The following is a 72089-nucleotide window of genomic DNA, read 5'->3' as shown; positions in this document are numbered from 1 at the left end:
GCGTGAACTGTACACACGTCGAACGCTCGCGCTTACGCTACACAATTTCATTCATTTCCCTTCTTCACCAGCTTGTGGTCGGTGGGTGGTTGTGCATTTTCCAGCAGACTTATTGCGATAAAATGAACGCTTGTTTTTCGTGCTCAATTCCATTATTTCAACGTCACTATATGCTGTGCAGGTGAGCTTTTTCATGCTCACACCATTGTGTGCACGGCGGGCTCAAATATCGTTGGAATCCTTTACGTTGGTGATGTGGGCACACATAACACACTAGAGAGGCAGAAGGTTCATTCTTTAGAATCCAAACAGTCTTATGTATGCATTTTCAAAACCTCATAAAACAATAAGGTTTGATTTGAATATCCCTTCTTGCATGGTGTGTGAGTACAGCGGTTTGATCCTTTGTAGTGTGTTTGATTTGCATTTCATTTACTTTCGGCATTAGGATCGATGTTAAGATGTAGATGCTCTGTACTTGGTTGAAGCTTCAGAATGCAAATCCGTTCCCTAAGGCGTGAAAGGGTTGTAAGATGGAAATTAATTACAAACATATTTGCATGCATATTTGGTGATGATTTTATGCGCTCACTGTGGGTTGCGGGTTTGCTTTCAGTTATTGATTAATAAACAGTAATTTAACCACATTTCTTTTCCTTCGTTTACATGAGTACCACATTCAAGGTTGATATTCATTTTAAAATAAAATATTCCATCGAAAATAACCGTCAATCTGTTAGAAAATCATAATCTACAAAAGAAAAAATTAAAAGGAGTTTTTCTGAGTATCAATTGTAGCCTACCTACTAGTGTAGAGGAGTTAAAGAGCCTTAAAGTATGCAACTAAAAAGAAAAATATGATAAATAATTTTATTATTTTGGAAGTGACCATGTCCTTGATGGAACTTGATTTCAAATAAAAGTGTATTTTTATTGCGTAGCGTCAGGTGCTTTAAAGTGCAGCTGACAGAAAAATAACAAAATTTTATCGTATTTTAATTCCTGTGACGGAATCATCATAAAACGGAAACCGTCTGGATGTTTTGCCTTAGTTGCTACTATTAAAACTTGAAGAATACTTATGTTGAGAGCTTTTTTTGACGAGATTGTAAAACCAAATCAATCAACACTCGACGAGATGAAGTTGCTTTTTTCATTTTCAGTTTGCTACATTCAATTCTCGTCCGTCGGTTACAGTCAAACTCACTTAACGAATCTAGTTTTAATTATGCTTGAAACTCACTCAAACGAGTAAACGAGCATGTAGCATACTTCACAGGATGTTTAATCATTCAACCGTACTGCATTATCGCAAAACTTCTTGTCAAACAAACGACACCACGACAGTGATTTTATCACACTGCGTCGGTTATGATCAACAGCCGAGCATTTCCCCGTTGCATGTTTCACGATGTGGGCCAACGCAAAAATATGTGCAACTGTCACGAGCAATCTCGATTAACATTTAACCTTCCCGCCGGTGAACCCGAGATAGTGGGCTGGTGTGCGATAAGCGATGCTTAAGTGATTGCATGTGGCATCGAGCTGAAATAATTTGTTGCCATTTTGCACACCACAGTTAAACTGCATGTTTTTTTTTCTTGTGACAGAAATTTAGCATTTTTAAATAGAGACGAGAAAAAGTGTAATTAAAATGCAGGAAAACCCGCGGCTGGATTGCTAATTTGTAGCGCGGTAGAATGCAATAACTATTTGCGCGGTGATTTGTGAGGTTAAGTGAATAAATTCCACTCCGTCTTTGGAATTACAATTTCACTGACGCATTAGTGTTGGGTAATGGGGGGAAAAAAGAAAAATATTGTTACGCTCGCTCACCCACTCACCGGTGGCCAGGTAATTAAACTATCGTTATCGTTATCATCCATTCGCCCGCTAGGTGTCCCATCTGTCCAAGCGACGGTTCGTCCACAGTTCATGATGGCGATGAGGCAAATGAGCGTAAAGCGTCCAGGTCTACCATCACGAATGAGTAGTTCCAATGACAGCGGCAATGCGCCAATCCGTAGCTCACAATGCATTAGCACAACGCGAGACCGAAGTAAATGGATAATCAATAATTTTCATAAACCAACAATCAAACCAGCTGGAGTGGAAGAAAAGTGCAGCCAAACAGGGCGCCACGAACGGTCGCACAGAGTCAACAAATTAAGAAACTTTCAAAACGAGATTGCTATTAAAAAGTTGCTCCAAACTTTTCATCTACCTCGTTTACCTGTCTCGTTGTCGTAGTCGTTGTCCTGATTCGTTGAATGATTTGTCAAAAGATGTCATCCGGACTATGCCGGTGAGGTTAATTTATCAAAAGATAATCGGTTCGAGAGTGGAGAAAGGAACAGAGATGGAAGAATTGTAGAGGGGTGAAGTCTTTGGGAACGATTCCACCATCACCAGTAATATCCCCGGGACAGGAATTGATTTGAGGTTTTACGATAAGCCTCGACGCTGGCACAAGCACAGGAGCTAAAGCGAGAAGGTGACGAAACACGAAAATCACATTTACCCCGTCAATATGACAAGGGGATGGCTTTATGATGGGACAGAGATGTTTTTTTTTCTCTCTTTCCCTCTTCTTCTTTTATCCACTGTTATCCTATCCTTTTAAGTATCGCTAAAGGGTTACACCGAGCCAGACGCGTTCAAGGACGCAAACAGTCATGAAGATAGGTGAAACGCCAACGGGTGCGAAAGCATTTTTTGAAAGCGATAACGAAGCGAAGGCTAATGGCGACAAAATGCTGATACCCGATGAAACACCCGATTTTCCTCCCGGTTTTCCCAAGGCTGCCGTGTTGTTCGGAGGCGAAGTTTCAGGAGGTCCCATATAATATTTATTTGTCATCATAATCCGCAGCACTTTTCCAGCTCAGTGGGCGGCAAATGAACCACCTGTTCGCGTTCCAGAGCTAAGCGTACCTTTAGCTACCTTCGTTGGGGCAAGGCGTAGATGCTTTCTCACTCTCACTCTATCGCTCTTTCGTTTTCTGTGGACTTCTGTGGACGAGAAAATGTGGTGTCCCAAATTTTATTCCTCCATTCTTCGCCCATTGCTTCGATCGGCGCCGAACTGGTGGTGCTCGACAAAAATTGTACATAAAGACGGTGGTCTTTATGGTCCACGTGGCAGCTGGGTGTTGAAAATTAAGAAGCTTTGATTTATTCGTTCACTTATGTGCCGTTCACGATTTCTGCCTCTGCTAGCGGGACGCCAAACCTCCCGCTCCAGGGACAGTTTTAGATAAATGATAGATAACAATTCACTTGGAAAGCGGGCTTCCACGTGCAAAAGGCGCTGTGGAGTTTCGGGAATGCTGCTCGCTGTGTTCAGAAGCGTTTCAGCAGCTATGATCTATTATTTAAATGAAGCTTTGACAGAGTGTTTCGAAAGTGATGAAACCATACGGTCAGCCAGCGTTGGAAGAATAATTTAGTTCAATATTTATTAAAAATGGTTTTTGTATTATTAATGATTCAATAGTCTGTGATTATGTAAATTCGAAGGTTTTCGATATTATAAGGGAAATTTTAAATTATTGTTTAACAGCTGCTTCAACATAAGGGCGCAAGATGGGTATCCTTGTTTTTCTTATCAACTACGCCTGAAAGCATGCAATGACTTTGAATGAATTTTGCAATAATCTTATAGTTTGAAAACTTCCAAACGTTTTAAAAATTGCTTTGATGAATGCACATGTTGAGAATAAGTATCAACCATGATAAAACGTCCCTAGCTTGGTCAAACACACTTGCATGTCCAATTTTTCTCTTCATATAGATGTGTGAAATCGCGAGTAAAAAGCTTCTTGGCATAACAACTCTTTCAAGGTCTTCACAGCCATATAATTGCTTACTAGAGTTATTTATAGCACGTAGCTTCTGGATCGCAAGTATGTGTGGAGCCCGAAGTTACGATCACCAAATTAGTAAAAATCTTTTACCACCTCGAGATCGTCTACTGTTACTTACCTTCTGAGGCAGGGCTTCCTATAACGATCAGAGTCTCCTGCAAGCTGATACTTTGTCTGCATCGCATATATCCTCAACATCAGCCTATCGTCCTCGTGCTTCAGTCGAAAGTAGGCCTCAAACACCGTTGCAGATTTCTGTCCAAAGGTATTGGCTAGGGAATTAGTGACATCGGGAGGATTGGGAGATCAATGTTGAACGATTAATAGGAGCGTTCATCTCTTTGCTTCAGACTCTGATGAGATACGAACGATTACAACAGCATGTTCGACGCTTTTGCCTTGCACTGTATCCGACTCATAGTGGCGCTCAACAGCCATAACAGATTCCCAGGGAATCTGAACTGTTCTGTATGTTGGTTCATAGTTTGATCCGGGTTATGACATCGTAGTCGGCTTGTAATTTATGATAGAGACGATTTTAGGGCTCAATAAATCATGTCGCCAATATTTTAAAAACTGCCTTTGTTAACCACATCTGTTACAAAATAGCAGCAGTTATATATTAATTTTTAAATTCTTCGAATAAAATTCAAACATTCCTCGAAATAATTTTCCCTGTCATTCCATGATAAAAAATCAGCACACTGTCGTTCGACATGTTAAAGCTGTGTTTACCGTTGTTGCTGCCGTGTGCAAACTGTGTGGGTGTATTTTTAGTTGGGTGAGTATGTTGTTTAGTCTTTTACAGAAAAATTGTGTGCTCTCCTCCACCCACCTCCCCTACTGCCCCCTTTCGTGGCACAAAACCGACGACAAGAAACATGCTGAGCTCATCAAGCTATCACGCAGCGGGCGTCTACTTTGCGAAACAAATTGCACGCACATTCACGCCACGTCCACTTCCGCCATGTTTGTTTTCTTATTATCTTCCTTTCCTTTTCTTGTCACTTTGCATACAGGGAAACAGGGAGGAAAAAAAAGGTGGAACTCACTGCCAAAGCACACATTTTCAGGAATTGATTCGTGCAAGCCAGCTTTTACATCGTTTTGTCGCATGCGGCTGGTTGGGGGAGGTGCGAAAATGTAATCGCTTTAGTATCGTGCAGCGCACCCAGGACATAGCGAGCGAGCAAAAATGGTCAACAGCCGGGAAAATCATTTGATCTATGCCTGTTGGTTTTGTGTTTCTCATTTTACTCGCCTTCCGACGAATGCTTCAATACGGAATCGTCAAACATTTGGCAGCAGAATGAGCGCTTTAATTAAACGTGTCTTGCTGCAGTGTTTGAATTTTTATTTTTGGAGCAGAAAAGCGTGCATTACTCTTGTTACACAGTACAGTACGCTTCACCGTGCAATTAAGGGATGTCGTTTCATGATGACACATTTTTGTTTGGCAATCGAAAAATGAAATGAAATTTGAATAAAGCAAACAGGAAGTAGGGTGTGTTGTTTCCTAGCAAAAAGCGAATCACTTACTGACGATCTCCATTGTTTGTGGGAAACTTTTTCCGAAAGCTTAGGAAAACATCACACCAAAGTGACGGAAGCGAATTCAATTGCGACGTCAAAGTATCCCAATGCAGCGGTGGCTTTTCTTCAGGCTCGTAGCGTACTCATCGATTTGGCCCAATTCAAACCCCTTTTTATCCTCGAGTGCTTAGTGTTTTGGGCGAGAGCGGTTGGAGCACTGAAGCAAATGGCGTGCCCGTTGAGGTTTGTGATTCACAATCACAGATCGGTTTTGTCAGATTTTGATAGCCGAAATTGAATAAGTTTAATATGAAAAGTTTCCACCCGTGTTCGTTCAACCTGAAAGCCTTCCCAGTTATCTTCTTCCCAGACTGGTTCGAAAATCGCATATTGACTGTGGCGCTCAGCTACGCTGTACGGTAAAGGTATTGAAGCTTCAAGCATTAAATTGTTTTGTTTGTAAAGTTGAAAATCAAATATGTCGTAAAAAAAAGGGAACCAAAATCATGTTTAGTTGATTTCATCCTCACGTTTAATCGTATGTTGGTTCGCAACTTCAACCTCAAGCACAAAAGTGCCGGGCTGCTGTGCAAAGCTAATTGAAAACTTGCGGAATGCAATTGGCATGATCTGTTAGCTGACTTTTTGCTCTTGCTGCCGCTTTCTGCTAGCTGTTTCTTCCACTTAGACGATAGCATGCTAATGCAAAAGTTACACTAATTAAACCCATTTCGATGCGGCCAAGTAAACAAATCCGATTCGTTCGTACGGGACCGGCGCATGGATGGACCCATTTCAGTGTGGCTTCATCGGTTGTGGAAGCAATGGCGATGGTTTGTGTAAAGGATTTAGAACTTTATCAGCACCGGTTGGTATGCAACTGACGGAGGTGGAGCTGGAAACTGCAAAAGAAGGAAATGGCAGAAATGGTTCCCTGTTTCGATTGGAGTTTCGGTTCAAACGTTTAATCCTTGTGGAGTAATGCAAGCTTATGCTATCAGTGTTTCACACCTGCTAGTGATGTCACAGTAAAAATCGTAGACGAAATGTTGGAATAAAATTTTTTTTCTTCAAGTTTTCAAGTTTTGTTATTATTTGTACAATACTCCACTAAATCTTAAATCGGTTTTATTTATATTTCGAACAAAAATATTGTTTTCTTAAAAAAATACAAACATATATTTTGTAGACATTTGAACTAGAACTAGATTTTACAGTTTTTTACTTATATTTTACAAAACTTACTCTTTCACTTAGTAGATGTAAGTTAAGTAAGTAAATTTGCAATCTCAATGGAGACGCCTGGTGTTTATATAGATCATATGTTAAGCTTTTACTGCTTGTTAAGTCTAATCGTATTAGCAATTTGTTTTTGAATAAACATAGATTTGAAATTTAAATGATTTTTTCTCTACATACGACCTCAATTTTATCTCATCAGTGAAGCAATATTTGATGTTTTTATTTTGACCTGATTTACAGCAATACTCCCATCAAAATCCATTGTGTAACTAGAATTGAAAAATCTCGTTAGAATTCTTTTGTACTAGCGGAAAAGAAGAGCACATGCAGCCGAAACAGTGCAATATCGAAACAAATCGTAAAAAGCTTTTCCATCCATTCAATGAATGACAGTTACAGCAATGAAAACTAATGCCTGGCTCCTGAAGAAAGAAGGGTCCACTATACCGGGAGGCGTGTGTGTCTGTACACGCATGTTGAATCTAATACACATCCATCTCTTCATGCGGACTCGATACAAGGGTATCGGACGTGACGTGACTGCATTTCAATTTTACGTTGGACACCTGGAATCGGCAAAACCGTCACTCACCAAAGCCATCCATTTTATCCAGTCCTGTCAAAGAAAGCTGGTCACAATACGTGTATGTGTGTGTGCAGCTGAGTGGCATTTCACTCACGAACGTGCCACGAAAGCACCCAGTCTTACCGTCGGGACGGAGAGCATTTGATTATTTCTTTGGAAAAGCATTCGGAGGAAACGGTTCGTCCAGTGAACAGATCATCGGATTATGGTAATATAAATGCATTTACCTTTCCAGTAAGGCATACCGTTTTTTGGATGCTGCAGTGAACGGGTTTCCCTTACCGAATGGGGGCAGAGCTATAGAGAAAATGATGAAGTTAGCATAATTACCTCGAACTCTTTAGTGTTGTACAATCCATTAGAGTGTCTTCTTAGTGCATAGAATTTCCATTTTTCAATCGTGTAAGTAGAGAGTTCCCACGGAAAGAACCTTCCGTGAGCAGCTTGGTCTGCCGAAAAGCTAAATTAAATTCCAACTCTTTCTAGCCACAGCTTTATAGTTTTATTCGACCTGTCAGGCTTGTAATTAGTTCCAATGCTTGATACCGCAACGCTGAGCTCGTAACGAGGATGACATTAGGTCGGAACTTTTGGTAAATGCTATTAACACTTGATTCATGCTCTCCTTCCCTCGCCTTCAAGTACCGCCAAACTGGTCGTTTTCTAGTTTGCTCAACCGGAATGACTTATCACTTCCGGTAACATTGCCCGCCCGTTTTGTATCCTGGATGAGATGAAAAGAAAATTGAAGCTCCATGAGAGTAGACCCGTTTCTACCGAGATGGAACGGATCCTAATTGAGTGCAGAAATAAATCGGAAACCATCTTAAGATCCTCAACGTCGTACACTATCGTCGTACACTAATTAAAACCCATCACGCCGTCCAGATTCCTGATAGCGTGTGTGTGTGTGTCGCTTGCTCCAGTTTGTGTCTCCTGTCCCGGCGGGATAGAAGACGATGTGAAGTGAAGTGGAAAACTATTTCACCATAGTTGTGCAGCCTATCGGAAGTTTGAAGCGTGTCCGTGTGGCGACGCATCTCAGAATGGAAATGCGGGATGCTGACGCTCTTAGATTGGCATAATTTATGTTTCCTTGGGGAGTCCGTTTGTAGCTTTATTGTGAAATTAATTCTTGTGCTTCTGAAGGACGTTACTGGCGATACTTTAAGGCATCGGGGAAAAAGTGTTTATATTTACATCAATGAAATTTGACTCTTTACTAGAATCAAGCAGACCTAAATTTTATAAGCCTTTTAAATGCAGAAAATTGAACGATTCCCATAACCAAACCATCCCCTAACAATAACAAATGGTGTAAAGTGACTCCACTCTGTCTTTCCCCTCTAGCACATCTCACTAACGAACAGCTGCGATCGATGCTTGATGCCATTGGACTATCAATGGGTTGAATACATTATACCGTTTCGTCCAATGATATCGTTTGACATACGATAGAGAGACATACCCGAGCAACGCTGTTTACGGTGGATGTGTGGCTGGAACGCCTCCGGGCGGCCCATTCCACACACCATGAAACGTCATCAATCGTTCCTGATGACATGTTTAAATCAATCCGTAGCGGAAAATAATAATAATGTTGTTTGCATGCGGTAAACAGTAATTTATATCATTACTCACCATTACTGGCATGGACCATTTCTGAGCCCGCTTTTTTTGGTAACGATTCCCTAAACCACACGCATGTCGCATTGCCAGTTGGCGCATCTGTTGAATAATGGAGATGCAGGGCGTACAGAAGCCGAAGAAGGTGAAGAAGCTTTTTTTCTTTGTTGGGTGGCAGCTCGATCGGTGCTGAGTAATTCAATTCCGTGTATGAAGAGCTTTATGGTTTGGAAACCACAGCTGATTCATGTTCAATTTGACGGTCGAATGTACTTTTAGTTCGAAGTAAATTGGTAGATCAAACATTCGTTAAAATCCTTTTTTTCTGATGACGCTTGAAGATATGCAATCAGAATTTCGATATGACTTTCCAACACTAAAGGCTTTTTATTTTGATTGCGTTTGTGCATTGCGTATTGCATACTGGCAGGCGTGAAATAATTATGTTCCGATTGGTTTAATAAAATTTGCACAAACGATTTGTAAATCATGAATAAACATTCTATCTTACTGAAAAAGACTATTTTACCCCGACCCACACGTCCGTGACGTACATCGCCGCTTATGCACTGACCCAGCACGGAAATTAATCGCCAAGCTTAGAAACCTAGCACGAAACCCGATCTGATGGGTAAACGTGCCCGGAAGACACAACGATTCCCATCTTCGTCCCGATGCGCCGCCCTGATGAACTTAGTATAATCTTAAGCGCAGCATCATTTTTCGCAGGACAACACGCCCGGTTGGGCGTCCTTTGCTGTTCGACTGGTTCGGTTCGGTTGATCGTGGTATATTGCTGCCACGTTTTATTGTGTATCACTTTGTTCGCTTCCTTTCCGTCGGTTGGATGAGGTGTTAGGTAAAGAAAGACCGTAAATTGAACCCTTTTTTTACTTTTGCTTTTGGTTTGGCAAGGGTGCCATACGTAGAAGCGAAGGCTGTGCTTGCTAAAACGGAAATGGTCAATCGAAGGTTGTGTTGGGCAAGATAAAATGCGCGACCAGTCGGTGCTTTTAATTCTTTCCTAATTGAATTTGCAAATGGAAGGGTTACAGGTAGCAAGTGGGCGTAGAAGGAAGCTTTTCCTTTCACTTTCACACTTTTATCAAGGATAGAATTCATGTAACTTTGCTCTTAATATTGAACAGAAAAATAAGTGTCCAATGGAAAAATATATTCATAAAGCATTCAAATCGTTGACCATCCTTATCATCAGCAGTGCACCCAGTTAGACACTGGTTGTGGTTTAACACAAATCCACTTCCACATCGACGATTGTGGTCGCACAGTCAGCATCGACAAATTGGCCGGATTTTCTGTGCGGTTGTTGCAATGTTTGAACTGCTCTTAAACAACCAACAAACACATACGAATGTTACGATCCCACCATCTACCCTGTGCAAGGACATTGCACTTTTGCTGCTCACCTTGCAGCAAAACCCTGTAACCCGGCACACGGCACACAGTGTATACACTTCAGTGCACTTTTTGCAAATCCCGCCAACAAAGCTTTGCCCGGGCTGCCGGTTACAGGTGATGCGTTCAGTCCGGTGCGTTGGCTGTAATTTGCCCGCTCGGGTTTGGTGTTTCGTCTATAACATTTCAATTACACCGTAATAAAGTTCGCCACCGTCACCACCATTCCTATTTCGGCCTCGTCTACTCTGTTTAATTTCTCTCCCAGAAGGGACTAGGTATGTGTGTGTATGTGTGTCTCTGGTACAAAAACTTCCAACCAATCCGGAAGCGAGGATTCCTCCCAGACTCGGTTCGTGTGCATCCGAGAACTATAATTGCAGCTGCAACACGTAGTTGAAGCTGCCATTGCCTGGCAACCGGTTGCTGGTTAGCTTCGTAAAGCCACCCCCTGGGGGAAGGCTCAGGCACCAACCACTCGATACATGACACCGACGTGTTTGGTTACGTTGTGTTTCCTGCTAGCGTTCTCAACCTGTGATATATTTGTACTTCGTTGTAATTCAGTTTCAAAACACAATGCTAGAATTTTGCATGATAGCAATCGCTTTCACATTGGTCGGGAAATGGTACCATATTTGTTTACTTCATCAGTGGAATTTTATAGAATTATTAAAACCCGTTTTTAATTCGAAAGCTATGACACTCAAAAAGCGATCGAAAGCTTTTAATTATATCTAGTGATTTCGATTGATAAATTAAACAATTACCAATGTTACATTGTTATTCAATATCTCAATTTTCACTTACTAAAACTTAAGTTTGAAACTATTGATATTAAAATAAATGATAGCTCTAAAATAAACTGGAATTCATGCAAAAATGTTGACATTTATATGTTTTGTGTACTGAGCTATTCTTGTGAGAAAAATTTTTTTACACCAAAAAAGTTCAAGTGAACAATGCATCTGCTAATGAAAACAATTGCGTTACGGAACGGCTTCAAAAAAGGATTCCTAATTGATGTTTAACAAGCTTCGAGTACTCAACTCGCGATCAATCCGCGTAAGCTCCGAAAGCATCACGAATAGAATGTGCAAAAGAAGAACTCAAAATTACGACAAAACCAGGAATCACAGTCGTGGAAGTGAGATTCCGTTTCATGTGATTTTTTGTTGTTGTCAGAGCGCAGGTAGTAACCGGGCACGGTTTGTGCGGTCCTTCCGTAATTCCGTCTGGATGCGTTTTGTTGCGCCGCTTTTCGCAGACAGCAGACATTAGTGCCGGGAAGGCGAGTGGATGTGACAGTTTGAGACAAATGGTAGAAATGACTGTCTGGGTTTATAAAATGAGAACAATTAAAGGCAAGTAATATGGCAATGGGGAGAAAACGGAAGAAGTCTCTTCACAGAAGCAAGCACACACATAAAGGATGCATGTTGAAGTATTGTAAAATATAAGCTAAATAATTCTTTACGTGAACGGCTACCTGTTTGATGCTTCAATTTTGTAGCACCCATCGTTGTGTTATCGTTTGTGATCGTTTCTTAACAAACTGTGCATTAATCTCCGTTACGTGACGTTTTCCCTTTTTTCCAGTGTGAAATTATGTTCGACTACCAGGGGATCAGTTGACGCTGTTTGAGCAACTTACGAAGCACGCACGCCAGCCTAGCTAAAGGTGAGTACCGCAAGCCTAGTTCTTTTCCATCTGCAGCTTCCCACTTTTCCACAGCTCCTCCCTAGCCGGGTGCCGGAGTCGAAGCGTTCTAAAGGTGTACCCATGCACTAAAGCGTCGTCGTCGTCGTCGTCGTCGTCGTCCTGTCAGCGGTTTATCGGCCCGGTGTCCCCGAGCTCGTTTATTTTAACTCCCATGACCGTAGACAATTGAATTCCTACACTCGGTTCAGGGAAAGACGAACAAAAAAAAAAGATGGGGTAGATGGGTGATGTGTCCCTTCTCTTGCTGCTTTATTTGGTATGCTGACCGTCATGCTTGTTAAATTATATATGGAGTAGATTAAAGTAGGAATGACAATTGTGTGACTGTGTATAAGAGGGATACAAACAACAGACTGAATACCCTCTCATGGAAGTCACCGAAAGAGCATCGCAATTGTGACAACATCAAACAGAAATGGTTTCAATTTTCGAACGAAAACAACCAACTCCAAAAGTAATCTGAAGAGGGCGTTAAAAACTTTCATACGCTTTCATTAATGGCAAAGTGTTTTCTTCGCAATGTGACACACAGTTCTGATAGTTGATATTTGAATATTTAATATCTTTTTACAGCTACCGGCTGTCGGTGCTTATTACAAAACGAACGTCACGATGATGTTGATGGGAAAGTTTTTTTGAATGCAACTGCAACACCCCTACCCACACCTCTTGCGCTCGGTTGTGCAGTTGTAAGTTCGAGAACTTTCCACGGATGCATTTCCATCGCGTTTTTGCAAGTGTTTGCCGCCTGCTGTTTGCCTCCGCAAATTCCCCCCTAGGAGGGGTTTCTCGTGCTTGCTCGTCAAAGTGCATTTCATCGTGGCATTATGAAGGGGACGAAAAAAAAAATTACATCGTTGCTACTAGCCGTAAACACCTGTCATTCAACCTGTGTTCGTCCAGACGGGAACCGTTTCGCGGGCATCCATGCAAAACCTGGATGAATATTAGTTTGTATGAAGAGAAAGAAGCAGACGCGTATTGAAACTGTTTTGCTGCATTCGGATGGGAGGAACTGGAAAGAAATAAAAAAAAATGGCCACTCTTGCAAGCACCATACAGGGAATGGCATAGGATAATGCTGGAAGAAACTTCCAATGTAAGAACAAGGCTCCTAGGCTCCTATGTGTACGTGTGTTTATGTGAATTTCAATCTAGTTTTCGTAATAAAGAGCATTCTTTTGAAGCTTATTCGTAGCTGTTGCCGCTCTTGCTCTACAAAGCAGTACTGGGCGAATTTTTACAAAATTTTAAAGCGAAATAGAACCCCGTTCTTTATTGTCGTTTGCTTAGTAAAAAAACTGTTTTCGTTGACGTTTGACAGCCCGTGGAATGAGCAAATCGCTTAGGGATAAAGCGCTTAGCGTAAATGTAACATTTTTCCTAGAAAGGATTAAACATTTTTTTCAACCCGACATTAATGGCTCTGCACTTGACGATGGAGCACTTCGTGAGGGCACCTCATGAGCAAATGAATGCGAGGGGGAATAAGAGTAGCTTTAAAGTAAGGCATGTGGTTTTGGTGGTGATTGAAAAGTTGACAGCATTTCTTAAGACATACAAGCTGTCAATAGATAGGCTAGAAAATCTGTTCTTGCTGTTGAGATAATTGGAAAGATTTTTGGAAATATATCTTACAAAGTGATTCAGATGGTGTGTCAGGTCCTCTGGAACTAGACTAGAAAGTTTTCCTGTAGGCGTTTCTTATCCAATGCCTTATAAAGGTATCATATAATGTCTCTTGATAATTTCCCTAGGAACCCTGAAAGAATCCCATGGATCAGATCCGATCTTTTTATGCGAAGCACGTTATTCTAGGACTCTTGGAAGACGAGTATTCTTACAACATCCCATTCCCCAACTCTTTTTGTAGAATATGGGATTTAGTTAGTAGATCGTTTCCTCTTATGATAGTTGGAAGTAAATTCTTTATTTTATTACAGAGTTTTCTTTTATCTCACATGATACTAATGTGATCGACAATGTCCTCACACACCTCTCTCTTGATTGAATTTTAATGTCGGAATCGAGCAACCTCGATGTTATCCAGCTTCCAAGTATTGCAACAATGAATATTTAATGTAGTCCTAATATTGAGGATTTTGATTACTTGTCTGAGAAAATTATTTTCTCATGAATCTTGATATACTCGCAAGCTAATGATATTCGTAAGAAATCGTCTCTCGTGGAGAGTTCCGACATAAATGACACAAATTGCGCCCGTTGTGATGAGGTTAATTGAAATTCCTGAACTACTACCGAGTCTTTCAACAAGTGTTACCTCCTATTGTGGTCTATGAAGACCTTCAAGCTATTGAACTGTTAATTTTTCTATCAACGAAGATACAGTTTTCGTCTTAAGTCTTTCCTTGAAAGGAATAACGTTGTATAGTGATGTGATGTAGAAAAAATTTCTTGGAATATCAAACAAATACTTGCTGCGAATGAATATTGCTTCTTATACAAGAGTTGCGGTGTTCCAACGAAGTAGATTGCAAAATGTCAGGTGATTTTGAATGAAGATTGCATACTTTAGATGAATAAATTTATCACAACGTTACAAAGAATGATAAGGAACACTCGTAAAACGTAAGGTTTCATTTAAAATAATAATAAGACGTACCAAAACAACGAAAATTCAACATTGACACAAGGTTCAAAGAAAAGCACTAGTAGAAATTGAATCCCGGAAGAGCAACCGTACAGCCATTAAACATTACCGACGTACAACATCTGGCCTGCATTTCATACGAAATTCCACTCAATTGATTTCCAATGATGCTTACCTTCATCGACAATCCGCCAAACGTACTTCGCACGTAATCCCCTGTTCCAAAAGTGATATCTTTATTCAACACACACTCACACAAAGATGCTCAAACAAAGCGAGGTGGTGGCAAAAATAGCATCAGACTGCATTCGAAGCAATCGCAGTCACACCAGGTTCGTTCTTGATGCAGCAAACGGTTTTGGCGACGAACATCGATTACCATTTTTACGACCAGTACGAGGCCAGGGTTCGGTGAATGGGACCAAGGCGCCATCGCTTCCGTTACGATGCGGTACATTAGCAAAGCACCAAAAACTCTTACGGAATGGGTTTTGCGGTGGCGTCATAAAACTTTCCCATTACCAACAATTAGTGTTACATCCGGGCTGGAAGAAACAGTTCACACAAAGGAATAAGAGTGAACGGGGGTTAGGGATAGTAGAGGAGAAGGGGAAGTATACGATGCATCAAGGAAAGTATATAAAATCCCGGGAAATGCACCCGTTGATAGATTTATGAAACGATGCTGACGTTGTGCACTCGCGGCGCATGGTATCGGCACCCATCCAACAGGTTTTCCGGAGCTTATTGGATCAATTTTTTCCACCACGGTCGCGCTGTATTTTTACCCGCGGTATGTTTTCCATTTCCGAGGCGCATAATGTGTTTTTGCTACTGATGACGCTCGGAAAGGGGAAGCGGAAATAGCATAGAAAAGCGTATCGCTGCTAGTGACTGATAGCCGGGGGCGGAATGGCGAGCGCAGGGTTGAGAGAAATGAACTATTTTTCACGCCGAATGAAAACTCCTTCGCTGTTTCAGCTTCTCCCAATCTTCTGTCATGGTCTTTCTGTTTATTAGAGGAAGCACCTTTGCTGGTGGCAACGACGCCCGTCGTCAGGGAGTTTTATTTTCTTCCTCCCAGCAGACTTACTCACTGAAAGCATGCTTATACCAATTCTTTACCAGTAGCGCTGGTAAAGAATATCCAAAGGTAGATGTTTTGCTTTCTTTTGCTCGTCCACTCACTCATCGCTGTGCCGTTGCAATGCAAAAATGCTGCAAGGGATCAACTGGCATTTAGTTTCGCATCTTCCGCCCAGGTAGATGGTTGGTCGGTACGGCTGAAGATGTTACAATTTCCTGGCTGCGCTGACGCTCACTCAATAGGTTCCGTTTGGCCGCGGAGTGCCGTGTGTACTTATTGAAAGTTCATCGCACCATTTTCTTTCCGAGCGCTCGGCACCCATCAACGCGTCCTTAGAATGGGCCAGAAAGTTTTGCATTGCATTTTTATTCTACTACCTACATCTGAATGTAGGCAAAAAGCAGAAGCACAGCAGCAGCAGGAGCGATCGTTTACAATTCTGCAACCTCATTAAAACGATGCAGCGCTGTGTGTTCATGTCACCGTTTTTTGCAAACTCAATTAATTATAACTGATCTGGTTGAAGGAGCTCAACAACTAAAGAACACACAAAAACTCGATAAGATTTTCTACGTTTGGGGAGGAATAAAAAACTGTGAAACTTGACTTTTTATCGCCTAAAGGTTGTCTTTTCCCATTATCAATAAATTCTTAATTAACACTATCGAAATGGTTTTTTTTTCTCTTCTTGACAGATGATTGGAAGTGTAGGAGGTCGACACATGTCGACACGACGGCGGGGCTCGTCCCCAATGGTGCGCCTAGGGAACAATCTCAACCTGCAGCTGGAACCACCCGATGGTGTCAATACACCGCGAGTGTCACCAAGGCGAAGGCGAGCGGTAACGACCAGCGACCACAAGAGCTGTGCATTAATTCAAACAAGACTGAAACTAGGAGACATCATGTAAGTATTATGGGACGAAGAAATAAAGCTTTCGATGAAAGTTTGGAACTTGGACAGAAGCTTGGAATCTACCATAAAAGATTGAAAGATTTCAAAATGCTTTCAATTTTGTGCTAAGCCGTAAATGGGCGAAATATTTCAACATAATTTTATTTCATCACTTTTTTAAATCGAAGTGACTTTATTATAACATTTTTATTGAAATTTAAAATATAAAATCGTTGTTTGTAATATTTTGTGGAATAAACTATTCCCACAATTGAACAAATAAAAACAATTCCAATCGAATATTCCAATGGAGACGCCTGGTACTTCAAAGCTCTATGGAGGCGCCCAATGTTTTGAAACCTTTCATGGAACTCATCGAACGTCAAACGTCACTCACATTCGTGGTGAGCGCCCACTGTTTACAAATCAGGCGTTTACCACCCCACACCACCCACCGTCGAATGCTTCCAGCTTGTGCTTCCGGTGTGACAGTTAGCGTTTACACCAGCCGGTTGAACTTTTCCGCCCAAATGCTCGCCATGCTGTCGTCATGACCCAAACAAAAACTCGTCCGCTCGTAATCAGTGCCGCACGTGCTACCGGTATTATGGTGTGTGTGTGTGCGCGCGCGCGCTTCTCGAATCTTGTTCTGTGCGAGTGTTTTGGTGTGTTCTTCACAACAGAACGAAATGAACCGCTCGACTAGCGTGTGTATCAGCGTGTGTGCACAGTCGGTGGCTCGGAAGAAAAATCATTTTCCACCAAAACGGAGCAGTTCATTCATTCGATTTCCAGAAGCCAAGCCGTACGAACGTGTTTGAGCTCGCGTGTGCCATTGAAAAAAAGGAAAAAAGATAAAAGAAAGCTGAAAAAGAAAAGCTTTTCCTTGCTTTAATGTGCAAAAGTCGGTGGGTAAGGTTGTGTGTTGAAGCTGTAAAAGGTTACAAAGCTACTCAAGTGTGAAAAATCTATGAAAAATCGTGATTGATTTACGAGGTGAAGTGATGAAATAAAGCTTCCGTGCTGCAGCTGGAGAAAACTCTCACACCCAACGCTGTGCAAGTGAAAATTCCCAACCACGAAAAAATGTGTGTTCTTGTGTAAAGAAATGTTTCTTCAGCTTTGTGCAATTACGTGTGTTGCAGTTGCATTGGGCAGGCATAAAGTGAAAGATGTTGGAGAGTGTAAAAAACGCCCCACCCAGTACCCTTGATTTTCATTAGCGCCATTTGCATCCGTCAGCCATCAGCCAGAGGATCCTCCCTATTGTGGCAGCAAAAAAGGAAAAGAAAACAACAAGCAAGCAAGCAAAGCCACATCAGAAGGCTTCCTCTGGCCAAATAGAGGGGGGGAGGGGGGGGGGCGAGTAGTTTGTAAAATTTAATTACCTTAATTCGATTTGAGTGATTGAAGTGCTCTCTTACCAGTTGGTTAATGGGCTCGGTGCAGATGCAATTTGCACAAATCATAAGTCAATTTCATTCTTAAAACACTTTTACACCCTTTGGAGTTCTCCGACAGAAAAAAGTGCTTAAAGAAGGGTCTTCCAAGAAGAAGAAGAAAAAACACCAACCCGTCAGTATGCAGCTTTCTAATTAATATTAATTCTCCTGATACTCATCACCCATTTTAAAACTTTTTACCCAAAAGAAAAAAAAAGCAAAAACATCCCCACAATGTCCTAGTTATTTTTTGCTCCCCTGTTTTACCAAGTGAGTCCCATATTTTTCCTGAACAATGTAATAGAGGCAAGGTGACGAATAAAAAGGAAAAAAGCACACACATACACACACATTCACACAACGGTGATCGGCCCGATGGGCATTTGATGGCATTGAGTAGAGCGCGGCAAGGCCTACACTCCTTCTCCCGTTTGTAAGCTCCCGGTTCCATTTTACTGTGTTCGTTCTATCCTTTTATCAGCGGAAATAGAGCAACCACCCTATTGAGAGCTCGCCCGTTAGTGGGAGTGAGAGCGAAAAGCGTGTGCGCACACACGTACGGTGAGAGGAGAGTGAAAGAGAGAGAGAAAGCGAGAAGAAAAGTGTGAGCAGGCGCGCGCGTGTGTATGTGCATATTGTGGGCTCCATAACAAAAAGCGGATTCACCTACCGAAGGGTGGAAAATAAGGCAGCCAAAGTCAGTCAAAGTTCCCTGTTGTGTCTCGGCGCTTCAGTGTGTGTGTGTGTGTGGTGTTGTGTGGGTGGTTTTGTGTATATATGCGTGTGAGTGTGTGCTTGCTGGTGAGGTTTTGATGCTTAGCGGTTTTTGCCGTAAGAAGCCTAGTTCACGTTTGACGTGCGAGTCTGATAACACGCAAGAGTGAGAGAAAAAAAATAAGGGAATGTAGCAATGTGTATGTGTGTGTGAGAGAGCGAAAATCTGGTGCACAGTTCCAGGAGGCAGTACAGTGCCAGTGCACGCAAGATAGGCAGCAAGAGAGAAAGCGAGCTGTGGTCGTGTGAAAAAAGTGTTTCCCTTCGCCATCTGAGCGCCATCTGGTGTCGTTTGCGTGAAGCTCGCCCTCAGTCTTGCTGAAGAAGTGTTTGCACCTTCACTTCAACGAGCAATTCTAAATCGAAGCAATCTTTGTATTTTTCTTTCCTACCTTTCCGTGAACAAAACCCAAACCCTGGAATTTGAGGGCTCCAGAAATCGCCTAGGAATAAAGTGCGTCTGTGTAGTGAGTGTGTTTTGCAGTGTGTGAGTGTGGAAGTGAAACCAACGGCAAGCAGTGTGCAGCAACTGCAGCGGAAACAAAGAAATAGCATCCTCCCGGTGTACTCTGTGTGGTCTTCTCGTCGGATATAAGCTAAGCACAAAGCACCAGGGGCAGCTGCACAAATGTATCACGTCGGTGGCTCGGTGTAACCCAATATGGCCCTGCGGTCGTCCAGCGCTGGTACTGCACATTGGGAAAAACTGACGGTGGGTGTTGTTGCAAGTTGATGCCCTGGGTGGGTGGGTGGTTGTGTGGGTGTACGTGAGGCGTTAATGAAGCAGATGCAGAAGAATGTCTCGAATCGAGTTTCAGACATCTCTTCTCCCCACGACTCTACTGGTTCGTCGTGGTGCTTTTGTTGTCCTTCATGCTTTTCTTTCTTCGACGGAATTTGCTATGCAAATGAAGCCTACGTAGCTCATTTCATTCCCACAACGGCAACGGAGCGGATGGTGGGGAAGAGCTCGATAGGAGAAGAGGACAAGAATAGGCAAGAAAATCAATGCACTCGTTCTATTTATCGAAAGCCCTGTTTTGTCACCTTGTCGTGGAGGTTTCCCTAGCTTCCAGCACCAAGGCGCCTCCACGTCAACCAATGTCAATGGTTTCGAATACGAGTACGCCTCCATTAAGGATTCGGGTTTAAGGTAACAGCAGTTCAAAAAAACAAACTGGCTGTGATTTTTGAGAAGTCACCTAGAATTCATTTCTAGGCTCTGTGACTGCGCTTAATTATGCATGGTAATGATACATGAAAACCTCCAACACAGAGTTGCTAGAGTTCGCTACGTTTATTTAGAGCATACCACATGCCAGACGGATGGACAGAAGCAAAAGCATTCGATAATCGAGATTAAAAACACGTTCAATTTACCTTTCAAGAGAAGCGGTCTAAAATTATCCACCATTACATGGTTCAATCCACTTTGATCAGGTTCATTGGAGCATGTGCTCGGTGAATTTGGCAACTTTTACCTAGGCAGATGGTTCCAGCTAGCGCCAGTTGGATAGAATTCCAGCCAGAGCAGGCGATAGGTTTTCCTTTGTTCTTTCATGTTTCACCACCGGTCTCAAACAGACGGGATTGAGCTAAAAAAAACAACAGATTCATACACACACGGTGAGTGTGATGGAGTACAAAATTCCAGGAATCTGTTATTACAGTATTTAGCACAGTATTGAGGAGAATTTCGATAATTTTAAGCAATGTGCGAATGAGCATGTTTGATGATTGGAGTGGTGGCGAGAGACAGGAAAGCTTTATTCTCATTGTCGCCATGTTCTTCAATGCGAATCAATTGTTAAAAAATTCGCTTATTCGGAATTGTACTATTTTGGGGTTTGTGTAGTTTAAGACAATATTTTCTGGAATATTTTACTATATTGGCGAGAAAAATAAAGGAGAGCTTTTTTAGCATTTCTTCTTCAAGTTATCTTTATTCTTCAATATTCAGTTTTACTAAATAACTTAACCCGGCAAGGCGACAGCAGCGTCAGTCTTCACACGGCTGAACTGCGTTTCATATCCCATCCGTAACGTCCCATTTATTGAACAGATTTTAATGAAAAGTGCTTAATAGTCTGCAATTTCGTTAAATGCATCTTTTATGAAACTAGAAGTCGAACTACAAGATAAAAAAAAACTTTTAAATTTGTTCCCAACTCGTTTTGTTGCTTGGAAGCGCCTAAAGGTATGTAACGCTGGGGTAGTTATTACAGTTTTTCTAATAGCCATGCTGGAAATGATTTAGTCCTGCTTTCATATTTAATTGCAGTATCAAACACAAAGCTTTTTAAACCTACTTTCCATTGGAAACAAATTGACTCCCCCGTAAAAAAATAGGTCACAACTTGCCATCTCAAATTCCTTAATCTTCATCAAATTATGAGAAGTGCGTTTTTTCTCAAGATAATCCTTACCCCACTGACAGACAATTACATGATCAGGTTTCACGGGCATTCGACGTAAGAAAAAAGAGGTCAAACGTTTGCGCCCACTATCGGGATGCGCTCATCATAATCGCCATCACCCTCTTTCAATCGAGTGGAAATCGAATCCCTTTGAGTTGGAGCATATTCAGCATACACTTTCCCTTCCCGGTGGATGAGCGATTTGCAAAACACCCATTTCAAACAGGGGCTTTCCAATTCACTGTCATTGTCAGAAAACAGTCAATCATGCATCGTGAAGGGTTCGCTTTCGGAGGACTCTGGCCGTCTCTAGAGCCGTTTAGGATTATGGGTGGGTAGGTGGCCCACCAAAGAATCAAAGTCATTTTCTTGCTGTTGTTTTGTTCTCAACACATACACACGCACACACAGGAATCCTTCAGCTAATCCCCGTCTCCTCAAACCGGACAGCTTTCGCTTACGAATGACCTTCAACGGGGAAAGAAGTGCTAAACTACTCCAAAATAATGGAAACGGAAATCGCTGAAGTAAAAAGAAGGACAAAAACATCCAGCTTCCACCGGTGCCAAACCGGTTTCTGTGTGTGTACGCCCGTCACATTGGTAACATTGTTAGAGCACGTTCAAGGACGCGCTCTATTGATCTTGGTCGCATTTTCCTGATGTCCCACGTAGCTCTAGAGCGGCCATGCCGTGGAGTGTGCTCGCGACGACCCTCTAATGAACAGTGTAACCGATATCTTTCAATCGAACGTGTATCAAGGATACTCGCTGAAGCATTCCCAGTACAGGTCTTATGTAATTGTTTGATAATTTTATTCCAACCACTAAACACCGTCTCCATTTGCTTTGCTCCTATTGGATATGGGCAAGACGGAGATCGTGCCCCAATAAACCCGACACATGGTGGTCGTGAACCGTAACGCGTGGCTGCGTAAATAATAACGAATCGGTGGTGATGGCCTATCAATCGTGCCCTAATGATGATCAGCGTCGGAGGAAAATCTATGCTATATCTTTTCTTTGCCTGATGGCGAATCGTGTGCGTGGGTCCTGAATATGGGGCTAAATATAGAAGGCTCCGCTTTTGCCTTTGGGTTTTGTGCACTTTCTCTCGCATAACACTCGTTTCCTGGTGACGCAGACGACCGTGTTGTTTTTTATCGAGGGGGGGGGGGGGGAGGGGGAACGTTAATCCGGCGAAGGGACAAGCGCCACCAAGCGTTGGGTTTTAATGTGTGTAAGGAAAATAATTTTTCAACGGCTAGCATGTTGCTTCGAAGGTTGAAATGAAAATGGCACAATGGGACAGCTTGAAGTTAAACTATGGTTAAAATATTTTTTTGGTGTTTTGTTTGGAAAAAAAAAAATCCAAACGTTGAAATAGGATTTATATGAAAGTTCTTGTTATTTCTCAAACTCTATCACTACCGTCTGAGAATCTAATTTAATCCTAATAGCATTCCATCTCACTAAGACCCTTCTGTCCATACGAACTGTCTAAAACGACTTTAATGGCTGGATTATAAGAGTATAATTTTCATCCAATATTTGGTGTACGGTGGAAAAAAATCTATTTAAAAATACTACAAACTGCATTCTTTATGATACGAGGCTTACCATGTAGGGAATAAGGCGGCTTTACTGATTGAGATCATAGCCATTTTGGTATAATAGTTTATCAAATAAATAGGAGCTGGTTTTTCGCTTTTTGACCACTCATAACCCACTAGTGACAGCGTAAGAAGTAGTGTGTCTAGTGTAGCCGCCAACCTTTCGAACTTAATATGGTCTGGCACTTGAGCCGCGAGCGGTACAGCGTCAGACTTGTTTATGTGTTGACTTATCGATTATTGCACACAACGGCGCAGCGGTAGGTCTGACAAAACAGTGCTAATGGTGGCGATGGTGGTGGTGGTGTTGGTGGTGGCTTCGATACCATTATCATCACCGTGCATTCTATTTACAGTGCACAGTGTTTCCATAGGTCTCGCATTAATATTTCCATTTCGAATCGTCCACCAACCTACCGTGGGCTGTTCCGTGGCGTTCCTTCTTTTCTTCCACACCAGTACCAGCCGCCATTGCTGCCCGTAACCACCATTCAGACAGAAGTGTTGGTGAGCGACGTTCGCTACGTGTTGTTGTCTTGTTGGCATATGAGGACCGTGTGACGTAATCGTGTGCATACATAATTTAGAGAGACAGTTTTGTCTAACCCCGTTACGGTGGTGGGCAACCATTCCGAAATTGATTGTTTTACTGCCGACGTGTATGACGTGTGATGGTGATGGTACTGCGGTTCGAAGTTTATGTCACTTTTGACGATTTTATGTCACATTTCACATGATTTCCTATTTCCAAGGCTCCAACAATACGGATGCGAACGGCTGTTGATATATCGTGTCTGATGGTGTAGTATCGCTCGCAAGGTTAGCAAAAGGAATACATTACCTCGGTTGAATGTTTTATACGATCAGATAGAGTGCTACAACCTTCTGTGAAGACGGCTACCACGGCTAGCGTCATCCAGATTGGGCGCCCGAAATCCTTCGGGTGGATTAAGTGCTTGTAAGGTTAAATGTGGTGACCAAAAAAAAAAAAGCTCACCTAAAGCGTACCTTTCGGTGAGCCATAAACGAGCAGACTAGAGAGCGTAAGCAGGACATGACAATTTATGGTACGGTACGGATTGCAGTACCGGGACGAATTGTGTATTCACCTGAATTTATGGTGATTTCATGATACGCGATCGTTACGCTGTGTAGCACCCCCAAACCTGTGCCGGAAATGACAAACAAGCGGACCGGTGTCCCTCGTAAGGAACTTAAAGGGAACTTCGGTTACTGGCGGGGCATCATCGACAGTATAATTTACTCACTTGCGTCGCTAATCGTAATTTTTAGCGACAGTCAACTTGGGCACTACTGTCACGCAATGTAGCGCGGTCCTTTGTTGGTTCACTGGCTGGTGGATCGTGCCACGCGCAACAGATGATACGTGCGACCGATGTAGATTAATTCACCCGACATCAATCATCGTTCGAGGGCGAGGTCTACTTTGTCACGCAGCGTAAATGGTGCGATTAGTAAGCCTTTGGGAGGAGCATGTGGCTATTAAAAGGCGAAAAGGACTGTTCAAAACGGACTAGCAATAGGCAATTAGATTGTTCATGGCTTCGCAATGGTACAAGCTTCTTCCGGGTGCTATTTCTTAACACTTATAAATGTAAAATAGAACAACAAAAGACATTACTGTCCTGGTATAAAGTTTACAATGCTTTTTTATTTGTCTTAGAGCTCATAATTGCATCTGAAGTACGCTTGAATACGTGTCAAAAATTAGACGCCTTATAGTATGCAATTGCTATAGTTTAAAATTCCATTTCTAGAGTAAAAGGTGTCATGAAGTACATATTATATAACTTTTGGCGCATATTTTAAAATTAGCATTTATAGAATTTTTAAATCCGGACCTTTCCGCCGTGGCGAGCCACGTGGTTATCAGTAAGTCTACTACGTCTTTCGATAATCGGCGTTACCTAGTAAGCCATGAAGAAGTAGTATTATTAAATACGTAACCAACTCCTTTCTTGTAACTAAAAAGTATTGCCCTAAAGCATTGATTTAATCCTCACATACATATATTGGGTCGAGCTCAAGAATATGATGTTTGAATATTTAAGATACTATTCAAAATTCACGAGAGAATGCAACTTGAGCCATGTATGCACAAAGAAATCAATAAAAATTAATCATAAATCACGCCAAAGCTTCAAGTGCGATTTCTGACAACAGGGCGCGATTCTCGTTCGCCGCGAAGCACAGAACAACAAATCGTTCTACGGTACTTCCCGTACGTACGTACGGGACACAGGACAGTTTAGGACTTCGTGACTAAAGCCCATATCCACGGGGTTCGTTCTAGAGCTTGTACTCTAGCCAATGTGCCGCGGCATTGCTTTACTTCCTCGAGTGCGCGGTTTAGCGTAATGGTTGTTGTGATTTGTTCAGAAGGTCTCGCCAGCATGCCACAAACAAAAATTCACATTCCAAATACTAAAGCCCCGCTGTGCTGTGCTACGCTCGTTTGTAAGCACTCCGAGCACAATTTGCAACTTGTTTGAATCGAAACAAATGACTTCTGCTTTTATGGCCGCGGGCGTGAAAGTTGCGTGATCCGGGCAAACAAACCCCGGCAAAGCTTTTCGCATACTGCTGCCTGAATGGTGATTCGCGTTCCTAGTCGATTAGTAGCGACACCGCAGTAGCGATGCTTACGATGGGATAGCGTAGAGCAAAACAGAGCATCTTTGCGGTGCGCATTAGATATGTGAGCAGTAATCTTCCTTCCGTAGACTGCAATAGTAAATTGAACGACATGCCAGCGGCCATTTGTGACCCAGTTCCGTTTCCTGGGCTTCCTGAGCGGTTGATGAACTTGATTGAGGAGCAGAAAGAGGGAAAGAAAGAGGACTGCTGCAGCCGGAAAAGCATAAAGCACCATTCTTTCCATCCACCATGATGCATCGTCTGTGTGTGTGCATCTCATCGTGTTGACTGCATTGTTCGCTGTGCTGCTTCCCGGTCTAAATTTATCTTTGCTGTACGGTGTGCAGTGTGGTAGTTTGCAACAGCGACTAACGAAGTACAGTAGCCGTCTGATTATGGTGCTTTTAGTTTCCCTTGATGCTGATGAGCTGGGCGATCCCTTGATGCTGGTGCATCATCATCAGTGTGGACGTTTTCGTACCTGGCCAACACTCGTCAGAGCGTTCGACCTGATTTAATGCTTGTTGAACTGTTCTGCTGAAGCGGGAAAGTACAGAAGAGGCACGATGGTTGCAATCAATCTTTACGGAATCGAGCAAAAGTGAGAGAGGATGTAATCTGTAGTGCAGTGGTACCATTGAACGAAGTAGATGATTTACTGCAACAACGCTGATGGAATTAAGCTTGGATACGGGCAGCTTTTAATCAAGAGCACTATTTATATGCTGCATTTAGTTAACAATGAGGATAAACCCTACTGGAGTTGATTTGAAGTACACGCTTATCAGTTTGTATGGTTGATGTTTGGACTAAGTACATAGTTCGGATGCAATAATTCGCGTACTAACAAATATAATATGAGTATGCATGCTGATTGCATACCACTAGGCGCTTTCATTTTAATGGATAAGCCTGTTTTAATTTTAATGAACAGAGTTAACGTAACAAATTGCAGATAAGTTGATATTTTCGTACCTCTTATTTCGTATTCTATTCTTCAAAAACGTTTTAACTTTAGTATTGATACGAATCTAATATTGCTCTTTCCATACACGTTTTGCAGGTTAGCAGCGGCTCAAGAAGCGGCGCTCGCAGGTCAGACCTCGAACGGGGCTCAGTTTGGACGCAAAGGAGGCCACTATTTAGCTGATAGAATGGGTGGCCCCAGCAGTCAAGGGGGTCAGCCTCTGGCTGGAGGCGGACCCACCTCGTTATTTATTTTATCAGAGGACAACATCATTAGAAAGTAAGTACAACGAGTTTCAGGAAACGATCGCCAGCGACTTCCATCGGAGCAAACTTTAACTCAAAAACCGGCCCACTTTCGAGCAGATACACACGATTCATAATTGAATGGCCTCCGTTCGAGTACGCGGTGCTGCTGACAATCATTGCCAATTGCGTGGTATTGGCTCTGGAGGAGCACTTACCTCATGGAGACAAGACGATACTTGCTCAGAAGCTGGAAAAAACGGAAGCATATTTTTTGGGCATCTTTTGCGTCGAAGCATCACTGAAGATCCTCGCCTTAGGGTTTGTTATGCACAAACACTCCTACCTCAGGAACATATGGAACATAATGGATTTTTTCGTCGTAGTTACGGGGTAAGTAGAGCGCTCGCACGGGAGCGGAGCAGCAGTTGGTGAAGTGGGCACCGTGTCCGGGGGTATCAAAAAACAAAAAAGCGCGAAAACTTTTCTACGTTACAGGAAAAGTGCTTGTCAAGGTTCACCCGAAAAGAAGCTGTGTTTTCAGGTTGTTTTTGTTTTAAACATTTATCATCCCCAATTGTGAAGCTTCTTTTCGTACCAAGCAGCGTGGAAAGCGTGTATTTGCACGCGCGTGTGTGTGTATATACACAATATTAAAATGCTCGTTTATTCATTCGTAACAGTTCAATGACTATTTTTGCTGAGGCCAACGTTGATGTTGACTTGCGAATGCTTCGATCATTTCGTGTTTTGCGGCCACTTAAGCTTGTTTCAAGGATTCCAAGTAAGCGACTGATGTGCCGATGTTTTGACGTTTTTCGTCACTGTCAATTAATTCTAGCAACAGCCAAAATACATAGTTCTTCCATAATAGTGGCCAGTTATAGTGCTAGACAAGTACGGTGTTACACTCAAATCTTTAATTTTCTTTTATTACCAACCGCCAGTTGACCGACCGTAGATGAGAGCTGCGATGGTTGTTCGTTTTCTGTTTTCATTTCGTTACGCTACTAGTTGTGTTGCTCTTGTACTTTTACCGCGGTTTGTCCTTTATTATGCGCTAGGAATAGTACCCTAGGATGTAGTGGATTTTTTCTTTTCTTTTACTAATGTACCCCGCGCCCAGCTCAACGCCAATGGAGCTTCAAATGGTCTAAGTATGTCAAGAACTGCTGCTACTCGTATGCAAAATCCATTTGTACACCGAACTACGTTAGCTGAAGGTTGCCGACGTTAATGGGAGCGAAGTGTAGCTGTTGATGAAATTGACCTTAATAGGATCAGCTCCCAGCAGCAGCCGGAGGAGGTCAAGTGCGAAACAGAACCATAAAAAATCTCGATTGTGATTTGAATACCGTTTCCAGCGAGAGTCGTACGAATTTCCATAATGTCGCTATTTCCGTCAGGCGAAAAGCTTTGATGTTTAATGAAGCAGGTTTATTGAAGGCTGCGGTATCTAGAACCTATAGTAAGGCAGCAGCTACGTTGCATAAATCTTACAAACAACCTTCATTTCATCGCCACTAGCTTGGGCTAGCTTTAAATCATTTTCCTTATCCGTCGTGCGTTAACTGAAACCTTATCTTATTGCTGAATTGCTCTTGTTTGCTAGATTCATCACATTGTTCCCCCAAAAGGGACCGGAAGTAGATCTGAGAACACTAAGGGCGATCCGTGTGTTAAGGCCCTTAAAATTAGTTTCTGGAATTCCTAGTGAGTAGTCAACTAGCTAGCCCAACACTGTTGGTCAATCTAGTCATAGTAATTGTTGTGTTTTAATCATTTATTGGTTTATTTGTTGTAGTCTAATAGAATTTAATTTTATTGGTATGAAATGATATCGCATTAAATGAATTAGTACTTATTGTATTACTGATCGAACTTCCAAACATTTTGATAGTTGATAATTTTAATTTTTTATCCGTCATGCAAGTCCCCCTAAATAAGTAAAAACAAAGTTCTTAGTTTTGTGCCGGTAGAAATTAGCATATAAGAAATTAATGTTTTAAAATAATGTTTGAAGAATTGCATAGTTTCAGGCGTTTGATTTTCGATTGGATCTCAAAATTAGCTATGGAAGACTTGAAAATAAATCAATTGAACATTTATTAGCGTTACAAAAATTGACAGCTTTGAAATTTTTATGAAAAATTAGAGTAAAATTAGTGTTGAATTCGATTCCAGAAAGATTATAGCTAATTCGTCTATATTATTAGCAGTTTTTGTTATGTTCGATTATTAGAAATTTTAGTTGGTTTAGTATCCTTTAGTAAACTTTGATAAAAATAGCAAGAACACAAAAAAAAAATTTCATAGCTTCAATTGGATTTCAGGAAAAAATCCGCTGAAATGCATACAATTTGTAACACAAAATAGCATCCCAAAACAGTTATCTAGTTATTTTTATCAAGGTTTCTCGCTGTGTAGAACAATCGAAATCCGTTAATCCAATCAACAACACTAACGCCTCATTACTCTATCCTCCATCTTTCTTTTCGCATCGTCCCAAAACGCGCCAATCAGGTTTACAAGTAGTCTTAAAATCAATCATCAAAGCCATGGCGCCATTGCTGCAGATAGGATTGTTGGTCTTGTTTGCAATTGTTATCTTTGCAATCATAGGCTTAGAGTTTTACTCCGGCGCACTGCACAGGAGTTGTTATAGCTTAGAGGATATCTGTGAGTATAACGTCGCCCGATCGCTAATAACGCTCTCGTTCCGCTAACGTGCTTTGACGTGGTGCTGCGTTATCCCGATTTTTCAGCTCAAATAGTGAAGGAGGGCGAATTCCCGACGCCCTGCAATGCAGATAACGATACGATAGCACCGACCGGTGCGTACGTCTGCAATAGCAGTGACAGCACGTGCATTGAGCAGTGGGAAGGCCCCAACTTTGGCATTACCAGCTTCGATAATATCGGTTTCGCCATGTTGACCGTGTTCCAGTGCATCACCATGGAGGGTTGGACGGCGATACTGTATTGGGTAGGTTCAGGAATGAGTTGCTGCGGTTTCGTACTAAAAATGTTACCCCTTACCGCTATTTCTTCCCCACAATCCAGACGAACGATGCGCTCGGTTCGACGTTTAACTGGATCTACTTTGTGCCGCTCATCGTGCTCGGGTCCTTTTTCATGCTTAACCTAGTGCTCGGTGTGCTCAGCGGGTAGGTATAATGTCTCCGTCGGCGCGGAAGACACTCTCATACGCAACGCCGTGGCGCCGTGTACCATCGACGATCTTCAACCGGTCTTGCCGGTTGCCCTTTGTTTCTTTTCTATCTGCGTCGACACATGTTACTGACTGTGCGGAGAAGATGTTTTACTATACGGTTTTGTTCTTTTTCCTTATCTACAAATGTTTTGCGTACCTTCTTTAATTTGATGTATATTGTGCCAAAACTGTGTTTGTGTGTATCCGTGTGTGCCACCTCCCTTGCGAACCCGGTTTCACGTCCGCGCGGCTTGGCGGCCGCTCTCGGCAATCTCGGGCAGAGAGTTTTCCAACGAAAGAGGACGCGTTGAGCGACAGGCTCAATTTCACAAGTGTCGCTCCAGGCAAATGTTTGTCGAAGCAATGACATCCTATCTCGACTGGATTACTCAAGCAGGTTTTAAAATTGATTTTTCTCGATTTCCCGAAACCAGATCCGTCGGCTTCGCGTAGCACGCTCGAACGATCTGCCTGTTAGTCCACCCCATCAAGCCCTTTCCACCCCTTGTTCTACTTCCCATGTGCCCCTCTTAGTCCCGTATGTTTTGATACCCGAAGTATTCCGGTTTAGTTGTTTCCTGTGTTTAGTTGGATTTTTTTGGTTTTTCCTTCCTGACCCTACATTATTTCTCTATCTCTACACTGTACATTCCCTGCCTGCTCTTACAGCATCGGTATGCATTTACAAGAAGAAGAGGGAGTCAATAAGCAAAGCAAAAACGAAAAAAAAAAACAACAACAAAAAACATATATTTATGTTAAACAACTTCCGTTCCTTTTTTTTTGCATATGCCGAGCTTGTCAAGCCGAAAGCAAACGCCAACGCTAGCCAATATCGCCTACCACAGTCGGAAATCTTTGGTTTCGCTTGTCTTGTACTTACTTGCGTTTTTTTTTTTTGTATTTCCCTTTATCTGCCCTACTATTACAACCATTTATCTCCCGATTTTCCTCCCGTAGAGAGTTTGCAAAGGAGAGGGAAAAAGTAGAAAACCGCCAAGAGTTTCTGAAGCTACGTAGGCAACAGCAGCTAGAAAAAGAGCTAAACGGCTACGTCGAGTGGATTTGTAAAGCGGGTAGAGTATTGCTATTGTTTCGGCTTGTGCATGCAACCATCCCTCCAGACATCCCTCAGCTCAACATTCCTCAGCATCCAGGCAACTCTCGTACCGTTCGGAAGAGCGGTACATGCGAGGGCACGCCACCCAAAACACAAAAACACGCCCTCCAATGGGTCTCTCCCGCATATCTCGTCTACCCTTGCAACCCCGCTGTACGTCCCTTGCACGTCATCCAGAATCTTGCACGAAGTCCCAGTTTCCGTCCTTCCTCACCCCATACGCTGAGCGACTGCGGAGCGCCTACTAATTGGCTTACTAATTACTCTCGTCATTGGATTCTCCCATTTTTGCAACCGACACCCACATTGCAACTCTCGAACCACACTCGCGCACCACACGCACCCGTATGTATGCGTGCGTCCTCCCATCTGTGGGCCTCCCATCTTGGTTGGAACGGGGCGATCGCGTCATCTCACCGAACCATTCATCCATATTCCGGCCTGGACACAGAGGAGGTAATCCTGGCCGAAGAGCGCACCACCGAGGAGGAACGGTTGCACATTATGGAAGGTTTGTAGCACACACACACACACATCGCGTGGAGGATTGGTTTTTCCTTTCCAATTTTGACACACACATACACACTCACACAAACACCCGTTCCTTGTTGTGTGCCATTACGTTTCATCCTTATCATCGAAGAGCACACGAATACAATTAACCCTGCAAACCGCGACACGATCGGAATGAATTATGACACCGAACAGCAAAAACCCACCGGTGTCGGTTCACCGCACATGAAACAATTGAAGGCAGAAACTAGAACAACTTCACCTCGCATGTGTGCATCGCTCTCACCTTCTTCGTCCTGAAACCACACATTTCATTCTTCGTGAAATTGGACACCTGCCACCGGGGACGACACGTGTGCCGTATGCGCGCTGGTATTGCACAAACAAATACCAAAACGCCTCCCCCCACCCTCCATCATCTTCCGTACCCGGGGGTATACTTCGCATGCGCTGCCTGCAGTAGTGCTCCGAACCGATATCCGTGCGCTTCTGTGTCACCGAAATGAACTGCGGCGTGAACTGTACTGTCGTCGCACGGTGTTCACGCGCGTTCACGCTTATCACGTGAGCCTGTACTCGTGCCAGCGTTTCCGGGCGAGCGTGTGTGCGTGTTGTTGTTTGAACCCGTGCGCGCGGGAAAAGCTCACAACTCGCTCGGAAAATGCGAGAGAAAAATCAACAAAACAGGAGAAAGAGCGCTCACAACGTACGGTTGTGGTTGTCAAACGTTAAAAACAAAAACCCCTTTCTGACATATGTTTTAAATCATCCTTTTTTGCTTTTTTTTTCTTTGTATTTTCAATGTTCTTTTGAGTAATCTAATTTTCTTTGCTTACGTTTTATTTTCCTGGCACACAAAACCTGGTCCATTACTGGTTATTCGTCTGGATAATGTTATAGCTCGAAGGCGTGCTGCGGCCAAGCGGAAAAAGCTGAAAAACCTCGGCAAATCCAAATCGACCGACACCGAGGAGGACGATCCGGATGATGATTGTGGCGATGACGGTAACTTGATCTTACTTTTACGCATGTATGTTTTGTTTGATTACCGAAACAAACACACACTGACATTAAACAACACCGCACACGAATTCTCAAGGGAAAGCTTTTTCATAGGGATAAACAGTCTTAAAAATAACGTTTTGCAGCATACACTGCATGGATTTAGGCGCTACCAGAATGTTAATGATATGAGAAGAAATCGTAACAGCGCCTAAAAGTATGAAATCTCTACTGATAAAGCTATTATCTTGGAAGGCAACAAAAACATACACAAACACGTACATTACAACATAACTCACATACACACTCTACCCAACAACAAACAATACAATCAGAAAACGTGTTCTATCCGTGTCTGTGGCCGTGCGTTCTATTCGTTTCTATCCAGTTTTCCTGTTTGGGTGTTTTACTACTCTAACTACTCTCCGTTTCTATCTGTCTGTTTGTTTTGTTTTCTTATTTTTATGTTTTACTACGTGTCCTGTTCGTTCGTTGGGTTTTCTTCATCTGTCTTTTCTATTTCATGTTGCATGCACTGTATCCCATCGCCACGCGATCTGTGCTCACACGCCGTCTGTGCATTACATTTTCTCTGAAAACATTTGAAAACAAAAATAAAAATCATAACATGAAACAAACAACCAAAAAATGCAAATCCAAACCCTCTCGATGAATGTCCGAGCGCAGTGTTTGTTCCAAAGCGCAAGAAAGGTAAAGGTACGAATATGTGTCACTTGTTTTTTTCTTCTTTTTACTCAATCAAATTATTAAGCTTCTCCGTAGGCGCTAGTGAACTGTATATGCAATCTTTTGTACAGTAAAAGTAAAACTTAATGCCATTATCATGTTTGGGAAATGCTGAGGTACTCTGGACATGGGGCAAGGGTCTGGGCATGTTGAAATAGTGCTTGGACGTTGATCGTGGCGTCACCCATTTGAAAGATGGGAATGTGAGCTTCATAGAGATGCGTATGCTAAGTTTTATTTTGTAGATATAATTTGAAAAGTTTACTGCAAGTACGTTAAATCAGCTGTAAAGCAAGATGAAAGCAACCAGGTATCAATTAAAAGTTGTCCGACTGACTGATATTAGTTCATATTGCAACATAAAAATAATTGTGTAATGAAAACAACAAATAGCATAACTTCAGGCGTTCTTTCTCATTACTCAAGCCTAATCAAATGTGCCTATATTATGTGTAGATGTTGAATTGCTATCCAGCTACTTATTAATGCAGGTGCTTCGTAATTATCTAGTGTAAATAATTCAACGCTTTGTAAATATTTTTCAAACACGATTATCCAAACATGCTTCACTATATATTTAAGACATAATACCTAGCACTGTACCATACACACTCCGTTTGGAATCATTCTATAATCATTAGACTAATTGTAGTGATGTAGATTTTATCTCTGCCTCAGTAGCTAGAAGTGCGAAAGATCCTCTCTTCCATTTCCCAGTACTAATACGTCATTTTACCTTATTCTTTCAGGATACCTTAAAGCCAAAGTGAAAACACAAGGAAAGTGTAAAGGATTCTGGCGAGCGGAGAAGCGATTCCGGTTCTGGATCAGACACACGGTGAAAACACAATGGTTCTACTGGTTCGTCATAGTGCTGGTGTTTTTCAACACCGTCTGTGTGGCTGTCGAACACTACGGACAGCCAAACTGGTTAACACAGTTTTTGTGTAAGTGTTTGCGGCAGAAGCTAGTGTTCGGGATTTTGTTTAACACATTTACCCTGTATTTAATTGCAGACTACGCGGAGTACGTGTTCCTCGGACTGTTCATGATGGAGATGTGGATCAAGATGTATGCCCTAGGGCCACGGATATATTTCGAGTCATCATTCAACCGCTTCGATTGTGTTGTCATCAGTGGCTCGATATTCGAGGTAGTGTGGTCTGAAGTGAAGGGAGGATCGTTCGGTTTGTCTGTGCTGAGAGCGCTTCGATTGTTGCGAATATTCAAGGTAGTATCAACAAACTGCCGATCCCAGGAATGCTGTCGTGACACTTTCCCTATTTGTAGGTCACAAAATACTGGTCCTCACTACGCAATCTCGTCATCTCGCTGCTCAACTCAATGAGATCCATCATTTCATTGCTGTTCTTGTTGTTCCTGTTCATACTGATCTTCGCACTGCTCGGCATGCAACTGTTCGGTGGACAGTTCAATCTGCCCGACGGTACACCGCCAACCAACTTTAACACATTCCCAATCGCACTGCTAACCGTGTTCCAGATCCTGACCGGCGAAGATTGGAACGAAGTGATGTATCAGGGCATTGAGTCACAGGGTGGCCACAAGAAGGGTATGATCTACTCGCTCTACTTCATCATCCTCGTGCTGTTTGGCAACTACACACTGCTAAACGTATTCTTGGCTATCGCTGTCGACAATTTGGCCAATGCACAAGAGCTAACTGCTGCCGAGGAGGAACAGCTGGAGGAGAACAAAGAGAAGCAGCAGATGGAGCTGGACAAGGAGATGGAAGCGTTGCAAATGCAAACGGATGGGTCACCGCCCCGCGTTGAAGTGTCGTCTCCATCGCCTACGAGAGGGAACGGAAGCAGTGGTAGCTCGAAGGGGAAGAAAAAGGAGGAAGACAAGGAGGACGACGATGACGAGATCCCGGACGGGCCGAAGCCGATGCTGCCATACTCGTCGATGTTTGTGCTGTCACCTACTAATCCGTAAGTAGAATCTGGATCTGAGGAAAGTGCCTAAGGTTATGCAATTTGCATTACATCGTGATCCGTTCCCTTCCAGTATTCGCTGTGCAGCTCATTGGGTAGTGAATCTACGCTACTTTGACTTCTTCATCATGGTCGTCATCTCACTGTCATCGATTGCACTAGCCGCCGAAGATCCGGTGGAGGAAGATTCACCCCGTAACAAAATTCTCAACTTCTTCGATTACGCATTCACCGGTGTGTTTACGATCGAAATGTTGCTAAAGATAGTCGATTTGGGTGTGATACTGCATCCGGGGAGTTATCTGCGCGAGTTCTGGAACATAATGGACGCCGTCGTCGTTATCTGTGCTGCCGTCAGCTTCGGCTTTGACATGACCGGCAGCAGTGCCGGTCAGAACCTTTCCACAATCAAATCTTTACGGGTGTTGCGCGTGCTGCGTCCGCTGAAAACAATCAAACGTGTGCCAAAGCTGAAGGCAGTGTTTGATTGTGTCGTCAACTCGCTCAAGAACGTGATCAACATCCTGATCGTGTACATACTGTTTCAGTTCATCTTCGCCGTCATCGCGGTGCAGCTGTTCAATGGGAAGTTTTTCTACTGTACCGACGATAGCAAGCATACGAGCGAAGAGTGCAAGTACGTTTCCCAGGAGGTTCATTGTTGGGGTAGTAGAGGCATAGCATTGACTTCGTATCTCTCCATTTCAGAGGACACTTTTTCGTGTACGATGGTGCTGATCAACTGCCACGAAGAGAACCGAGAGAGTGGAAGACACAAAGCTTTCACTACGACAATGTGGCGACCGCCATGTTGACACTGTTCGCCGTACAAACGGGCGAAGGATGGCCTCAGTATGCGTTTTACTTTTCTCTTCTTTCTTTTAAAATCTCTATCTTGCTATTCCTTTCCAGTTATTTTACGCAAAATTTTAAATCCTCTCTCGTTCTCTTCTCGCAGAGTGCTGCAAAACTCGATGGCCGCTACCTACGAAGACAAGGGTCCAATCCAAAACTTTCGCATAGAAATGTCCATATTCTACATAGTGTACTTCATAGTGTTTCCATTCTTCTTTGTTAACATATTCGTGGCCTTGATTATCATTACATTCCAAGAGCAAGGTGAAGCGGAACTACAGGACGGTGAGATAGATAAAAACCAGGTAAAGGAAAAAATTTCCCAATCTACTATCAGAAGTTTCTTAACGCCAAATATCTTCCAGCTGGGAAGCAAGTGTTTCCAAAAACCAAATAAGCATCTCTCACAATCTAACCCTATTCTTCCACTTCCAGAAATCGTGCATAGACTTTACGATAGGTGCTAGGCCTCTAGAGCGTTACATGCCTAACAAGCGGAATAGTTTTAAGTACAAGGTGTGGCGCATCGTCGTCTCGACACCGTTCGAGTACTTCATAATGATGCTTATCGTGTTCAATACGTTACTGCTGATGATGAAGGTTCGTATACGGTGATAGTTCTGTTCAGTTTTCCCAGCTTTTATGTTCTAACTTCTAACGCTCCCTTTCTCGTGGAAGAACGTCCCTAACAGCTCCCCCCATCACCCCCCTTCTCAATACCTCTAATATGTCGTACGATGCAACTAACATGCTCTCGTTATTACAGCAGAAATATCATATTGCTGGCAAGTTTCAGTTTTGAGTGACTGGGCGTGATCTTTACACCTCACGTCTTTAGCTTTGTCTGAGGTTTAACACTTTCCAAACCCATGCTCTATGTTCTGGATGGTCAAAATATTACACACTCAACGCGAAAACAAAAAAATCATAACACATGTGAAATGTAAATAATAGGAACTGTCCAAAATTTTGCCTAATCCACCTGTTTGGAGTAACTTACCTCAGCCTGTAATGTGATCGATAGGGATAACAGTTCACAGTTTGATATCTCCGTTGAAGTGTAGCTATGGTTTTTTCTTTACTATTTGTTTGTTTATTTTCAATTTTATTGTTCGTTTCTATGTTGTGTAATCATATTGGTTGTCTTGTTGATGCACGTCTTGTATTTGCATGATTTATCTCTCTGCGAGTGTTTGTTTTACAAAAAAATTATTTTTGTATTATTTGTACACTCTTATGTTATTTCTATTGCATGCTTGTATTTGTGTTATGTTTTATTAATAGGTTTAATTAGTTTATAATGGGTTTAACACACATTTATGCATGCTTGTACATTTTTATAAGCAAATATTTTTTTTGCTTCATGTGCAACAGTTAATGCATGAAAAGAACTTAAAAATTCTATTCAAAGAATAGCACACATTTCTAAACATCAATACCAACAATAAAACAATAAAAACTTTTTAAAGACTCACAAAGTTTATTCAAAAAACTAACTTGCATGAAGGATCTACAGAAAAAATAGAAACTGCATGTATTTAATTTTCCATTAATCTGGAATGATGTCTTTTATGATTTATAGAATTGAAGCATCATTTTTTGTTTGTATTTTATTTGATATTGGACTGTGTGCTTGTGTGTGTGTGATGTTTATTTACTCTGTCTAATAATCATCACTTTCACAAAAATGTCACGTCCCTTAATTCATGTTTTGCTTGCTGTAAATGTTGTTTGTGGCTGTGATTGCATCTTGTGTACCTCTGTTTGTTTTCTTTTTCTTTATTTCTCTACATGTGTGCGTCTGCGTGTTTGTTTGCTCGTTGAATGCATCAACAGCGATCAAAAGCGATCACTGCTCAGGATCGTTGTTACTGTTTGCTGGTTTCACAAACTGATCTTTCCTTATTGGCATGATAACTGTAAGCTGCACTTCCGTCACCTTGTATCAAACTTTGTCGCACCAATGTTGTCCGTTCCTTCTTCCCGATGTTGTCCACCGGAATGCATCCACCGTGCATTGAAGCATGCTCTCACAACTACACACCTACAAGCGCACATCAGTAAACTCATCTGCATCTCGTTGCACGCGAATGTACACCGCGAGAACTTCCCCCAAGGACTGTGCTGTATCTCGTGGAGCTTCATCCTTCATCTTGTTTTGTGTGAATGTTGTACTACAGAGCTATTGTACCGTGTTTATAAGCGTGCGCCATACGATTTGATTTTTCGACATTGTATCATCATATATAACACAGTCATCGCATCCAGTCACGTCATTCAATTTTACCATCACAACCGTCATACACTCAAGACTCTTGCTCCTCGGCTATTTACTAGGACCCAGGAACATTGGTCTCGGCGAAAACGATTTTTGAATTTCTATTATAACCTTCGTTAGTTCAGCTAACGAACCTTATACAGGTGTTATTATTCGTCACATCACTAGATGATATTGTCTCAAAATTCGTTCTGATTTTCAAAGCATCATTATCAGCCCTTAAATCAAAACCAAAAACGCAATTTTAATCCTTTATTTCAGGACGTTCTCTTTCCGGTGTATTTTTTACCTGGCTGGCGCGTTTTTATGAAATTTATACTCCACCCAGCCTCCTCGCTCCCTTTCTCGATTTTAGCTCTCGATTTTCCCATCACACCACAATTCTAACCCACCCACCCCATTAACTGCTCTTGAAAATAATGTCAACCATTTTGGTTTACTTTCTTTTTTTCTTTCGTGTTCTTCTGTGAATGTTTTCTTTTTTGTGCGTGCTCGAACAATACCAAACAAAACTCTTAACGAAAAAAAAATCATTGTACGGCTCTAACTGATAAGCGCAGTATCACAATCAAGGAAAAGAGTTTGAGAAATCGTTAAAATATCTCAACATGGGCTTTACCGGGATGTTTAGTGTTGAAACGATACTGAAAATCATAGGATTTGGCGTAAAGGTGGGTATAGTATATAAATACATGTTCGGTAACGACCGACACTCGTTCGCTCATTGTGCCTTGACGTTTATTACGCTGCAAAGGTCACAATGAGCTCATAATTTTTTTTTTTAAGTTTTGATTTACCACCTCTCATCATGCTCATCATTATGCAGGTTTTTGCTTTCATTTTCCTTGGGAAGCTCATGCCATTTTATTTTTGTGCCAATTATATAAAGCTATTATTCATTATCACAGCAAAGGTTTGATAAGCTTCATCGTGTTTGAACTGGGTCCCGAAACGACAAGGTAAGTGTGTGGCATGATTTTTTTTTTACTTTGAATTACCAGGGTATTATGGAAAAGTGGCGACATATTCTGGTAGACTTCAAGAAATGCTTTGGGTAAGTAGACAGAACATATTATTCCGTGATATAGTTTATTACCATGTTTTCAAAGAAGAAGAAGAAGAATATTTCAGGTGAGTACCTGTTTAAGAATGTTTAGTTGTACTATTCACTTATATAATTTATGTGATCCTTTTCGAACGAAACTTAAGCATATCAAACCTTTGCAATTCTTTTATATGTTGTTTTACTTTAAGCTAAATAATTATTTTTTGTTCAATGAATCATTAAACCAGACAATTTTTTCAGTATAGTTTTTAAAGCTACTAAAGGCAATGAAAAAATGTGTTTATTACTCGAACATGAGAAAATGCTGCAAACGCTTTTTCATGCCTTTAATGAGTAATTAAAACCAAAAGTTTAGTTCATGAAAACAGTACATCTTGCGTTAATAGAATAATCAGTTTAAAAATATAATTTACATTGTTTGACATTTTTTAATTTTAAATATCATTTGATGTACATAAAGCTTCATAATTTCTAGGCTTTCTTGATTTTTGTGTCTATTTCATCCTCATAGTTTCATTGCATGTGGACTAATAAACATTATTTAAAACAAAATACTGCATGAACTAGCATGAAATATAGCAAGCCAACATTTTGTTTTAATATACAAACGTTCGTCGCTTATGCATTGAAGTCACTTGTTTCTCTCATTCCTGCATGCAGCACCAAAGGGAAGAAAGGAAATTTTTGTTGATATTATATCTTTTATTCACTGAAGAACGATCAGGCCTGATCAGCTATTTATATAAAACCGAACAAAAAAAAAAAAATTGCATCGACCAAAAAAAAATAAATTACGCTCAACTTTTCCTTTCTTCGCCTGTCATTCAATCATTCATTAGTGTGAATGCCCGGTTTGCATGTGCATGTTTCACCGAAACTATCCCACCCTCTAACAATAAATTTAAGCATCTTGGCATGCAATACGTGCATGATGCATCATTTAATTCTTTCCTTTTTAACTCCAAGTAATCCTGCATCCCACTGCTGTTCAATGTGCCCGAACAAACGCACCGCTGGTTTATCATTTTTCAAATGGCTGTCCCCAAAATGGGAACAACCTTCGTACTCTCTCCGTCACCTGTGTAAATGTTTACGTTTTCTGTTTCGTTGTGGAAAGGTTGTCGCAACTGCATGTTGTAAGTGATTGTTTTCTTTTGTTTACGCTGTGTTTTTGGGTTTATCCTTTCTTTACTTTTTTCCACCAATTGAGTACTCAACGGATGATTTTTACTGGATTTGCATTACTGCGAACAGAGAAAAAATTACGGGATCGTTAAAGCGGCCTTAAGCTCAAAGGACACAGTTATGTAAACTTAGCATAAATCTTTTCTAACTTCCACCTGAAACCAACAAAAAAATATTTAAAATAATCCAAAATGCTACCAGTTTTGCTGATTTGCTGATCCCCTGTTCCTTCCTGCAGTTTCACGATGCGCCAACGACTCTGATTGATATTCTGAGCTTCATGAATTTGGTATTCACGTTCTTCTTTTTGCTGGAAACTATTATGAAACTTATCGCTTATGGATGTAAGGTTGGTACCAGCATTCTCACCATCAGCCGTCACAAATGAATCATATAACAATAACAAAAAAGCAAAGAAATTAATGCTCCAAAAGCAAAACAAACATCGAACCGTACCCAAGGAAGTTGGGCGTATTTCATGTACTTTGGTGTACTTGTGTACCTTCTGTTGTTGCTGTAAAATTGTGAATTTTTTATTTCTTTCGTTCACTCTGTCTTTCTAAATACGTCGTGTTGAAGAGTACAATAACCGATCAACGATCATGCATTTTCTCCTTTTGTTTTTCGTTTTTTCTTATAATCATTCATCAAGCAATTCCTTGCTCCAAAACTTCTTGGAACGCTCGTCCTCGTAGTCCTTCCAAACCCGCTCTCATACTAGTATCTCATGGCATCCGTCATAGAATTAAGTGGAATTAGTTTTATCAGTTTCCCTGTTTCGCTATTCCTGCTCTCACCATTCATTATTGTACGTTAGTTTATTTTTCTCTTGGTAGTATCAAAAACCAAAAACCCGCTAATTTAAACATTGATGTTCATAGAAAAAAGAAACCTATCTCTTGAGCTGTCTTTTCATTCGATTCCTTTTGTGGGTTTTCGTTTTTAAATTGTTTTCTATTTCTATACATTTTCTTATCTACCGTTTTTTCTATTCTGTTATAGTATGTTGGCTAGATTCGTCCGGCACGGACCACGACGATTAGGTTATAGTTTAGCGTGCAGCCAAAGCTCATTCAACGAAGCCTATTGTTCGATTTTCTTGTTTTTTTTTTTGTTTCCTGTACTTGTATACAAACTTTCAATTGTTTATAAAGCAAAACGAACGAAACTCTGTTTGATGCTCTGTTGTTTTGGATTTTTTTTCGGTTTGCAATTCTTTTCTTGCTTGACATTCTTTGTTTCACAACTCATACTCTACTTTGTCGAACCAGTGTATCTCACTTCTACGTTTTAGGTAGATGATGTAGTCGTCTTGGAAGCTACCACTAGACATTGATTGATTTCTTAATTTATCATTTATTTTCATTACGTTTTTTGTCTTTTCTTCATTTATTATATTTTATTATTTATAATACTCACGTATCATACTCATTATATTTCATTAAAAAAATCACTTAACACGCAAATTTCATGGTCATGTACTGATTTTCTTATCTTATCTTCTTTCTTTCTTTCTGTCTTTTTTGAAAAAAAAACTCGAACCAAAACAAACAAAAAATTAAACCGAAACATCATCCCTAACGATATCGCATACAACCGATACAACCGATAAATCTTTTATCCTTTTACGAGCAGAATTTTTTCAAGGACCCTTGGAACATATTCGATTTTATAACAGTAATCGGAAGTATTATCGACGCTTTAGTTCTAGAATTAGGGGTAAGTAAAACCGATCTGTGCTGCTTCATCTATAAATGGTTTGTGGTGTAGATAGAGAGCAGTGTTTCTGCTCTATTTTGTATATAACAATTCCGTTTTTCTCTCATTTTACCGCAAATGATAATTATTTTCTCTTTTTCTCTCTCTCTCTCTCTCCCTTTCAAACACAACTCTGTCTGTTTGTTTCTTCCTTTTTCTTTTCAATTTGAATCAAACTAATAGGAAAACTCCTTCAACGTTGGATTCCTAAGACTGTTTCGTGCCGCACGATTAATCAAACTACTGCGACAAGGTTATACAATACGTATATTACTTTGGACATTTGTTCAATCATTCAAAGCACTGCCATATGTCTGTTTGCTGATTGCCATGCTATTTTTTATCTACGCAATTATTGGCATGCAGGTATTTTTCCTCTTTCAATTCTTCGCTCAATAACAGTGTTTTATCTTCTTTTGTTGTTGTCTTTGGTTGTTTACTTTTATGCTCCTTTTGTAACGTTATCCTTTTTGATTTTTTTTTATTTATGAGTTCGGCAAACGTTTGTTCGTTATGATTTTTATAATAGCTTCTATCAAATCCTCAGTGATTTGATTTTTTATTACACCCAGGTTTTCTTAAATTTACCTTATAGTTTTATTTTTCATACTCTTGCAATCGCAATGCCAACAACAAATAGATATTCAAAAGAAAAGAAAGAATTTTTAACAATTAATCGCTGCAAACAGGATGGGTCCGTTAGAAATGTTAGAATGTTTGTTCGTTTTGGCTTTCCTTCTTTCCAGTTCTTCTTAGAATAGAAAATTGAAGCATTTTCAAGATATACTAACCAGCATTTATAGCAGTTTTATTTTTTGAACTTCTACAATGCAGATAGAAAAAAAAAACGAGAAGCATTTAGTGCTTTCGCAAATTTCAAACATTACTACGTCACTTGTCGTCATGCAGAATTGATCATACTGTGATTTTTTTGTTCTTCAAATAGACCAGTTATTTATAAATTATTATCACCTTTACACAGTTGTGCTCATGAAATGTATTTACAAAATTTGCAAATTTGCATTTAAAGTTAACTTCATCTGAGTGCATTTTTGGAAATCAAACGTAGCTAGCCCAGTCACCCAATGGCATAGTGATAGGAGGTTTTTCTTTAACCAACATCCCGCCGGTTCGTTTTGTTATTTGTACGTTACTTAAAAAAAATCTCATCATTCCACTATTTACAAACACAATGCGGGTGTGCGTGCGTGTGTATCTACTACAATCCCTATACTGCATCGACCGACCGATTTACATTGACAACCTTCGTGAATCGTGGAACACATCCGCAAAAAAACAAAAACGCCATCACACGCGCCACATTACTGCCCATCTGCAGGTGTTTGGCAATATGAAGTTCGATCCCGACACCGCACTGAACCGTCACAATAATTTTCAAACGTTTTTCGGCGCACTGCTGCTGCTTTTTCGGTAATAATTCTACCTATCTGCCATACAAAAACAAAAAAAGAAACACCAAACACACCCGAAAGCAACCTTTTAGCAAGATTTCTTATCTGCTCCTTAATTATCAGTATTTTATAGCAGAAGCTTTTCTAGCAGAATACTTTAGTCCCCTACTGGCAAACTTAAGCATACATACATACAAAACAGATCCTATAGTATCCCGTTACACACACACATACATACTCTGAAATCCTGTTTAAACCCTTATAGATGAAATGTTCACTAACAAAAGGCAAGATGGCTGCTACACTTATTATGACTTGTAATTGTAATACATCGCCCTTCCCCTGTATTTATATGTATTTTAATGGCGTACTTTGGGTGTTTGTGTGTGTGTGTATGTGAATTCCGGTAGTCGTTTAGATAATTGCGACTGCGAAAAACCCATATAGCTTGTATGTAAAATTGTTACCCTGTACAGCTGTGCTGAGCGTGGTTGAGTTGTTTGCGTGGTTATCACCACTACAAATATCAAATGCTATACAGTAAGTGAGCCTCCCATTCTCCTCTAGTCGTACTATGCTACTTGCATACGTAACAAACAAAAAAATCACTTAGATAGAAACAAATTACAAAAAAGTATTGAAGTTTTGCTTCAAAATTCGCTCCAATACATGCCTTAAAGTTTTATCGTAAACATCAAGCCAACATTTCAATACTTTTGCTAGTTTACTACCCATGTGTGTTGGCATGTTGTACATATGTTTGTCATTGCGAAGGAGTTAGACAAGTTTCCAGCATTGCCATAGTGTGTTTTTGTTAAGTAGTTTATAGAGTTCAAGTTGATGAACGTTTGTCAGTTTTGAAATAGCGAAACAAGTTTCACAATTAGACCTGACCCGTGTTAAAGAATCCTTAAGTCTTGTAATTTATTTTTCTACTGTACAAGAAGTGTTATAAGTTTTAGCTCAATTTGATGATTTTGAAAATTATTTCTTAGTTTTTTCCAATATGATTTCGTTACTGTGTATATAAAACCTTACGTTACCAAATCGAACTGGTGTTTATATTGTGTGGTATGTTTTGCTTGTCCGCGTCGAGTCGAGTCGCAAGCAAGACGTCGAACGGCACAATTTAAACACCCAAAGATTTTGGTTTGGTCGACCTCGCCCCCGGTTCAATGCGCGTACGAAGAAACTATACCAACCATTTCCGCCTGAACTTAGGTATTTGGGAATATTGAGCTAGATCCTGAATCATCTATTACTAGACACAACAACTTCCGCTCATTTGTCCAAGGGCTGATGCTACTGTTCAGGTAGGTGTCCGATAACACGGGTGTCAAGCGTACCACAGCATACGTCATCTTTGTAACACGAAGACTATTACTACAATCATATATTCATCATTACTATTACTACTACTTACTCTACTATGAACTTTAAAGCTGTACTACTCAACTGTCATCTAAATATCTTTCATTACTCTTCTAACTATATCAACACTATCAAAGCTAACTGCAACTGAATGTTAATAGTACTCGAAAGCATCTGTTTGTCACTATCAAGATTAACAACCGTTTTCGGCATAGCAATGTTTCGTTAGATAGTTTACAGAAACAACCTTTACTATCTATTTTGACAGATAAACTAACAAAGTTTTCCAATTTAATTTCACTTAGTGAACAGAGTAATATTAAACGAACGTGAGATATTTCATACTAGTTTAACAAAGATTGTTACATGTGTACACATCACATCAGAACGCATTGCAGTTCAGTTTTTGATTTATAATTTTCTCGTCAAGTTGTTTACTCACTTAGAACAGATAATTTTCTCTGTGATTGGTGTATTAAAGGTTTGGAATAGACAGTAGTAAACACGAAAGTATGCATTCCAATATTTAGTGATAGTGTACATAATTGGAAAATTGTATACTTTTAGGCGTTTCTGTTGATAGGTTATCATGGCAAGGTGTACACATTTACCACCAATCGTATAGTTTATGTAATTCACTCGAAGCCGAGACCTGCTAGCTGTCACTTTAGAATGAAATAACATTCAAAAATATAACTAAACACGCATCAAACGACTAAATCACACTAGAATATTATAGAAAATGTCCATCTCTTTAGATACAAACACAAAAAAAAACTTTTCCTTTACGTTCCCACTATTAATCGCCATTTATTTGTTTCTAGTGATAGGCGCTCTAGTACGCAAGAAGTGTCACCAATACACGTATATCAGAATTTAGAAGTGTTGTACACTAGTATACTACCAGCGAACTGAGCGGATTCGAGTCTAAGCTACGCTAATGTACAGTTTACTTAGTCAAAGTTTTATTACGCTAGTTTTGTTCGCTAGTTTCATTTTGTTTCTATTTTGTTACCTTTCGTTCATTGCATTATTTTTTTCCAACCATTCACCTCAGTTTTACTGTTTGCTATAGTTCTTTGCGCTAGAGCACATAACGTTTGAGAAATAGCTGGTTTGCTTGACTTTGGTAAATTCCTCTTTATTAGATACATTTTAGAGCCTTTTTTCTCACCATCCCGTTCAATAGAGGATAGAGTGTTTGATTCCGGAATGCTTTGATAGTGCCTTAGAACTATGTAAATGAGTTCGAGTTTTCTTCCATTATTAGGAGAATGCAACTCTGCTGTTAGAAGTGATTTCATTAGAATGCATCCTTTGTTTATATTTTGTATTTTTTTACCTAAACAAACTAGATATCTTGATACATCAACAATTTGCTCATTGACATACTTTCGAACAAATATGCGAAGGATAGGTTATGCTGAAACAGTGCTGCATTCTGAAGTATAACTTATGCTTCCCTACATTTCCGTTACGAAAACATCTAAGCTTTTAAATTTCCAAAAACTTACATATACTTACAGTTGTACAAACTTTTAATTTACACATTCCCTCCGCCCTATTTCCCGCTTCGTTTATCGTTCTTTACTGCCTGAATTACCGTTTAAAAGCCCTCATGCCATCTTTTGAATACTCTTTCTAACCAACTCCCAAAAAATATTTCAAAACCACACACCCACACAACACACATGAAACAGATAAAGAACAGATTTGGTCCTTCCCATTTGTCATATTCTTTTCCTGTTTCAAGCTAATACTTTTAAGCTAGATCGCCCTTACCATTTCTTCTAGTCTTTAGGCTACAGTTTTAATATTCGCTAGCGTTCCTTTTAACCTCCCCTTGCGATCGTTTGATCGTGCGTGAACTAATGAACTCTTCTCTTCACTCTGTCTCTTCTGTTTGTGTTTTCCCTGTACGATCCACATTCGTAACCGGTTTCACAAACGGATGTACTGCCCTCCTGCATACGCATGCTCAGGTGTGCTACGGGCGAGTCGTGGCCGAACATTATGCTGGCATGTCTCAAAGGGAGACCGTGTGACCCGAGAGCTAACAAACCGAACGAAACGTGCGGTTCGACACTGGCCTACGCATATTTCGTGTCGTTTATCTTCTTCTGTTCGTTTCTTGTGAGTATTGTGGGATGCGCTGATAAAGGATGAATTCGGTTGGATAATTAATATTGTTTTTCCTTTCTTTATTTCTTTTTGCTATTAAAAATTATGCAGATGTTGAACTTGTTCGTTGCTGTCATTATGGACAACTTTGACTATCTAACACGTGATTCCAGTATTCTTGGCGCACATCATCTGGACGAGTTCGTTCGGATATGGGCGGAATATGATCCTAATGCTACGTAAGTATTGTAACGATAATTTTACAATTCTAATAATTCTAGCAACATTCTTTACACGTTCAAAAAATCTCATAATAGCACACGTTTCTTACCTGAATGTGTTAGCGAAAATTATTTGATCAATTTGAGTCTCAGAGGCTTAAATTATCTCTGTTTTTTGTGATAAATTTAAAATTATTTGTAAATATAACCTTTTACCTCGTTCATCATTGCATTTTGTAAAGCATTGCCTACATTTAGGCGCTTAGGCTTCTCATTAAATGCTCACTTAAGCACACGCGATATTTTTTCCATTGCAGGGGTAAAATTCACTACACTGAAATGTATGATATGTTGAAAAACATGGATCCTCCCTTGGGATTTGGTAACAAATGTCCCAACCGACTCGCCTACAAAAAGCTCATACGCATGAACATGCCGCTCGATGCAGAGGGAAAGGTCGCGTTCACCACGACGCTGTTCGCATTGATACGGGAAAATCTTAACATCAAAATGAGAACTGGTAAGCTACCTTCTAGTCTCTGCTCACCTCCAACTCTTCAGTCTAACACCCCACATGCCTCCCCCCGGTCAAACAGCCGAAGAGATGGATCAAGCCGACATGGAACTGCGGCACACAATCAGCCACATCTGGCCGCTGCAGGCGAAAAAGATGCTTGATCTGCTCGTGCCACTGAACGAGGAGCTTAATGCCGGCAAGCTTACCGTGGGAAAGATATATGCCGGGCTGCTGATACTGGAGTCCTGGCGCAACACCAAGTTTGGCCAGGTCGAATCGGATCTACCGGTAAGTGTTCGATGGTTCGAGTGAAACGGTGAAGCAATCTCTCCAATCACGTTTGATTAGTGGATTATTGATATATATACACACACATATGGTGTCCTTTCCTCTTTGGTTTTCGTTTGTGTTGATTCTCTTTTCCAAACTGTGAGTACCACCGAGGTGCTCTAGCCTTTTGCAGTGAAGAAAGCGTGATAACACTCTAGCTATGAGATATGATTTCCCCTAGATGTTTCTGGTTTTCAACGCTTATCAACAAGACTGTTGATGTTAATTTATGAAACTATTGGCAATTGAAAACTTGATTTGAAAAACCTTATTGGCTCCATCGTAAGAGAATTCAGAAGTGAGCTGCTTTTGAACACAACAGGCTCACTGTGCCTTTGAAAATCCAAAATCAAATCTAGAATAGTGTGATTTTCCTTTCATCGAATTATTTTAATACATACTCTTATATAATTTTTCAAAAAGCTTTTTCTTTAATTGAGGGACTAAAGCATACAATATTTGTGATTTTTTAAGTTTACAATTTTTATTTATTTTTATCTTTTACTTTAAGTCTAAACATGTTTTATAGGTTTTTCTTTGTGTCTTATGTGCTTTTTGTTGTTGATTTTGTTCACATGTTTTGAACGTACTGCATAGAAGGTATTATAGTACTCTTATAATACTCTCTGTATCTCTTTTCACTCTATCTTTCCTTTCTGTCCCTCTCTCCGGTTGATATGGTTAGCTTAACTTACTTGCTTACAAACCGGAGAGCACTTTTCTATTTCTCGTTTTGTCTCGTGATTGTTGTTACCCGTATCCGGCTACAGCTAGTGCAGCCGAACGAATGTTATTGTTTCTCTTTTCAGTTTATACTAACTGTTTTGTTTTACTTTCAATGTTTGGGTATCACATTGTGTTAGCTTATTTTGTTGTTTGTTTTGTTTTCTTTTTTTTCTTGTTCTTGTGTTGTTTGTCGTTGTTTGTCACACTTTTGGTTTCGTGTCGTCAGTGAATTACGTACCATGCAACAGTCACTGCATACACCTGTGTGCGTGTTTCCTGAGTTGTAGCCATGTTTAATGTCGCGTAACATGTATTTGATACTTTCCTTGTTTGCTCCTGAAAAATATCTTTTTTGTTAAAGCTTTAGGACACGTTTGATTCAAACATGTCGTGTATTTCTTCTTTCGTAATTATATTTTAATATAAAGACCGAATATCGTTTCTATTTTAGTTTCCTTCTTCGTACTGAAATTTACCTTAGGTTTTTTTCTGTAATGTTATTCACCTTCATATCTCTAGAGGTATCTTGTACTGTTTGAACCAATCTTCAACCCTTACAACCGGAAGATGTTCAACTAAGTCAGCTTTTGTTCTAGTAACATATACCGGTGTTTGATAACCATTCCTTTTACTCTGCCCTAACGCACCTCGCCCATAGTGTACAACCGTTAGTACGCGGCAATAGAATACCGTGAGCAATAGAATTAGTTGAAAACCCCAACAACAACAACAACAACAACAAAACCAATTCAACCATTGCACCACTTTACTATCTTTCATTTAAACGATGCAACACGTGTACGAAAATAATTAAAAAATTCAAACCTATTATCCTGGCTATTATTTTTCAGGGAAATGAAGCAAGCATTAATAGCCCAACGGCCCGACAGCCGGTATTATTAACAAACTTTTTTCCTACAAATCTCGTGTTCATTTTTTTCTGCTCTTTTTACACTAGTTAGGGTCCGAGTTGGTTTTTGTTTATATTTTAGTTTTGTTGACGCTCTTTGATTTCGTTTTTTCTAGCTTTTTTTTTTCTACTACTACTGTTTGATATGATCCACTAGCAGAGACTGAGCGTGTTCAATACTGCATTGTAGCACCGTACCAGAGCTCTTGCTGAGCTGAGCTGTTTTGAGTTTTGTAAATAAAAAAAGAACAAAAGTTGCTCAACGCTTACGTATTGTTTTCCAATGTCTAGTTCTCCTCAGAAGTTTTTTGAGCCAAGGGATTTTATTTAATGCGTTGGTTTGGCTGTTTGGATTTGATTTGATTTTTCGTTTGAAGAATTTTTCTTGGTTTTGTGTAAGCAATTAGATTGTTTCTATTAAATACTTAAAAGCAAAACAATCTAGACGAGAATAGAATAGCAATGTTATTCGCACAAACCATAAATTACGGTTAGTTTGAGAGGAAACAACAGCTGAGTAGCGTTTTTTTCGGGTTGATTCACTCACCCTGAGCAAAACCCGATAAGATTGTCTTTGAAACAGTACACAAACACACAACAGGCGTCATCTTCAAACCATACTAGACGCAACGGTTTAAAGGTAGATCAGTACAATATTGGTACTAGCTAGATTATTCTATTTCCTTCATACGTCGACCATACTCAGGCGTAGTGATTTGCGTAGCCTTTAGTAAAAGTGAATTTCCTCCAATCATATCAACAAATATTTATTTACAAAACGTCATTAAAATTACATGCAATTTACGTTTAAAACAAAATGTGTTCTGTAGACAAACAATCAACCTAGTTTTCTTGGGTCGTACGTAGAGCCATTCATGATTAGTTTGTTTACAAAAGGATAAGCTGGTATTTCATAGAAATTGCTATTCGCCAATCGCATACTTTTATGCTGAATTCCTTCAGATTAACTAAAGTCATGCCACATTCTGAGTAGTTTGTATCAGCAACATGGTTTTATTACACTTCGATTTGAAAACCCTGTATCGTAATGATTTTTTCCCGTTTGTGTACATTTCTATGAATGCCACCACTTTGTTTGCAACAAAGACAGTAATTCTCTTAAAGAGCATCAGATTGTACCTCATTCATTCTCTTCCAAACCCCACGCCCGAATCCACCCCAACCACTCAACTCCGTAACTCGAAACCACCTATCGTCCTAATGACCTTTCAACAATTATTTTACAGAAAACACTTTCGATACGTTTCGTGAATGTAAAACCCTGTTGTCCCGATGAAAAGTACTGAGCCAACAAACGTGCCCCATGTTTTCGGGACATATGCGGTAGCCAAATTCCGTCTGATCCTAGCCAGACATGATGTATAAATACAGAAACAGAGAGCGAGAGAGAGAGAGAGAGGGAGAGAGACAGTTGAGAAAACCGATGAGCAGGGTAGCCATAACCGACAATCCTGACACGCGTACACGCGGATACTCAAGTACGTCTGGGCGCGCAGCGGAGTTGTAGTTGCTCCACGATGTAAACAAAACAATCTGTGGCGGACACGAAGTATGTTCAGTCGATTGGTTTAGCTGCCAGTAGTGGCGTACGCAACAGCACAAAGGCATTTGAACGATATTTTTTTATCACAAAGCCAAAAAACCCCTCCGGGGTAGCGTTGTGGTGGCATTACCTACTGGCGTCCTCCCCAAAACACACTCATACACAGTGATCACTGCGTACGTTCGTCTGCTCTTCGCTCGGGCTCGATCCAGAGGCTCTGCCCGTAAGCAGAGCGTTAAGAGAGCGCCGTGTTGGCTTAGGATGTTCTAGGTAAATGCAAGATAAGTACCTTGAACAGGTTCGCACAAGCGTTCCAAGTCGTATTATGCAAGTTGTTTTGGTTTGTTCCCATACTTTCTTTACTGTACCGTATTTTTGTTTTTGTTTTCATTCTTGTACTTGTGGCGCAAGTTTTAGTTGTTTGCTCTGAATCAATTCATTACTAACGTATATTAATGCAGAACCAGAAACCAAGCTACCAAGCGTAACTGTGAACCTGCAGTAACAGTATCAGAAACTAACTCATTCACCCGTTATACTTTACAATTATACTTACTCGTATCGTATGTTGAAGCGCAAAACAAAAACCAGCAATTCATCCGTATCCGTGCAAAGCGTTGAGTCCAGTAGAGTCGGTGTCACCTGAACATAAAACTATTTGATTAGATCACTTTGTTTACTTGCCAGCTGAAGAAAGTCGACTGAGAGTAGCGTGTTGATAGCTGCAAACATTATTCTTATACATATATTATAATGCACTATTCCACGTCACGTCGTGTTGCAGTATATCGTATAACACAGCGTTGATAATGCGATAGGTGTTAACTTCGAACTCACCTCTGGTCACAAACACTCATCCACACGTTATAGTTCGGTTACGATTGCAACTAACCGGACACTCTGTACAGCAAACAGCAAAGCCGTCAAACCGTATACCGTACGCAAGGCAAACCCTGTACATTTTGGCTTTCCGTAGCGTAGGACTAGGGCCGTTCATGTGACAGGTGTACAATGGCCGAATGTGGCCGACCGAAGTGCTCCATTGTGTACTAAAACAACGGCTCTTCCTGTGTCAAACTGTACAAACTGTGTGATGTTGACGTTGTCCTTATCTCTCTATTTTACTCGTTCTCGTACGTTCGTTGGTATTTATATATATACATTTTTTTTTTGGCTGTGCGTTAATCCTTTATGCACAATTCCACCTGCACACAAACACACATTTTATCTTCATCTTTCTATCTCTCTCAAATGCTCTCTATTACGATCTGTTACAATCACTCCGTAACGGGCGCGTAACGGGCGCGTAACGGGCGCGTAACGTTGCGCGATTCTGTTCGCTGGGTTAGCTGCTGTTGGTCTTGTTACAAGGATACATTTTCACTATAGATAAGCCAATTCGCTGACGACGTACGTTCGAGGGTATGGGTACTAAACGCTATCTCTTTTCTAAGCCCCCAACCGCTTTTGGAGTCAGCTATTCGAGGGTCTGAAGTTTCCATCCGTTGTTTGATCCTTCCGTTTAGAAATTAGCATTAGATTCCTTTTCGTTTAGTACTATCATTATTGTTTTAGACCGTTTGCAACCACACACAAACATTTATCAGATGACGTCATATACGGTAGCTTTCCGAATCATCGTACACGAACACAAGCAAACACTGTAACGATTTACTCTGTGGCGTTTTGCACTAGCCGCCCTAAATCGGCACAAAAATACACCATCAAGAGCTGCTAACAATGTAATTTTACAATCACAAACAACAAACACACCTATCAGCTCCACCTCCTCTACCTGTGCATAATCGTACACGTTTACCTCTCTTGCGCAGGTTGTAACACACTCACTCACATACTACTATACGCTTTTGTAGCATGTCTATTGATTGCTCCTATATTTGGATGATGCGTAAGATGCGAACCCCTTTTTCGATTAATTCGTTTGATGATGCTCAACTCGTGTTTGTTTCCTCAACTCTTACTGGTTCGTGGCGTAGCTTTACACTAGATTTCTAGACACTGTACTAGAATAGAAGAAAACAATTTTCTCCTCTCTTTCTCTCTTACTCTCTTACTCTTTCTCTCGCTCTTTTAATCTTTCATTTGCATGAGAACAATTTGATTGTGTGTACAGTTGAATTTTACAAACAAAAAGTTTAACGCTTTCGGTTTTGTTTGCTATTTTAATTTGTTGTTTTGTTTTTCTAAAGAAGAATCGCGTGAGTTTGTGAGTTTTGTTTTTGCGTTTTTTAATAAAAGTTTTGTCTCATAATTTTATTGTACAAATCGTTCTACATAAAAGATTTTCTTTTCGGTTGGAAACAAACACCACTGTAAATATTTATTTTGGCACCACCAGAAGTGGAATGGAATTTACGGATTTTGTTTCAGGAGAAAGAAACGATTATTGTTCATTTACTGTACAGCAAAACACCAATACAATTCAACAAAAATCGTTTCGATTGTTCCTTTTGTACTTCTGGTTGCAAGATTTTCTTTTGATTATAAAGCTCTGATTAGTTTCTAGTCTAAACAATTTAGCTCACGATTTGCTGCTATCACATTTGCGTTTGTTAACCATTCGAATCTTCGTATCGAATTTATTTCAACTTTCTAACGTGTAACTCAAATGAACGTTTTTCTTTATGAAATGGAGTGTTTGTAATTTTATTAAATAAATTTTGTTTGTTTGTTTGTTTTTTTTTTGCTTCGAAACATTTTCTCAACAAAACGCTTCCGCTAACCTTCACGGAATGACTTTTGATCTGATTAAAAAAAAATACACTAATACTAAATCCAAATTTTAAATTTCAATATTACTTAATACGTTAACTCTAACTTCCACCTCCATGTGAATGGACGTGGAATGGCTGTGTAAATATCTAAACTGCTGGATAAATAACGACCTTAATCGCGCCTCATACACTGTTTTTCATTATTATTCTGCAATTCTTATTGCTTTGTTTACCAACTTCAATACAACTTCTAAATGGTCTTATTCGATTGCATTTTTATGGCATTTTTCAACTACTGTTTTTTGAATTTCATTGTAACGGTCGAATTTTAAACTCGCACTTGCACGTGTGCATCACTTGCATTCTACCATCTCTTCATCATGTCGTCCAAAAACAAAAACAAAAAATACCCCCCGAAACCGATTACAAAAATCATCAACCACTGTGCAACCACATCTTCCTTCGAATCACATCTTCTACCTTCGCTACTTCTGCTACCACTTCTACTACTACTACTTCTACTACTACTACTACTACTACTTCTACTACTGCAACAACTACGACTGCAATTATCACCACTGCATCGATTACCACCACTGCAAATTGTCTCGTTTGGCTGGTCAATCCCACCAACTCTCCATGGCACATTTGTACAGAAACCGTCCCTGTTCAGTACGATCCTGGATATGGCCGTGATGGAGAAGTCGGGTGGTTCGCGTACCGGGTCGCTAAGCCTTGAGAACGGCGAAGGAGTCAGCTCGCAGACCCACCTGCTCTATGGTCACGGTGCCAACGGGAACGGTGCGACCGGCGACGGCAGTGGTGGCGGTGTTGGTGGTGTTGGTGGTGGTCTTGGTGCCGGCCTGGGAGGCGGTCACGACAGCACACTGGACCTGCATGGCAGTAGTTTGGCCAGTCTGGCACGCCGCACCACAATGCGCAAGCGGTCCTTCAGGTAGGTTCACAAAACTTCCCCAACAATGGCTTTCAAATGCTCATGTTCCCGCCCGCCCTTGTTTGCCTTTTACCCCACCCTTTTTTATTCATCCTTCATCTTCATCCACATGCTGGAGAGTACCGCCCCCGTCCAATCTGATTTCCTCCATACAGCAACACAGTCGCAACGCAATCATGACTGACATCTGTTTCCGTTCTCCATTTCTAGGAACAGAAAGGTGATGTCTTGTTTCGCTCTGTCTTACCAAAAAAAACAAAAGTACATACAAAACAAAACCCTCAACTCAAATGACCCTCTAGCGATGGTAACATGTCACAAGCAAGTTCTTACGTTTTTATGTTCACAACTATCTGTTTTCTATTACTATTGCTGCACAGTATAATTTATTCCAATTTTTTAAAGTTTAGTTTCCATTCCTTTCATTCGATGTCGAGCAGATTGCATACTGTAAGGTGCAGTGAAGTGGCAAAACTGTCTATTGATATGCAACTTGCTTTACTAAATTCCTTTTTAAATAGCTTCTTATGATTTTATCATAATTTTCTTTCACAACGAATGAATACAGAGTATTCCGGTTATTTGTGATGCTTTCCCATCTATGTTTGTATTTTTCCCGAGAGTTTTCTTTGCGCTCTTTCCTATATTTTTGGCTGTGTCCTCAAACGAAAAAATATTACGGTCTCTCAAATATTTACTCGGTAAAAGACTCGAGAAGTGCTTGTGAGTAGGAAGGACGGTGTTCCAATCTAGATTTTAGTTACATTAAGAGCTTCCACTGAATAATGCAAACATTTTTGACCACTCTAAAAATAATTTGATCATCCTTGCTGCGCTTTGCATACGATTAGGGGTTTTTTTTTTGCATAATAACGAACAAATTCCACCAGGTGAGTCCTTTTGGAATTTAGATTTTTGATTTTACCCCGTTTATCTTTTTAACAATGGACAAAAACTGGAAGAGAAAGATAAAAATCATATTTGAATGAATGATAAAAAATAAAAACAAGCGTATTTCAATTTTTTGATTATTTTTAAACACAAAAATAACATGTTAGTAGTTATGCTGAATCTTGTTGTTTGAAGCTTAAGTTTAAACTAATAATTAAAAAAAATATATCAGAAAGCATTAAAAAACCTTGGGAAACATCAATCATATTCGGGAGACTGTCAATAAACCATGGAAAAGTGTCAATGATTCTCGGGATACGCTATATCATCTGTGCTCTTTTTCAATCTGTCTTTCCAACCAACTTTAATCTTTATTTATTCTGTTTTTTTTTTCCTTTTTTCCCTTTGCACCTTCCACTATAAACCAATTTTCTCTGGTACTAGTTTTGGGTTCCTTCTATTAAACTTTCTCTAACTCTTATCACATAATTTTCTCGATGTTTTGTTACATTTTGGAAGTAACTGTATTTATGTGTGCGTGTGTAAGTGTTTTGTTACTTTGCCATGTTATTTGGTGTGATTTTTATCGTCTTTTGTACTGGTTTTGGAGAATATCCTTTACTTTCAATCAAATCCATCGCAAAGCGTGAATTAGTGATTTTTTCTTAGAATTTGATTCGATTAGAAATGGTTGAAGATCGTTGTGAATACACTTAAAGGACGAGGATATTAACATTAGAGCGTTCCTTTACTACACTTTGGTCCAACTTGACATTAGTCTTCCCATGTTTCTTTGGAAACGATTTGCCTCACCTTACATGTTTAATCCCGCGTTTCGTGCATTTCATCATACATAAGCTATTGCTCATAAAAGATGGTTAAAATAATCAAATCAACCCCCTATTAATCTACGCTCCCTAGATATAGGTTAGTGATTAAGCGTGGTTCCGTTAGTATTGATGTTGTGTAATTTACGGGTAGAGGTAAGTAAGCCTGTACTGCATTGATTCTCAAACAAGCGTAGGCCACTTTATCTGGCTAGACCGGGTAGCTTATTGTTAATGCGCGCCCAATATAGTGCTCTTTCTTGATGTTTGTTTTAGTTCGTTGTTGTGCATGCCTGCTCCTAACGCTTTACTCACGCAGTAGAACTAGAAGTAGTGCAATGCTAGCAACACGTAGCTGTAGTAGATACATTCAACCACAAAACAATCACACGCCCTCATACAGTGCCTCATTCATGAATGACACCAACCACCGAAACAGCGTACACACGGAAACACGTTTTATATTTTGCTTTGGAATATACTGTGCCACTGGACTATTGTACACATTTACGTTAGATCATTTTCAGGTGCTTCCGTTATCATTCTTATACCCAAACAATCTCACAGATAGTAACAGCAACAACAACAAAAAAAAACATACAGCGAATATTAATCATATTATTACTACTAGCTGTCATTCACATCCGTTTCTTCCGATAGAGAAGCCTCTGTTCTTCTTCTTTTGTATGTGTGTGTGTGTGCGTGTATGTGTTTGTGTTTGTTTGTGTGTCCGTGTCTGGAGGTATAGAGTGTTGAATTAGTCCAGACGCGTACCGTCACCGCACACAGCAACGCAACCATTCCCATTCTCTATCAGAGAGTCCTTCGTGGCAAACATAGTTGTCTAACGTTTGTTGTTCGTTACTAACTTTAGTAGTGTTGAATTAAACGATGGATTTTAGCGTTAACTTAAAACCAAGCTTCAGAAACGAGTTTTACTGTCCTGTCCTCACTCTCTCCCCCTGCATTCACAACCAACCAACCAAGAACCAAAAACACCTAGTGATGTTCCTAGTGGTGTTGATTATACCATATCTTTGTTGTAACCCCCATTGCCAAAGCAGACTCGTGAAGCTCTTAGCCGAAATTTCATACCTAGCGATCGCGTTTATCTGTAGTGAAACTAGTGTTTGAACAGAAAACCCAAAAACACACGAACGTAACGATATCTGTACCAACCAACTTTGCTACCCATCCGAGACGGTGCCCCACGGGACTAGCTTGCGGTCCCGGTCGGGCACGGCTCACAACAGATTGAGTGAACGTTATCGCCCCACGTCAGCAATGACGTGCGACAAGCGACCCGGATCCGGTGCGGAAGCATTAATTGTGCCTTTTCTTTCTATTGCTTGCTCAATCTCAATGTACACCCCAAACAACCTCAACCACGCAGGAGCTGCAGGATGTGTCGAGACAACCGTCCCTAGAGTCGCTGGCACCTGCGGATGGACATCTGCATCCGGGACACGCCTATCACAATGGGCATCGACGATCGCCGAGCTTGAGGTATGTCCATCAAACCATTTCTGCAGTACCTCCATTTCTTCCATTCTCTTCCAATTTTTGTTGTTATATCCTTTTCTCAGACGCGAGTCTCCGCTGGTGCGCACACCGAGTCCACGGAAGCGACACCATCAGCACGAGATCGGTTTCTCCGACACCGTGTCGAATGTGGTGGAGATACAAAAGGAGGAACACAGACGTGGTAGGCATCATTTCGGCTATGCGCACAGGCACAACCGAGGTAACATAAAAACTCATAACACTTCACTATTGATGTTGAGTGTCGTACAGCTCTGTCTCACCTTCCCTTTTACAGTATGAACTGGGTTTCAACCGATTAATTTGGCTTTCTGTTTCTATTCTCTACAAGTAAAATTCTTATTGAACAAAGCAAAGCAAACGAATTGTATTTTGATTTTTTAAATTGTATTAACTGCTTCTTTTTTCGTATTTATATTTAAAAAATAGTAGCATATTAATTTATTTTTAATAGCCTTTCTTTCTGATGCTTTTTATGACCATTGGTAATGCGCCGAAAGCGATGATTTGTTCAAGCAAATGTTTACTGAAACCAAATTTCTCCACACCGAATACGACTGACATTACAGAAACTCAACATCAAACGATCTCCTCGCCATTTGAGGAAGGAGAGCTGATTATGAATTTTTATGCGCAAAACATTCACATTTAACAATTAAATAACTCTTACCGGTAACGTACCATCGTGCATTCGGGTGTGTGTTTGTGTGTCATTTAACGAAAACTTTATGCCTAGAATAGCTCGAAACACATAGTGCATACTTTCACAAGCGGTTCGAATGTCTTGCTTCAGTTAGGAATAGAAACAATCAATTAAAAGGCTTTTAGTGCAAAAAGTAAGCCCTAGTGGCACCTAACCTTTTTAGTACCTAGTATGCATGAAGGTATGCAAAATAATTTATAAAAGAGAATTTCAAAAAAAGATCCTTTAGTATGCATACTTTCTAGTGTATTGGATTACCAAAAATCTCCAAATTACGTCTGGACTAGATGAACTGGAAGAAAATTCGAGTTGAAGGAAATTTAATAGAAGAACGTACAAGTCAAAATAAATAATATGGCCATATTTAGCGTAGAACGCTGCACAAAATGTAGCAAATCGCTCACTTTAGTACAAGCCTAACCAATCCTTTACTAAAAACAACAAGAAAGTCGTTTAGAAACAAAACATCATTGAATGATATCAAATGAAGTGTGTAGTAATAGATGATACAATATTTTAGCCATTCGTCATTGTCACGCATTTAATTTACTTTACATCTTTCGTTGAAACAAAAAAAACACCTAAAAGTAGGCAATCCAGGTTGCAAAAGAAAGTTTTTTGCTGTCTGTCTCGCTGCGCAAAGCTATCGATATAGTAAGGGGAATACTTTCGAAAGACTTTGTTTTGCGTTAATGTATTAGAATTTTCTTCATTTACTGTTCGATTTGTAAATTTCTACTTTTACATCATTTTTCTCACTACCACCTCGTAGTGTGCTTTTAAATAATTTAGCTTAGTTACACGTATCTCTGTATATAGCTGCTAGAAGTGTGAGTGGTATTTAGTAGCACTTTAACTATGCTTAGTGTATAAAACAAAAGAACTATCCTTTTTCTAGTGGTATCGGATCATCTGAATCTGTCCAATCATCCTGTTCTACCCACCGATCTCTAGCTTGGTGGTCTATCTGTTCACCGTCTAGCCCGTACAGTAGGACTCTAGCTCTATCTACTAGCGTACGCCATATTCACTTGTCCGTGTGTGCGTGTATGCGTTTGATCTCTTCTTTGCGCTGTTAGCAATGTTCTAGCCATGGTAGTGTAACCGGTGTCACTCTCGTCTCCGCGTTCCAGGCGAACGCTCGAGGGAGGGTGTTGCACATCACCCAACAACAATGATCCTCTTGTTTGAATGGTTTGCTCCAATGTTGTTCCCTTTTTTTTTCTTGTGGTTGTTGTTTCTACTCCGTTCGTTTCTAGGTTCCTGGTCAGCCTCAACCAGCCCCGCCCGTTCGCCGTCGCCCAATCGTTTCGGTGTACATAGTAGTGCCCAGCATCGCAGTAGTAAAGACCGTTCCAAAAACCACCTTGTCCATCAACCGTACGATACGACGATCCTCTGCGAACGGTCGCGTTCGCCCAGCCCGGCCCAGCTACTGCAAGAGCTGCGTGACCGGGACCAGGCCCGGCGGAAGTACCGCAACGGAATGGGTACAGCCAAATAGCCAAAATACTAACACATACACACACACACACATATATACTCAAATTATCTTCCTTCATACTGCTAACTCTGTATCTCCCTAGCTGTCTATCACCTTCCTACCTTGGCTGTTGTTTGTGGACTTTGTTTATCCAGCTATCTCCTTCCTCGAACCTTTTTCACTCTTCTTCATTTCGTGTCGTACATTGAATTCCATGTTCCACCAATTGGGACTCTATATATCTACACTCGCGAACACTGCGTCCGTCTCCCCGTTGTTTAATGTCAGCTGTCAAACTGTGTCCAGTTTAGTAGGATTCCTGCACTCATCATCTAATGCACCCAAATGGTTTCCCTGTGTGCCCTGCCCCAACATTCGTTTTCTGTTAAGAGCATGAGGTTACACCCTGCCTCTCCGTATGGTATGGGATCCGTAGAAAGCAAAGGTTTGAGAGTTTTTTTTTTTTTGATTAGGGCAATTAGGAATTAAAATCTCTAACTCCTTGTATGGTTTCCCCGAATTCTATGTGCTTATTTCTCTCATCACGATCATATAACTACACTGTATCATCTGTATCGTGTCTTTGTTGAGTTATCACCAACCTTGATGTCTATTGCTAACGGCCATGCAGAACACTCTGCATGGGGAAAATGATTCACAATATATTCTGCTTCTTTCTCTCTCCCTCTCCAAATGACTTGGTGCACTGTTTCCTGTTTGATGCTCCAACTTTGGCAGGTTCTTCTGGGTCTCATGTGCAGCATAGCTATCCTGTGCTTGTGACGCGCCGTCAAGGTCACGGACGTCGGTTACCGCCCACACCTTGCAAACCTTCGACGTTGCAGCTGAAGCAAACGAACATCAACTTCCCCAAGTTGAATGCAAGTCCTACGCACGTAAGCCATTTATAGTACGAAGGATAGTGTCATCAAATATCTAATTGACAAAAAAAAAAAACAACAAACGCTCCTTTCAGACTGGTCATTCCTCCCACAACACGCCCCACAGTGTGCACTCTCTGCCTCAGTCGCGTGAGTTTCTTCGAGAGCCTCGAGAACGCGACCGGGACCGAGATCGTGATCTATACTACCGTGAACGGGACCGCGAACGAGATCGTGAACGGTTCCGGAATAGTCGCGAACGAAGCCATGAAGACTACAGCGTCCGGTACGAGTTCCGAGATCGAGAGCGGGAGCTGTACGAGCGCGAACGGGAAATAGAGCGTGAGTTTGAGCGCGAGTACGAAAGGTAAGGTTCATATTTCCATCCAGAGAAAACTCTCCCCTACACAATGTGATTTGATTGGAACTTTCTTTATAGAATGGAACACTCGGTACCCTTATCGTACGAGCAAGCACTAGCAATGGGACGCACCGGAGGTCGTGTACTACCGTCGCCCATTTTGAATGGCTACAAACCAAAGGGAGCACTCCATTCTAGACATTCCGATTCGGACGACGAAGACTGGTGCTAGCATAGGGTGCGAAGACGGCAGGGTGAACGCAAACGGCGAGAACAAATATGGGTGTAATGGTAACGCCCTGAACCCTGCCAGCCTGTTGAGGCAGCCGACATTTCTTTGCAACGACGAGCTAACCGATTAGATGTCCTGTCGTTGGAGAAATTGTGAGACTTGAGATGTTCGATCTACGATAGCACTATCGAAACTAGCACTAACAAGACGTAACAAAAAGGGTGTAGTTAAGAAGAGAGCGAAATACTCTTACGAACGATTTGTAATTATGACTAGCATGACCAGTAAGTAGTTTTTGTCCCCTCCAATGTTCGTATTCGTCAGTCATCTCCAATCCAGAAGTAAAAACGTTTTGTCTAGTGCGAGGAACTTTCAAACTATACCTGGGCACAAGGTGACCATCCTATATAAAGAGGGACTTTACATACGACCAGTTTATCATTTAAATCTTGGTGGACAATTGTTCCACCAAGAAGCGAACATACCCGTTCCAGTTTTATGCGCAATTCCGAAAGAGATAGACCGACTAGTTTCATTCGCATTATGCTCTCCATTTAGAAAAGAAATTGATGAGCGATCCGATCATTCGAGACTGCTGCTGGTGGGTTAGGGTTCACGAATAGATACCGAGCAAACAAAAACAAGAAAAAAGACTGAAACACGGACAGTTTAAAAAAAAACAGAACTAGAGGAAAAAACCAAAACATGTAAACGTATAAATTGCCACAAGTACGTCGAGAATCTTGTCTTGTGGATTTCATTTCGATCGATAGTACGAGAATGCGCCTAGGAACCACTAGTTAGGATGAAATTAGCACACATGCAGACACACACGGATCACATCAATGCAGGGAATTTTTATGTAGCGAGGAACAGGAAAACGCAGTAGAGCCAGCTAGCGAGAGAGACTGGAAGCATAGAACAGTATCAATAGCGTTAGAAGACAAAAAAAAAACTACCAAAAACAGGCACTAAAACACCCACCTAGTAAGATTTTGTTTTACTTAGCCAACTGACCAGAAGAAATCCCATCATATCTGATTATTTTCCTAGAGGAGCGACACATGTGTAGCGTGTAGTGTGTTCGGTTTTCGGAAGCAGTAGGACAGTTTCGTATAACAGCCAAAACACAAGCCGATCAGGAAAAGGAAAGGCAAAACTAAAATAAAAAAAATCATCGAAAGTGAATCGTGATCCAGTTCGAGGTTTAAGAGTCAAGGTTTAGGTAGTCTTATGCCGCGGGAGTAGCGTTGTAACTTCTCCCCGAAGAAAGAGGAATTTTTGGACCAGTGTTCTACGCGTGACACTTACTAGCCATAGTTGTAGTAGACTGTATCTAGTTGATATACAGGGATTGCACAATTGTAAACTTTTCTTTTCGTGTTCTTTCGAATTCGCGCCCACCCGCACGGCATCTTGTGTCACCTTGTGTCCGGTAGTTCCAACGTTTCAAGTGTTTCCCATTCGTCCTTTTACGACGCCTCGCCAAGTATGCAAGAATGGAATGCGTAAAGATACTCATTTATCATACGAGAGCGATGAGTGTCGTGGCATGTACGTTGCATAGCTTCAGGGGCGAAACAATGAACGGGCAAAAAACTACACTACTGCCGAATTTCCCTCTCAAAGAAAAATCTTTTCATCCAACCTGGTTGAAAAAAAATGAAACAAAAGCGCTTAGATGTAAGTAGATACATTTCGTGTTGGTCCAAGCTGTACGCCTGTGTGAAGCCTAATAAGATTTGTCCGTAAGTTAGGTCCACAAAGCAGAGAGAGAGAGAGAGAAAGATAAAAATCGAGAACAAAAACTGACGTTGGGCAAACATTGATTAAAACTAGCTTTAACAAATACTAAAAATTTACTCGAAACATAGATTCAGTGGGGCCCAGAAGGGTGAAAGATGCGGAAACAACAGAGAGTCCTTCGACGGTCGGAATCAGATACAATTGTTGCCAAAGTTTGATCTCTTTTTCTCCCAATGTATATCCAGTTTTGGCTGTACATAATAACCGTCTATTAAGATACGTCACATCAAAACTGGACAACATCATGAAAAACCCTCCCCCATGGAGCATTTTATATTACCAAACGGTGCTGTACTTTAGGGAACGCCATGCGTGTACGCGGTTGTGTGTATTGCCCGATCTTTGCAACGGAACAAACGCTACAACTAAAGCTTCACCGAACGCAACAGCATTCAGTACATTGTTAAACTGCCATTTTTCTCCCTTCTTCTTATACTGTTTCTAATTCGAACGTTTTTGAAAGGCAAAAACCCCCACAGAACGATGCGAGTTTAGTGTAAAAGATAATAGAACAGTTGCCAATATCTAGAACCAAGTTTGTACTACACACCTGTTCGCCTTTCTATCGAGAAGTGTTTTGCTGCTGGGTTGGAACGATCTTCCCTCCCCTCGAAGCATTGCAACCTTCGTTCGTTTTTTCTTGCTAGAGTTTTATTCTCCGTTTTTCTCTCCGTAGCGTTGTTGTAGAGTTTCGTTAAACGATGAACACAAAGAAAAAAGAAAATCTGTTGATATATTAGTGAAGCATATAAAAAAAAAATCAAGAATCTAACAAGTTTCAATGTTTGCTAGAGGTTTCTGTTTTTGTTTTTGCCTGCTACTCTTACTATGACGCAAAATGTAACAAATTCAAAATAAAACAAGCGAGAAAAAATGGGACAATTGTTGATAAACAGCCAAGAAAAAAAAACCAAACAATGCCGTCGGTACAAGTCGGTACATTCGATACGCACTACTGGCTGGCAAACAATAGTGATTACTACTAAACGTGTATTAGCCGGCGGTCGGATGTAGCACCATATCGAGCGATACACTGTTCTGATCGTTGTATGTAAACACTGTTGTATACTTCATTGTACAAGCATCCCACAAAAACAAAAGCTTCATCTGTTGCATATAATCGACATCGTCATCATAGCTCATCGTGTGCAGTTGTAGAACAGTCAGTTTGCCAGTATGTAAGGTAACGCACTCGAAGCGAATCGTCTTGATTGTCTCCAAACGCAAACTAACAAAAAGACTATTATCAATAGTAGAGCAACAAACCCCACTAACAATAGTTGTCATAATCGATAGAAGAAAAACATAAACGCAAATTACAATAGTTTCAGCTCCGTAAGGAATGGAAATACGATGAAAAACATGTTCCCAGAAAAAAAAGGCAAAACAAACAAACGGACGATTTAGGCGAGAGAGCAATGCAACTTTGAATCCGATGTTGTACATACATTTTTTCTGTGATACATCAACGTTTAAATCGTATAGAAATGAAACCAAAAACTAAAACAAAACAACAGCAAAAAAAAACACACTTATAAAATGGTGGATGGAGGACCCATAAAATGAAACAAGAACGAACTTGGTAAGGAATAGAAACCCGTACACTAATGACGTAAATAGGACTGCCGAATGAAGTTCTCTTTTCCCTTTTTGTTGCAAGGCAGGGTCGCATAGGGTTTTGCATAGTAAAAGCGAAAGAGGGAAAGAGAGAGAGAGAAAGCGATAGAGGGAAACACTAGTGTTTATGTAGAAATTATACATATAATTATTCCAGTGGATATTTCCCTAATTCCTCACTATGAAGGAATCAGGGCAAAATTCTCCTAAACATACCAATGCCATCATACTGTGTGTGCGATGTACGCGAGCGTATGTGTATGTGCACCGCCCACAGGGTGCGAGCCTTAAGCTCGTTTATCCGTGTGCAGCAATGGCGGCTGCTGGCCAACTCGCACGTCACCTGCAAACGTACAGCATTTGTGTTTCTGGCGAGATGCTTTCCTTGATCCATGTGCTTGTTCTGGCTGGCTTTGTTACTCACATCAATCCTCAGCGAAGCGTTGTTTGCTTTTATCTGTATCCGCAAGTACGCAGCTGCCGGCAATTGCGATCCAAACCCGACAGCCAGATGTTGTTTATGTATCGTACCGATCGTATCAGAACCATGACGTTAGTAAACAGGCGTAGCATTTTCTAACACCTTAATCAATTGATCCGTTTTCGATTATCCGCGATCGCAAGAGCATGAACCCCTTTACTACGAGTAGGGCTACTACTATTAACGAGTTGTGAAGCTGTGGTTAGCTATCCGCGGAAATGGAGCTACTATGAAATACCAAAAATGTAACAATACGGTTAGTTAAAATGTTTGGCGATAAAAAAGTACACTTACACAGACATATACATCTTTATCTATCATCTGCAGGCGGTTTTTTTGGTTGAATAGGAACTGTGTTTTGCTACAACACCTACGAAACGCCACTGAAAAACCAAACAATGGAAAAATAAATCAACAAAAAATCTGATAGCATAAAAATTTAACAAAATAACAAGTGAATCAAAAAGGAAAATGGTTGCGTAGTTTTATATTTATTTCTTTCTTTTTCGCTTACATTTTATTTACTTTATATGAACAATGAAGCACCTTATACAGAAGGATTGTCTGAGAAGAGCTGTTCAGATGGCCAAAGAGAAGGGTGTACAGTACGGCGTGTCGTGTGTCGAACAGGCTGCAAACATCGTGATATAGCTCGACCAGAAAGCATGGCAAGGCAAAGCAGTTGATTGCGAAGATCTTGAGTAGAGTCCTGTTACCTTCGTAGTTTCGGATCACACAGTAAGTAGCAAATTCTGGTGGCATATTCTTTGGGGGTATCATGTCTACTGTGGACTCCATAAATTCTTGCGTTCCCCAAGGCTCCCGCAACACACAAAATGTACTACATACGTCCGGTGGTCTTCGGAGAACATCAATACCTTCGGCATTTTCGTGTGTAGACGTGTGGAGAAGGAGAATAAAACATTAGTTGTCTGAGGCCTAGAGGGGCCTAAACACTTGACTGCGACTACTTCACAATTCATTTTACTACATTAAACTAATTATCTTGCTACGGGGATAAACAACGCCAAGGAAAGCCAAAAAAGGCACACCAAGACGAGTGCCAAATTTCAAATATTTTCACTGTTTTTCGATTCGTTTAGGTTATTCTGTAGTGCATTACAAAATGCGTACTGTATGGGACATTTCCTAAGCTGAAATATTTCATCACAAGTGTAACCTTGGGAAAACTTTCCATTACAGCAAGTGTTCAATTTGAAGAGCTTTTTAAAGCTTACGTTCTGTCTTATTCTTTGGGCATTTTCAAATATTTCATGAAAATCTGTATTATTCTAAATGATCGTATTAATTTTGAAATTTTAACTTGAGTACGTGTTTGCTTAAATTTTTTAATCTTCATCGATTTTCTAAATTTTCCATGTTTTTCTTCTAATTCAACATTTTCTATTGAGATGGGAAAACATTTTCTGTGATGCTTCAAGCTTGTAGTATATTTTATTTAAACTGTTTAAATGCGCTGTTAGTAATGTAATTCATAAAACAAATGAAACTTCAATTCATAATATATTCATATGAATTTTAAAATTGTCTACAATTTAGTAAATTTATATGTTTGAAGTATAGAAATTTTAAGTTTCTTTCTATATGTTTCATATTTTCATACGTTTTATCAATAATTGGAAAATAATCACTTTTTCTGCTTATTTTGCAATTCAAACCTTGTATTCAACCACTTTCTTAGCACAATAGTTTTACTTCACTTCTCGAATTTCCCGATTCCAGTGTTTTCCCGTGCTACTAAAACCCTTTTGAAACCAAGTCGCATGCTACCCTATTCCCACGGAAAACGTGATCACAATGTATGGGGTCCTAAACGCTAGAAGGAAACGCTTTTCATCTTTTACAACCCAATTCCCCAAACCCAAGCCTATAGTTACTGGCTTTTCCGGGAGCACAAAACACGCAAAACAATGAGCAGGTGAGTTTTAGCAATTCACCCTCAACCAGCACCTGTCTCACTCATCCAGCCATACTTTGCTACCACGCTATTACGCTTCCACACGCTAGCAACACGCTTGCTGCTGCTACTATTAACCGGCATTTTGCTCCGAAACTGACGCCCGCGCTCTCGCTCTCACGCACGGTATGTCCTGGCGCGTGCCGTGCACAATCAGCGAGCAGGCACCGAAAACCCGAACGATCGGCTCTCGGTCACCTTTTGCTGCAGGTTAAGGTAAGCAGTTCGCTCGCAACCGAACGCAGAACAGTGCAGGCAGGCATCGAGCCGAGACCTCGTCCAAAAGCGTGTGTCCCGTCCGGTTCGCTTGCGTTTTTTTGTCGGTGTGGTTAGGTCACGGTGTGTGTGTGTGTGTGAGGAAACCAGTAACCAGAGCCAGCGTAACGTGGAAGGGTAAGAGGTCCTGCCTGGTGACCCCGTGCGGTGTTTGTGTGTGGGTGTGCGTAAGTGTGATGCATGTACGTGCGAAAGAAAAAAACCAAACGCGGGCAATGCGTGCTTTTCCCTTGTACAGTGAAGGTCCTGATAAGAAGGCAAAAATTTTCCACCACGAAAAAAACGAAACGGAAAGAGCTATATTTTCCTTCCTGTCGGTGGAAGGTGAAAAGTTCGTAGTGAAAATTTCTAACCTCCCAGGCTCCCAGGTTGTGCAATTGTGCCCTCGGAAGGGCTCGAAAAAAAAAGGCTGAGCAGCAGCAAGAGAAAAAATGTTCCCCCCTTTGCTACATCCTGCCACTCAGGGATCGTTCCGTGCCAACGGCTACACGTCCGTGACGCACGGCTGTATGTGTGTTTGCGTGTATGTGTGTGTCGGTGAAAAACGGTGTGCTTTAGAGGGAATTGTGGAGGAAAAATCATTCTGATAGCTAAGCGGTGTCCAGGCTGCCAAGATCTGGCTCTCAGGCTCTTCCTGTACTGCTCCAGAATCTGGTCTATGCGTGTATTTGTATGTGTATGTGTGTATGTGTGAGAGAGATAGCGGGGACATTAGGGTGAAGAGTTCAGGTGGAAAAATATAATTATCGTTCCATCGGACGAAAATATCTTCCCATCACGATGAACCTGATTATGTTCTGTAAGTGTGTGCGTGTGTGTGTGTGAATGAGTGTATGTGTGTCTGCGTGTATGTGTGTCCTTTGAACATCGTTGAAGAAAGTGCCCCATTTCTTTCGGGAGCCAGAAAACGAGCGTGAGAGAGAGCGAGAGAGAGAGAGAGAGAGAGAGAGAGAGAGAGAGAGAACATGAAAGAAAAGCAACTGCAATCCAGCACCCTTACCTTCCTTTAGCTAAATGTTCCTACCCCAATCTTCGATCCACCTAATCACATGAAGGGAAACAAGAAAATTCGTATCAACCCCCGAAGAAAAAAGCGCGCGCGAGAGAGTGACAGGGATAGAGATAGAGAGAGTGAGTGATAATAAGAGAGAACATACAACTCATAAGACACAAAATAAGAGAAAGAGAAAAGCATAAAGGATGAACGCTTTTCCGAAAAACGGCACACTGACACCAGGACACACCACAAAACACGAACAAAAGGATCTAAATCGGGTTCTGTGGGTCGTCCGTGGTCTGTGCAATGTAAACGATGATGAGACTGCGGAGAGGCTCTATGTATGTGTGTGTGCGTGTGTGTGTATGAGTGGGTAAATGGGGCGGAAATGCGCACACCACACACACATGGCTGACACACTGTCCACAAAGGAAAGGGGGTAGAAGAAAGCGGAAGACCCCGGGATGAAGATAGGGATAAAAATAGAACCAATCGAACCGCCATTCTTTCCCAGCCCCTTCATCCCCGCCCACCCTAACCACTCTCGCTATTCCCGAGCAGGGTGTTGATCTAAGGAGTGCTAAAAAGGATAATGTTTATCGTTCTGAGGATACTCTCTAGCAGCTAGGATGGGAAATTCTATACTCTTCTTGCACATACACGTGGGTACAAATTCACATACACACTAACATTCATATGACGTGGAAGCTAATAGAATCCCGGTTTTGGGTCACAGCGAATTTTGGTACCATTTCCTGGTTAAGTGCAAAGAAATTGGGCACGTGAGCCTCAAAAAACGCGATGACTCTCGGGATCGCTTCATGTGTTAGAAGGAGGACACCGGGTAGCATAGCGAAGTTGCATACCGAAAGCCCTCATCTCCTTCTCTCTCTCCTCCCTATTCACCATCCTCCTTTTTTAGAGTGAAAGTCTGGCCAGAGAAGGGATAGCGAAGGATTAAAAATTAATTTCCGTTTGGAAGGATGCCAGTGCGCTCAGGCCAACCGATTCCCGTTGGTTGGGGTGGGTCTTCCGATTTTTTAATTTTTTTTTTTTTTTTTTTTTTTGGTGGGAGCGACTCCTATAATATGATTACGATTACGAGTGCACAGGGCTGCTGGGGGAGGTTAAAACGAAACGATTGGATTTAATTCATCGAACCGTTTTCCAATGAATCGTTTCTGTTCAATTTCATTTCCAGTGAATGGGAAAACGAGGCAAATTGTCGTCGACACACATACACATGCGTCCATTTTTTCTAAGCGTAACGCGCAAGTGATGATCATACGGTTGTGCTGTTGTGTTGTGAGTGCAGTGTTAAGCGGTTAAGGCTCAGTAAGTGTGCGTGCGTTTGTGTGTGTATGTGTTTTTGGGGGCTTTATTTTCTCTAAAATCAATACGACAAAACAACAAGCCCTGTTTGTGTGTATGTGAGGGTTGGGAAGGCAAAACCGACTCCTCCCGACAGCCAGCGACAGCAGAAACCCCCCGGTACCAGTAGTGATAGCCGGTGCAGGCAGCAGCAACAGCAGGTGCGGTGCGCGTGTCCTTATGAGTAGGAATAGTAAATAGTGCGATGGTCCCAACGGTCCCACTGGTGGATGTGTGCGTCGCACGAAGTGGATAATGTGCCGGATTTGCTGCGTGGATGTATATAACTTTTAAGGTGAGTTTAAGGTGTTTAATTTTTTTTGTTACGTTTGGAAGAGACTATAATTTATTGGAACACAGTCAATCTTCGAAGTATGGATTTTAACAGTTAGTATCACACGACCAAAACGAAACAGCCAACAGTCCGGAAATGCTTTTTGATATTCTCGAGTGTTTTCCATCAGTCAAAATGCATATCGAGAGCGCCAAATAGGCTAAAATCATATCTTACAGAACATCGACAATGCAGGGTATTGTTAGCTGAGTATCGAATTTATTGTCCGGACACAAGACTTCCTATTCAAGTATAGACAAAACGGAGCTAAAGAAGCCAGTAATGACAGCATAAGATATCTTGAGGTTCTTCTAGTACTAAAGACCACGTAGTTGGATAGGTCCTATCGACCACCGCGCACCTACTTAACATAATTGACATTCTGCTTCTGCAAGAGTTATAAACACATAAATAAATTTATCAAAGATTGACCTACAAAGTAACAGTTTTAAAGATAGAAATTACAATTTAAACTTTGACAATTAAAATTGTACCTTTACCTATACATTAAATACTACAAACAAAGGGTGACCCAGTAATAAAGGCGATAGCGACGCCGGTCTTTCACTCCGCAGGACCGGGATTTAAATCCCTTCCGGACCGTCGGACAGACTATCCAACTACGTGGTATCGGCAAGTCTAGTAAGCCTTTCGATGGCTGGCGTGACCTAGAAGGTCTTTAAGAAGACTTCAAACAACACCTTATGAAAAATAGTCTCAGCTGAACCTCACTGTGTTTGTCACTGTGTTTGAAATAGACACTTACACTGTGACACTTAAAATACCGTGCCAACATCAGCCCCACACAAAAGAACGCTCTTTTTCTACTGTCCTGTGCTGTGAATGCTCTATGCTCCGGTTTACTAACCGTGAAGTTTAACCTAGCGAAATGGTAAAAACTGCGCCTCATTTTCCTTCGTATTCTGTACAATGACACTGACCTAAACCGTGCACCGAAACTAGGCGAAAGCAACACTGTCAAACCATTGTTTAATGCAAGAAAGCAAGGAAAGTAAAGATACAGTAATGCACTGTCCCATTTGCTGTAGTC

At 40.9% G+C, this 72089-nt stretch overlaps 1 protein-coding gene across 15 annotated transcripts; it reads left to right on the top strand.

The window, feature by feature from the left end:
* Window positions 1-16442: 16442 nt before the first annotated feature.
* LOC126556620 (voltage-dependent calcium channel type A subunit alpha-1-like) lies at window positions 16443-62229 on the top strand. 15 transcript variants are annotated; one of them, XM_050211991.1, is made up of 34 exons: window positions 16443-16597; window positions 26552-26734; window positions 26821-27093; window positions 28313-28413; window positions 29224-29379; window positions 29466-29686; window positions 29764-29867; window positions 30875-30990; window positions 31486-31545; window positions 32448-32552; window positions 34046-34243; window positions 34313-34527; window positions 34587-35251; window positions 35328-35891; window positions 35963-36106; window positions 36213-36414; window positions 36545-36709; window positions 38948-39058; window positions 42274-42357; window positions 42580-42762; window positions 45030-45121; window positions 47162-47312; window positions 47412-47539; window positions 47839-48041; window positions 48118-48326; window positions 49946-49987; window positions 54960-55258; window positions 57305-57320; window positions 58370-58482; window positions 58563-58720; window positions 60481-60711; window positions 61443-61600; window positions 61681-61952; window positions 62025-62229. In XM_050211991.1, the coding sequence occupies exons 1-34, from the start codon at window positions 16443-16445 to the stop codon at window positions 62176-62178; spliced, it is 6231 nt and encodes a 2076-aa protein (XP_050067948.1). In that variant the 3' UTR covers window positions 62179-62229. The 15 variants fall into 15 exon arrangements, with proteins under 15 accessions (XP_050067948.1, XP_050067933.1, XP_050067943.1 ...); XM_050211976.1 differs by lacking the exons at window positions 38948-39058; window positions 49946-49987; window positions 54960-55258; window positions 57305-57320 and adding exons at window positions 33237-33266; window positions 40877-40987; XM_050211986.1 differs by lacking the exons at window positions 49946-49987; window positions 54960-55258; window positions 57305-57320 and adding an exon at window positions 33237-33266 and having other exon boundaries at window positions 58563-58681.
* The last annotated feature ends 9860 nt before the right edge of the window (window positions 62230-72089 follow it).

This window comes from Anopheles maculipalpis, chromosome 2RL, assembly GCF_943734695.1.
Source record: "Anopheles maculipalpis chromosome 2RL, idAnoMacuDA_375_x, whole genome shotgun sequence".
NCBI classification, from domain to species: domain Eukaryota; kingdom Metazoa; phylum Arthropoda; class Insecta; order Diptera; family Culicidae; genus Anopheles; species Anopheles maculipalpis.
The sequence above is the reverse complement of the archived record's forward strand: the minus strand, read 5'-3'. Positions and strand labels throughout refer to the sequence as shown.

What these genes read in the sequence shown, in the direction of transcription:
- LOC126556620 (XM_050211991.1), top strand. Translation starts at nt 16,443, where the DNA reads ATGGTGCGCCTAGGGAACAATCTCAACCTGCAGCTGGAACCACCCGAT. An exon ending in GAGGACAACATCATTAGAAA is followed by an intron (nt 26,735 to 26,820) that starts GTAAGTACAACG and finishes ACTTTCGAGCAG; the next exon opens with ATACACACGATTCATAATTG. An exon ending in GATTGTTGCGAATATTCAAG is followed by an intron (nt 34,528 to 34,586) that starts GTAGTATCAACA and finishes CCCTATTTGTAG; the next exon opens with GTCACAAAATACTGGTCCTC.